This window comes from Phaseolus vulgaris, chromosome 3 (genome assembly GCF_051622355.1).
Source record: "Phaseolus vulgaris cultivar YP4 chromosome 3, ASM5162235v1, whole genome shotgun sequence".
Classification (NCBI taxonomy): domain Eukaryota; kingdom Viridiplantae; phylum Streptophyta; class Magnoliopsida; order Fabales; family Fabaceae; genus Phaseolus; species Phaseolus vulgaris.
In genome coordinates, this window is record NC_143500.1 from 50,297,255 (window position 1) to 50,369,343 (window position 72,089).

The 72,089-nt window shown below is 30.1% G+C and overlaps 5 protein-coding genes across 6 annotated transcripts; 4 read left to right on the forward strand and 1 right to left on the reverse strand.

Annotated features, from left to right (window-relative positions):
• The first annotated feature begins 12,527 nt into the window (after nucleotides 1-12,527).
• LOC137805689 (uncharacterized) lies at nucleotides 12,528-13,246 on the forward strand. The gene has a single exon (XM_068605628.2). It carries the CDS (start codon nucleotides 12,635-12,637, stop codon nucleotides 13,154-13,156), a length of 522 nt encoding a protein of 173 aa, XP_068461729.2. The 5' UTR covers nucleotides 12,528-12,634; the 3' UTR covers nucleotides 13,157-13,246.
• A 12,093-nt stretch (nucleotides 13,247-25,339) lies between these two features.
• On the forward strand, nucleotides 25,340-26,104 carry LOC137808360 (STS14 protein). Its single transcript, XM_068609430.2, has one exon. The coding sequence runs from the start codon at nucleotides 25,403-25,405 to the stop codon at nucleotides 25,919-25,921; it is 519 nt and encodes a 172-aa protein (XP_068465531.1). The 5' UTR covers nucleotides 25,340-25,402; the 3' UTR covers nucleotides 25,922-26,104.
• Nucleotides 26,105-26,988: 884 nt separating this feature from the next.
• On the reverse strand, nucleotides 26,989-32,540 carry LOC137808361 (uncharacterized). The gene is made up of 12 exons (XM_068609431.1): nucleotides 31,902-32,540; nucleotides 31,748-31,793; nucleotides 31,295-31,367; nucleotides 30,744-30,827; nucleotides 30,474-30,590; nucleotides 29,647-30,114; nucleotides 28,958-29,367; nucleotides 28,741-28,840; nucleotides 28,588-28,647; nucleotides 28,400-28,486; nucleotides 28,090-28,218; nucleotides 26,989-27,669 (listed from the first exon to the last, which is right to left on the reverse strand). Exons 1-12 carry the CDS (start codon nucleotides 31,909-31,911, stop codon nucleotides 27,367-27,369), a joined length of 1,887 nt encoding a protein of 628 aa, XP_068465532.1. The 5' UTR covers nucleotides 31,912-32,540; the 3' UTR covers nucleotides 26,989-27,366.
• Nucleotides 32,541-47,934: 15,394 nt separating this feature from the next.
• LOC137808362 (glycine-rich RNA-binding protein 4, mitochondrial) lies at nucleotides 47,935-52,492 on the forward strand. 2 transcript variants are annotated; one of them, XM_068609432.2, is made up of 4 exons: nucleotides 47,935-48,151; nucleotides 48,268-48,336; nucleotides 51,994-52,100; nucleotides 52,174-52,492. In XM_068609432.2, the coding sequence occupies exons 1-4, from the start codon at nucleotides 48,019-48,021 to the stop codon at nucleotides 52,279-52,281; spliced, it is 417 nt and encodes a 138-aa protein (XP_068465533.1). In that variant the 5' UTR covers nucleotides 47,935-48,018; the 3' UTR covers nucleotides 52,282-52,492. The 2 variants fall into 2 exon arrangements, with proteins under 2 accessions (XP_068465533.1, XP_090155858.1); XM_090299732.1 differs by having other exon boundaries at nucleotides 47,945-48,151; nucleotides 52,025-52,100.
• A 12,235-nt stretch (nucleotides 52,493-64,727) lies between these two features.
• LOC137808363 (BTB/POZ domain-containing protein At3g50780) lies at nucleotides 64,728-69,799 on the forward strand. Its single transcript, XM_068609433.1, has 2 exons — nucleotides 64,728-66,716; nucleotides 68,450-69,799. Exons 1-2 carry the CDS (start codon nucleotides 66,063-66,065, stop codon nucleotides 69,434-69,436), a joined length of 1,641 nt encoding a protein of 546 aa, XP_068465534.1. The 5' UTR covers nucleotides 64,728-66,062; the 3' UTR covers nucleotides 69,437-69,799.
• The last annotated feature ends 2,290 nt before the right edge of the window (nucleotides 69,800-72,089 follow it).

The window sequence follows — 72,089 nt, forward strand, 5'->3', positions numbered from 1 at the left end:
TTCTCTACTCCATTTTCAACAACACAACTCTATTATTGGTAAAGCTATTATTCTTTTATATTTTAACTTTAACGTGAAAATCATCAAACTCTTCAATCTAAAAACTAGATAGGAAAGAAGAGAAACTCAAATCAGAAAAGAAGAAGAAAGATGTTGATTAATTAATTTATCATTTTTCTTATATATTATTTCTTCTTTTCAATTTCGAACCATTTAAAATTATTTATATATATATATATATTAAATTTCTATAAAAAAAATTGAGTAGAAAAAAAAATACAAATATGTACGCAACAACGTCAGTGTTTCTATTAATATTAATAAAGTAAGCTTCAATCATTGTTATTTTCAGTATAATTTAATATATAAAGATATTAATTATTTTAATTTATCTAATTAAAAACTAATTAATCAAATAAATATTTAAAATAATATTTATATGATTAAGTATCATTTTAAAATAATATATATTAAAAAAAAAAAAAAACTAGCGGACTGACACTCGTCCATCCTCCAACAAATGGAACCAAAATTTTCAGTCCGTCCATTTTATTTTTGACTTATCAAAGTGGGCTGAAATAACTACTTCGGCCAACCCTATAATTCAATAATGATTCATCATGCAATTATCTTCTATTCCTAAAATCCTTCTAACTACGGCATTCAAACCAGTTCAAGTATTTATTTTGTTTTCTCAATTGCCATGTAAACCTAAACCCAGTTTAAAATTTAGTAGTTAATATTAAATATTAATTTAAAAATAATTTTATAATTTTTTATAAATAATAGAAAATATTTTAAATATCAATATTTTTTTAATTTATAAATCATATTTAAATTAGTTAATTTAAAGATAATTATTTAGAGTTATATTATGAAATTAAGATACATATTTAGAAGGATGGATGGTGCATATGTTGCTAGATCTTTGACTAATAAATCCTCCAAAGCTTCAACAATGGTGAAAGTCTCTCAATTCTTCATTTTCCACTCTCTCTTTCCAAAAGCAAATTTTCTTTAGAATTTATTCATCAAAACCTGAAACTACATGTTAGTGTCTGTTTTAAGCATCTTGGAACGCGAGCCGTTGAATGCAGTACCTGGTCTGTAAAACATAATTTCTCAACATGAATAAGTGCACACAAAAAATCAATCATAACTACAAGAAAACTTTTCTAAAATGTTCAATGTGCAATCAAATCCTAAACTGAGAAACTCTTTTGTCTCTATGGATGTGTTTGCATTAAGGATGTGGGGGAGTGAAAAGTTGAGGGTGAATGAGAGTGGAAGTGTGAAGAAAGTATGAAGAAAGTTGAGGTTGTTTGGATTGGGGTATGTTAGAGTGGATGTGTGAGAAAAGTTTATTGGAAATTGTAAGTGATGTGATAGTTGTAAGAATATTATAAATTATTTTGAATAGTAAAGTTTGTGAGATTACAATTTTACCCTTGTATATAAAAAAAGAATAAATAATGATTAATCCTATTTCATATTTTAGTTAATTATAATTTAAAATTAAAGTATAATTATATTATTTAACATTTTATTACTTAAGAATTATTTTTTATTTAAGTTAATTTATTTACATAATTTTAATATTATAAATGATTTTATAAATTATGTTATGTTATATATATATAAATATATATAAAATTAATTTTAATAATAATTTCCATTATTATGAATAGCAAAATGAATATATTTTAAAAAGAAAATAGAAATTTAGAATATAACATGAATATTAAGTAGGTGTCAAAATATATAATATAAAGTCATTACATGAAGAACATAATAATGTTAATTAGAATGACAATAACATAATAATAACACACTCAATGGCCTTGATGACGTCGAATGTCAGCCAGAGTAACCTCCATTCTGTCTATTCGGGTATTCATCTTTTTTATGTCGGACAAAATTTGATTTAACAATTCCTTTGAGTGGGGTTTTCCTCCTCAGGTTGACCACCTTCAACATCTTCATCATCTTCTTCATTTGCATGTTGGGGTCTACCAAGTTGCCATATGTCATTAACCTGGAATATATTTAATTTTGTCATACTTTTTTTGCCAAAGTAATGATTCCAGCCTAGCATTATTGTTTGTTCATTGGACAAGTCAAAGCCATACACCTGCAAGATCCTCGTTATCAAATTTGCATATGGGAGAGGCATCTTGTTATCCCGGCATTTGATGATCTGTTGCATTATGTAATGAGACCAATTAATGCGTACATTATTATTCTTGATTAACCACATCATGAAAATATCTTCATTCAGCAGCAGTTGTGCATAGTTGCTTCCTCGAGGGCACAAGATATGCACCATGTGTAATGCAACAGTCGGTCATTCATTTTTAGACTACCGACATTTTTTAGATTTTGACCTTCAACATCTTCACGAATCATGGACGATAATGCTAGACCTCGATCAAAATTCAATTCCTCAGGTATCGTCCCAGAGGTTAACTTAAGACCGTCATACTGTAGATGAGCAATGGTCATCCAATCTATTTATTTAATGTGTATCATTTTTCCGCAAATCTCAATGGCAAGGTGACCAGCAGGTGTGAATTTTGCATTTGCATAAAAAACCCTTACCAAATCCTCATAATACGGAAGATTAATTCCAAGGAAAGGTTGTAAACCTTGCCAATTCAGAAGATTTTGGAATTCAAATCCTGGACCAGCAAAAAATGGAGTATGCATCACTTTTGGTGGTAATACTGCTCTTGTGTGAAAGTTCTTTTCAAAAACCACATTTGACGCATGTTAGTGAAGTATCTTGAATAATCAAGAACTTCTGGAATCCTCGTTGGTGGAGGAGGAACGTCAACATCATCTGCTGGAGATTTACCCTTACGAGTTTTGTTACGTTTGTGGGATGATGATGTCATCTATAATGCAATTACTACAATAAATAACTAAACAGAAGTTAACATAATATCATACCGAACGCGGTTACCGTATCGGTGTAAAAGTACACCAATACAATTACCCTAAAACGTACTTTTAATTAATTTTAATAAAAAAATTAATCAAAATTACTATATCATTCAATAACTCAAAATGATATTTCTACTTTAAACTTTTACTGTTATTTTTAATTAATAAAACATTTTTATAATGTTTTTTATTATAACATTAATAAATTATGTTTAATCTTAAAAAATGAAAACCCTATCAAAATATTTTTAAAATTTTTAATTCCATTCTGTCAAAATAAATTTTTTTAAATCTGTCTAATAAACAATTCATTTTGAAATAAATAATTACTTTCTACATTTATAATTAAAATATCAATTAAAAATAGCACTTCTAAAATATCAATTACTTTTTAAAAAACCTACAAATTAAAAATTTCTATTTTCACTTATAAAAATATTCATTTTAAATACATTTATTTTTATCTTTGTAATAATTTATGTACAATTTAAAATAATATTAACTACAGATTATTAATTTTTATTTGGATTCTTTAAACTTATTTATCTTTGTAATAATTTATTATCAATCCTAAAATAAACTTTTTCTCACTTTTTAAATTACTATAACATTTTTTTTAACATTTAATTCTAACACCAATAATTTTTTTTTAACATTTAATTCTAACAATTTTCTATTTCCACTTAGTAAAAATATTCATTTTAAATACATTTATTTTTTTCTTATAACAATTAAATCTTATAACAAAAATTACAAAAATATTTTTAAAATTTTGAATTTTATTCTAAAATAAATTTTGTAAATCTTTTTTATAAACAATTCATTTTTAAATAAATAATAACTTTGTACATTTCATACAAAAATTTAAAAATTCACTTCTCTTTAATCACCTAAACTTTAAAAAATTACTAACTCCTTAACATAATTAACTAAACTAAAGTCTAAACAAATTATATTACAACCAACATTAATTTACTAACTCCTTAACATAATTAACTAAAATAAATTCTAAACAAATTATATTACAAAACCATAATCATCCAATCATAAATATAAAACAGAAATAAAAAAAAAACTTTACATAAAAAAAATTAAAAACCTGAAGATAAGCAACAACAACAGCACAATAGGATGACTTAGGATGAAGAACACTGCCTGAAAATCACATAAAAAAAAATTAAGAAACATAGAATTCCAAAAAAATATATAACATAATCGATTATGCTCTCAGTTATACACATAGGATAATCGATTATCCTGGGATAATCGATTATGTTGGTAGGCAAAAATACAGCATAATCGATTATGGCACACAATAATCGATTATGGCCCTTTTTCAACACTCCAGATAATCGATTATGCCTGTAAATTTTTACAGATAATCGATTATGTTCTTTGAAAAATCGATTATCTGCCCCATAATCGATTATATGACTGGTTCTAATTGAGGCATAATCGATTATGCACCATTGCAGAGAAAAAGCTCTCACCTCAGACGAACCCAGATTAACCCAGATGAATCACAAGAACAACCCCAGGACGTGAGATGAACAAGGTATCCTAACAGAAACGAAGATGGCTTATAGGAATCTCTCCAACCACACTACAATGCACTCTCTGATGGCTCGGTTTCTTTGGTTTTCTGTGAATGGAGGAAGGAACCAGCTTCACGCCCACCTACCTCACCCACTCACCCACTGCATTCACTCTCCTTTCACAGATTCACTCAGAGTCAAACGATTCCTGAGCCAAGTCAGGAATCTCATGGCTTCATGTGGTATGCATGCAGGGGGGCGCAGGGAGCACTGTTTCTCTTGATTCCAGCAAAAGCAAGGGTAACTTGGTAACTTGCTTCGGATGACTTGGCACTCCCATTCTACAGTGCAACTTTCTCTTCATCTTTGCGCAGATAAACAATTCACTTAAATTGATCCTTCCTTCCACACTCACCCGCAAGCATGCATGGATCCAAACGGGGTGTAGTTGTGACTTCCGTCGTCGCCAACAGTGGCACCCCTGGATCCAAACGAAGCCTATAGGTTTACTTTCAAAAGAGTTATAAACCTCTTTAGAAAGAATTAGAAACTCTACACAAGACTAAAAAAAATCATGAAAACATTATTTTTTAAGATAAAAAATAATTAATTACTATATTAATTAAATATTATTTTAGAGATAAATAAAATTATTAATATTTAAAATTAATTCTCTTGTGAATAATATTCATAAATTAATTTTTAAATTGGTATCTAATTAGTTACCAATTAATTAGATTAATTAGATTCTAAAGTGTTGATAAAAAATTTAAATTCTAAAGTTGGTAACTAAAACATTTGTAGCTAATTAGATACCAATTTAAAAACTAATTTATAAATTTTTATTAATAATATAAACTACTTTAGATATTAATAAATTTTTTAGTTTTTAAAATAATATTTAATTTAATCAATATAATAATTAATTATTTTTTATATTTTTTATTTTATTTAATAATTTTTTTAGTGTGTGCTCTAGTTGATAATTTAAGATTTTTATAATTAATTCTAAAACTAATACTTCATACCAAAATATGTTTGACATTAAATTTGGTCTATTTCATATATCTTATTTGATACTTATTATACTTATTTACATTTGTGGATTAGTGCCGACATATAGAAATAAATTTGTTTACATCAAATAAAATGTCTAATGTATAATTAGGGTTTTCGCATCCACGTGAACTTTTACATGATAATTTTTTTCCAAAAATCCAATGTTAAAGTTTTTATTTATAAAAGTGTAATATAGACACACACAAAATCATGTAGTAAAAGCCTATAAAATTTTTCATAATAAGAATTGTTAAGAGAATAGATGTTTTGCATCGTAAGGGATAAATTATCAAGAAACTACCTTTGCTACATTAGTAACTTTCTTTGGTTCTGGAGGTATATAACACAAGTTTAAAATTGATGTTGTATATGATTCCGTTGAAAGTGTAATTTTTTGGGTCAATTTAAGACCCAAAGTTGAAAGTCATATAATTTTGACTTATATTCATACCTTCTTTGAATTATACAACATCAAATTTTTAAAATTTGTTATATCCATTATTAACATCAAATCTTAACTTACGTTAGATATAGATATAACTGATAGAATGTCAATTTCTTTTAAATATTAATTCTATTTTAGACAATTTTTCAACCAGTAAAATAAAAACTAGTTCCAAACAAACATAAAAACAACTTTTGTATTGTTTTTACTTTTTAAATTATATATTTTTTTAATTTTATACATAATATATTGTTCTGTAATTAATTATAATTTATTATTAATATATATTTTTCACGCATATCATTTCTTAACCATAATTATCATTTCTCTAAAAAAAATTATTAACTAAAAACTAATTTAAAAAAAAATAATTACTAAACTAAATATATTTTAGAGACTAAACATATTATTGGTATCTAAAATAGTTTTATTATGAATATTTAATTTATATATATATATATATATATATATATTATTTCTATAAAAACTTGAAATCACTCTTTTTAGTCTTTATAAAATGTGTGATTTTTTTTCAGTTTCTACAATTTTTTATCCCTCCAAAAAATTAATTGTCAATTTTAGTACTTAATACTCATTTCAATATAGATTAATAACATTTATTTTATGAATATTAAGAGTTTTTTTTTATATGACACATGTTACAACAATATACATAATTTTGAATGATCATTTATTTCTTTATTCAACACATAAACAATTAATTAATATTAAATAATATTAAAGTCAAAAGTGACAATTTATATAATTTTATAAAATATAAAGCAAAAATTACAGAAATTAAAATTAAAACTCACTCGTTTTATAAAAAATAAAACTATGTTTAAGTCTATTCAAATATTTATTTAGTTATAAAAAAGAACTTGCATAAGAGGATGTTGTTAGTATATAACAAATACAATAATTAAGAATGTTTATTATCTTTTCAAATGACATTAAAGGTTCATTAATGAAGTCTTAATTAAGTGGGCCATTGGTATTTTAATAAACAATAAGACAAAAGCTTGATGGAGCCATAGATGACTTTAAAGGGACCAAACACACCGATTCAAACTATGAATGTAAAAGAGAATAAATTGAAAAAGCCAAAATGTTTTCTGTCATTCTCACCAAACAAACAGTCCCTAGACTACTACCACCGTATATCAAAACAACGTGGGATCTTCAATGTTTCAATACGCGTAATATAAGTACAACACTATATTTCTATCTCTTCAATCTCAATATACTTATTTTTGAAATTTCAAGTCTTATTCTTGGGATGGAATACTTTTTAAGGTTTTTTTAAGTATGAAATTAAAAATTAGATGACATAACTATGTAATAGAGTTACACGTTGAGATAACACATTAATAGTAGGTAAGTTTCTGCTATAATTTTTTTTTAAAATAATAAAAAAGGAATAAAATTAATCGATATATTTAAAAGATACTCTGGCCTTTATATAAAATACAAAATTATAATGGAATAATTTTCTAATATAATATAATAAAAAAATCTTTTATTATACTATAATAGGTGACATCGGACATGACATTTAATTTATCATATGAGTAACCTAATTCTAATATTTAACATAATTCATATAAAGAACTAACTTGAAAAACAAATTTTACATTAAAGTACAAATTATTAATTTCAAAGATGAAAAAAACTTGTTACTAAGTGAAATACATTTTGAACAATATAAGAAACTATCATTTATGTTCTCTTTTTTAATTATTTTTTTATCTTTTTCTTATAATAATTTTCACATATAATTATTGGACCCGTCTATCTTTTTAAATTTATCAGTTTTTACAAATATAAATTGTTATTAGGACTATCTTATTATTATTATATAATTATAATAATAATTATTATTATTATTTTAATTCTAATTTAAACTAAATAGTAATTTTTCTTAAGATATAAATATAAAATCATTTAAATTACATTGTTATGAATATGCAGATATTTTCAAATTCAAATTAAATTGATTTTATTTTAAATCCTCACTCAAACATAAAATTCTTCATAAGGTGAGATAGCCACCCTTGATTTATGTAATCATTGATAAAGAGTTGTTTTAAAAACTTCAATTAAAATTTTGATATTAATTTTAAATTTAATAATTGTCGAAAAAAGTTTTCAGCTCAGTCATTGTACATAAAATCGTTTTTAGTTAGTTCCCTGCTCTCAATATTGTAACACCTCGTCCATTTGTCCTCTGTAGTTATTCATAAGTTACATTTAATTTATACTAGTACGATAGTTACATTATATCAACTTAAAAATTAAAATAAAAAATAAAATTAAATAAAAAAATTTATGTATTATGTAATTTGACATCTCAGTTATAGTGTTTAATTTGACATCTCAACTATGGTGACACCTCAAGTAACAACAATTATTGTTATCACATGAAAACAATATTATTAGTAAAAAGAAAAAAAATACAAAAATATAAAAGACTAGACCAAAATCTATATGTTAACAAAAACGATACATAAATAGACTATAAAATATTAATAATTTTATAATTTATAAAATAATATATAATTTAATCAATATAATAATCAATTATCTTTTATCTTTAAAATTAATTTTTATTTAATAATAAGGATAGATTTGTATGGGACGATAATCAAATATAAGTTTACATTATGTATAAATTAAATATAAAATTTTAAAAATAATAATATAAAAATATCAATATAAATATTATATATTATTCCTAACGCATTATATAAGCAAAAGATACAAGATATGTGACACTCATTTTAACTTTTCCCACACTTTCTGTTCAATCTCAATTGTGAAACCATCAACATCTCTGTTTTTTTCTTGTTTGAAAAAAATAGGAAAAGAAAGTGACACTCAAGCTTAAATTAGGGAAAATATATATCTTCAGATTAAAAAATACTAAAATAATTATATTTAATTTATTTTGAGTGGAATAGAAACAGTGAAATGCATTTTAATTTACAGTAAACATCGAAAAACAAAACAAAGACATAATAGTGAAGTGCAGGCCCAGTTCATCAAATAAAGAGTTGGAGTTTTGTGACATGTTTCTTCTCTCTTAAAGGGTTGGATTTTTTTCTTTCATTTAAACCTAAAGTACCTCTTCCAGCTTCATCACATAACCCCTCTCTTATTCTTTCCTTCTTTCCCCGTCAGAAGAACTATTATTGCCATGTTTTCACTTCTTAGGTTTATCATTCAGATAAATGGAGGGGAGTGGATTCAAAACCACCTCAAGTGCAGAAACAATTTGAACTTTATTTTTAAGAATAAAATTTGAAACACCTCCCTAAAATTTGAATAACTGGTAAGACTTTAACAGAGTAATTTTTTTTAATATGGATTGGATCTTCCTTTAAATTTACTTTTATTATAATTTATCGATAAAAAAGTAAGAAGATCATTTATAATTTTGGAGTATCATCTCAATTTAAAACAGTGAATTAATGTCTATTTTGAGAAGTTTAGATGATAAAATTATGAGAAGATAAATTAATCTTCAGTAATTAGATATGAAAACTATTTTTTCATGAAAAATTTGAAGAGGAAATATATGGATCACTTTGTGGTTGGCGCGAACAAAGTTCAAATATAAGAATTACACAATTGGTTAAGAAATTTCTTATGAATGATTTGGAACCAATAAACAAGATTTTAGAGATACAAATTCATTAAGATAGAAAATATATGAAGGTTTGGCTTCTCAATTGTTCATTAAAAGTTTTGTAACACTTTAACATTCAAAATTGTGAACAATTTTCTACCTCACTTCTTATCTGTTGTAACTTATCCTCAATTATAAGTCCTAACAGTGAAGTAGAGAGGAAGAAAATGTATTGATGTATGCATGGATAGTGGGAAGTTTTATGTATGTCATGACTTTTACTAGATAAGACGTAACACAAACAATAGAGTGGTTAGTAGATATATGAAATTTTTTGGTGGAGAACATTAAAGTCCTATTAAGAGGATCTTTAAATACAACAAATGAATCTCAATTTCATCTGTTGCATTATGTTTTAAAGGATTATAATTAGTCATCAAAGGGAATATAAATTCAAACTTTGAAGATGATTTTGATAAGAGGAGATCAACTATTGGTTATGTGTTTGCTCTTGCAAGATAGAAAAAAAGTTGGTTATCCAAGTTATAGGATGTCGTAACTTCGTTTACTATAAAGCAACTATCGAAATGTGAAGTTATGATTAAAGGTTAATAGAGGAACCTGAAAAGAAAAAACAAAATATTATTGTATATTATGGCAATCTGAGTGACCGACCATGTAAGGAATCTTGCATTTCAATCACATAGGTAAATATTACCATTTTGTTAGAGAAATAATAAAGGAAGTGTTGATATAAAAAAAATATTCACACTAATAAAAATTAAAGCAAATGTTAAGATAAAAACACTAAGTTTACATGATCAATTAGAAAAATAAATAACATGAATGAATGGTAAAATAAAATATGATGTAAGGATTTGATTAATTTAACCAAAATCTTCAAACTGAAAGAATTTGAAAAATCTCACACAAGAAAAAATTGTAATATTATGCTTCTTTTCTTCTTATAAATAGAGCAAATTGTTCTCTTAATAAAACATATAAAAAAATAATTCATTTACTTTTATAATCTTTTATGTTTTAGAGAGAGAAAAAAATAAAATAAAATATAGTCAATTATTATATATTTTTTATTTTCAAGAGAAAAATGATATTATTTTCTTCTTGAATTTAAAGAAAATAAAGAGTTATTATAATTTTCTTACATTTAATAAAATTACATCATTATTTGTATTGGTTTTATTTAAAATAACTTTTAAATTTATAAATTAGTTTTTAAATTATTATTTAATTAGCTATTAAGACTTCAATTATTAATTTTAGTATATAAATAGTTTACACCTAAAATCTGATAGTTTTAGATTATGACCATAAATGTTCTACCACTACGTACATTTTTACCCATTCTCTTTAATATAACTTGATTACTAAATATACTTCATATTAATCCTATAAGTAACAAGAATAACATCTTTAATTAATATTATCCAAAACATTCCTTAACACGTTTACATGCATTACTTGTTATTTTTAGAATCTATCGAATTTTCCTAAAAAATTTAGACCGCGTGAAACGAAGAAACTAATTCAGAAAAAGTAAAAAGAGTATTGCTATTAGTAAAGAAAATTATTATTATTTTAAATTTTATTTTATTGAATGTTGCTAAAAGCAGCAGAAAAAAAACCTCACATTAAATAAAAAAATGAAATAAAGCAAATAATAAAAACTTATAGGCATGTTTAAATTAATAAGTAAATAGTAGAAATTTAGTTTTAATTACAGTAATAAGTTTAACTATGAAAATCAATCATTTTAATACATTTTTTTTAAAAATTTATAAATTTTGTGATATAGAAATATTAAGCATGTTATAAGAAAAAACATGACTTGTGAAAGAATCATGATTCTTACAGACAAAGACAAAGAAGTAAGAAAAGAAAGAAAAAGTAGATATATTTAATTTTATTTTATGTTCTAATAATTTGATGAGAACTAACCCATGAACCAGTGGAAGCAGTTTATTAAGTTTAGAAATAACCTAACAAATAGTACACGGCATAAACAGTTTATTACCCTTCCTTCTTTTGTTTCTTTCTTTGTTTTTGTCATAATATAGCTAATTAAATTAAACTACTTATTTATTTATTTTCTCTTATTTCTTTATTTAAGGATTTTTTTCCCTCCAAAGAATATCGCGAATTGATTTGATACAGATACAAATATATATTAAAGAAAAATATGATATTTTTGGCAACATTAGAGAGTGGAAATTGAGTAAAAGCAGAGGTGAATACTGTATAAGAAGATTATTTGCACTGTTAAAGGAGCAAAAGAAAAATGCCTTCATATCATTTCCATACATTTAAAAAAAAAAAATATTATTTTATCATAATGTAATATTTTATTTAAAAAAAGGATTATAAAATAATTATCTTTTTAGTGTAAAGAAATTTTGTTGCATAAATGCACAGAAGGCAAAAAAATCCGGTGGGAGTCCCTCTCTCCGTAAATACTACTCACTCAACACTTCATGCACCACAACCTGTCACCAGCCTGTAAACCCATTCTCTTTCTCCTCCCAATGCATGCACAACATTTTTTATCAACAAATAATAATTAAATTATACGTCAAATCTACTTCAATTTATTCATTCTAATAAATTCCAATTAAAATTATTAGGCAATTTTAAAAAATTTAAATACTGACACTACAACTTATCGTTTTTAATAAATTTGAACTGATGATAAAATATAGGATAAAAAAGGAATAATTATGTAGATTGGTTTGTAAATTAAAATGTAATTTTTTTAATAAATAATTAGTGGGGCCAAAATTTGTATTTATTATTATTAATGTGATAAAAGTTGGGGAGAAGAGAAGAGTTGAAAAGGTTGAATTGAAGGCTGGCTGGCTCTTCCAAAGAGTGGTAGTCCTATAAATAGAGGGATACACCTTAACACCGTGTCTCCAATTAAGAGTTGGAAACAAATAGCTACCTCCACCTCCACACGCACAAATTTGACTCATTGACCTTCTCTTTCTTTCCTTCTTCTTCTTCTACATGGGAAATTGCTTTTACAGCCAAATCACGAAGATGCCAACGGCCAAGGTCGTCGTTCACGATGGCCGGATGGAGGAGTTCTCATACCCAGTCAAGGTCTCCTATCTCTTGCAACTCTACCCCACGTGTTTCATATGCGACTCCGACGAGATTTCCTTCGACCACGTCGTAACAGCGGTTCACCACGACCACGAGTTAAAGCTCGGCCAGCTCTATTTCGCGCTCCCGCTCAACCGCCTCAAGCGCCACCTCCCGCCGCCCGATATGGCCGCCCTAGCCGTCGTCGCCAGCTCCGCGCTCGCCAGGTGCGCCGGCGACAAATGTGGCTCTCGCCGGCAACAGAATCTGCTTCTCCCCTGCGAGGGGAATGCCAAGCCTGGCGGGAAAGTGACGGCGGACAGTCTTGACGTCTCCGCTGCGGTTGATAACCGCGTGGCGAGGAAAGGAATGAACAGAAAGGGCGGTGTCAGAGGGAGGGGGAAGTTCACCGCGACATTGAGTTCCATTGCGGAGCAGGGGTAGCTTCGGAAGAAAAAAAATACGCGGTTCCTGCATTTTGTATTGCTGTATATATATTTAAAAGAAAAGGAAAAAATATATATATATAATTTTTTGAACGTTGTAGAGTTGTTTCATCAAAAACAACCATCAGGTATACGTGTTTAATTAATTAATTAATTTAAAGCAGTGTTATTCAAGAACTAATTACTTGAAAAAGCCCACTGTAATTCACTTATTATACTAACTTCATTCTTAGGAAAATACTCATGTGTGATTCTTTTTAATTTTACTTTTTCTTCATCTCTCTTCATTTACGTCGCACCTTAACTACTCAGATTTCAGTAATAATGCTTTTTTTATTTATATTATATAGAATCATATATAAGATTTGTGAACGAAACTTGTTAAACTTAAAGCACTAATTATGAAATTACAATAAAATTATTTTTTACGTACTTCAGTAAAAACTTTCCATTCCTAGTTTCTTAAGGGGATTTGTCTTTGTTGAACATGAGATTTAAATTGATAAAATTTAGTATTTTGTTAATAATTCTTACTCTCGTGGGCTAATGAATCATAAAATTCACTTTCAACTTTTTAATAGCGAAAAAGTTTATGTTAAAGGGTATCTTTTTTAACATTTTTTTTAAATTTAATTTTGATATAAAACTTGTTTCTGATTACTTTTTTTTTTATCATTCATTTTCAGGCCAAGAACAGAGTCATTTGGCGATGGTTGATTTTTGTGGGTTATTTGAGAGGAGTTTTAGAATCTGCTACCAGTTAAATGAAGTATTGTGCAGTTGTTTCAAGGCAAATGCGTTCCACCTTTGGAGAGGGTACTTCATTGGAAAGTGTTGACCTTAAGAAATTTCAGAGATTGAGAAATTACTGCAATCTTTTATATCATGACATTGTTCATGTTAAAATTCTCTGAATCTTTATATTCACACAGAAAAATTCAATAATTAAACAAACTACAAACTAGAAAATACACTAATCTTGAATACATAATTTAAAACACTCTAAATTATTTTTAAGATTCAATCTAGAGATTATTAAAAGATTTTTATCCTTGGCAATAATAATTTGTATAAATCATATACAATTTACATTCATTAGACAATATCCCTACCAGTTCTTGAAGTGCTTAATCCATGATTTGGTTGGTTCATATGAACAGAACAATAAAATGAGTGCTTATCGTACACTGCATCTATCATACCAAAAATGGTCTACCATTTCTTTTATCCCTTTGTTGTTAAATTACTTAATACAAATATATTTCCTCCTTTTCATCTTATCACTAAACACTTTCTTTTCCTTTCTGTCTTTCTCTTTTCACTTGGCATCAACTTATCATCATTCAATAAGAGAATTTTTGCACGCATAAATTATAACCTTCTTTATCATAAGGAAGAAAAAACAAGTCACAACGATAAAAAAAAATATTTCTATAATACTGTTTGTTTTCTTAATTTAAATATTTTCTTCTTCTTTAAATGATCAGAGATTCCTTTTTATAGTGAGGAGTGACTGTGACATATTGAAGTGCTGCTAGAGAAGTGCTACTTGAAAACACTCTCAAAAAGAAAGGTCACACAAAAAGAAAAAGAAAAATTCCACCCCACATCTATTACATTTTTATTTCTCTCTTATTTATCGTTTTCTCTCTATCTTTTTCTTTTTACTTATCTCTTACCACCTAAATTTTGGGAGGACGTGATATTTTCTAAATTAAAAATGTTTAGCGAGAAGCTTCCTTAATCAGTTGTGAGAACAGTGTAAAAATGGATAAACCTCACACGTAAAATGCAGTAAAACACAACATCAACAACAGAAGCCAAATTAATATTTGAAGAAAACAAGATCAGAAGAGTTATATTTTGAGTCGGTTACACCTAAGAGATAAAAACGAAAACAGAAACCTAGGTATACATCATCTACATAGAATAGGTTGAAGAACAGGAACTTATCCTCGCACATTTGTCAAGGTTACAAAAGCCATTGACAAGGAAATCTGCACAGAAGACGCTCTTTCCTTGTTTTGGACTTTTCTTTCAACATGCATGAACGAATTCAGAGACACTAGTGAGTACATTGTATTAGGTGACAAAAAGTACAACAGATCTGCCACAAATAATAAGCTAGTTGTGCGTGTGACATGGACGGAAAATACACAGCAAAAGGTGAAGGATATGGTGTAGACGAAACCTATTGGACAAAGGTTAGGTATATAAATGAATGTGCCAAGTTACAGATAATATTTTCTTTAAAATACGTAAACTAGATACTCCAGTTTCAGATTTATGCATACGAAAATATACAAAATAAATAAATATCTTAATATATTAAGAGGTTATTTCTTGAATGTAGGGTTTGTAAAAAAGAATGAACGCGTATATATACGCGGTTTGTTATTAAACGCAAAAAAAGAAGTGAGAACGCTGAGGAAGTCACTGTTTGTGATGGAATTTTTATAAGCACAGCTGTAAAAAGTGTATACAGTAGGTAATCACATAAATATAATAGTGATGAATAATAATAATGTTGCGTTCGAGTAAATATGGTTACTGAATACTGAACAGGTTTGTTGGTGAAGTAATGAGATATTTAGATGGTGGAATTAGGGTGTTTCGATTTTGCCATATGTGACAGGGAGTTGCAGAAACAATGGAGATGGTGTCCATGCATGGATGGTTGACACAGCACGAATTTGCAGGTACTTGTTTGAGCGTGTTGAAGACATGAAAATGACGTATGTGACTACTCACTATGCACTGTACTTTTTGACCTGATTGGAATGGAAGCTGCTTTGCCCTGCCGTTTCTTTTGCTTTGGGACTCAAAATCAACACCATTTTCATCCCACATCACCAACCATATTTTTAATGAAGTTTTGCTTACAACACTCCAACATTAAATTTAAAACCTTGTGAGTTCATTAAAAAAAATACACTCTTACTTGTATTTCTTTTTCTTAACTCTGTTAATTATTTTAAATATATGAAATGAGTTACAGTAAGAGATAATTTTGTTTAAGTTCAGCATATAAACAATAATTAATAAAGTTTAGGGTTTAGTTGGATTTAGTTAAAGAAATTACTCTTTTATAATAACATGATGAACACCAATGTTCAAGGTCTTTAAGTTTAAGAAAATTAGTCATTAAAATAGTTGAGATTAAATTAATCTATAATTTTAAATTGTAACATAGTTTTTAAATTAATCTATATAATAAAAATTATTTTTTTTATTTAATATTTTTCTTCGGATAAAAGTTGTCAGTAAAAAACTGCAAAATTCGAAATTAAAAATATTGATTAATTTGCAAGATTCCCATGATAGTTGATCCTTTATGCACATTTAACTTTCTTCATTACGGACAAACTATAAGCGATAGGATTTTATAATGAGTTTTGTTTATAATAGTGGTTGGGTTTGATGTCAGTAATATGATGCGATATCATCAAGGCAAAATAAAAATACCAGAATGAACAGGTCAAACTTCCAAATTTGAATGTGTCATCGATGTGTAAGTTACATACATATTTAAAAACCCCAATGAAACACGTATTTGATAAAAATAATAAAACTACATAAGCAGGCAAAAAGCATATGATTATTGAATTTGAGGAACGAAAGGAAGCCAATTCAGGAAAATGAGTGTAGCATTAGAATTTATAAGAATAATAACAGTCTCTTTTTAAATAAAAATTGTTATTTGATAATTGAATACACGACACCAGTTTACCATCTTTTAAAATTTATCAACTTCCTTATATAGATTCATATTTCAGTCATTTTTTTTTTCTATTTTGAAGTGATCTTGAGCATAGCATAGTATAGTGTTATTCTCCCTATCAACGAACTAATTATTTGAAGTTGAACACTGTTCATACATAAGATTGGACCTTTCAGCAAAGAAAGGAAACATGATATGAATGTATGTGCATAACTTCTTGTTGGTTTTAACATTCATTATGAAGTAAAGCCAGCTGGAGGAATCGGATGCTGATATCTCATAAAAAGACTTGCACCCATTTAGTGATCCATTGGTTTAACCTTTGTAACCTTTAAAGTTGTGTGTTGGAGATCTCACGTCGACTAGAAATGAGAACATTTTATTGTATATAAATGAGTGCAAACCTAACTCAATCCCATAAAACCGGCTCGTTTACTCAAAAAGCTTTCAAAAAGCTTTCATATATTGTTTTATAATGTTTTATAAGAAATTGTGTCACGTATTTTTCTTGATTTTGATACTTTCAACTTATTTTATTATTTATAAGAGATCAAGTTAATTATAATAATATAATAGTGGTATGTGAATTTTACACACCTGCCTCAACTCTATAAAATTAGTTTGAAATATTTTTATCTTTTTAATCATTGATGTGGAATAACAATTATAAAACAAAATTTATTAATGGTGATTAAATTTTTGCTGGTAAGGAAGTGGGAAGAAAGAACATAGTAAGTGGCACGTGATATTTAGTTGTTGAGTTGTTGTCCACTTAATCAACAACAAGTGGGAAATGCAATATCTCAATCAGGACGAACATTTTTACAGTTAAAAGGTAGGGCTCCTACTTTTGTCACTCACTCCACATTTCCACCATCTATTCGGCTAAATTAACTTTTTATTTTTCTTTCGCTGTGAAGTTTGGGAGAAAGAAAGTTACCTAATTCAATACTACAAAATTACACAACACAAAAATAACTTTCTTTCAAGTTAAAATCATCATTTATTGCAATATTAATAATCTTTTGAGAATTGTTATGAGACTACAATGTATCACACATTATCCAAAAATTCATATAACAAGTCATCCAACATTAATGCATATCATTCAATACTGTCCACGCATGCAAACACTCAAACCTAGCATAACCCAGTGACGTTTCAAGAGTTTCATATGTTCAAACATTAATCGATTAGTCGATTGACTTTTAAGTACATTGTAAAATAGAAATATTAGAATATAAAATATTAGTAGCTAAAATCTTAATAGTTAATTTAGAAATAATTTTATAATTTTTTATTAATAATAGAAACCACTTTAGATACTAATAATTTTTTAGTCTCTAAAATAATATCCAATTTAGTTAATATAGTGACTAATTATATTTTTTTCTAAATTTAATTGTTATTTAATGATTTTCTTATAGAGCAAGTCCACGTTCATCCGAGTCGAGGTTGATCCATATTTAATAGAGTACGTCTAAGGGAGTCTTAGTTTGATTAAGTTTACTCGAATAAGTTATCCTGAGCCTAGATCAAGTCGAGTCGACTGGGTTTATATAAGTCGAGTCATGGCACGATCACATTCCATCAAGTTAGGTTAGGTCTCTGTCAAGTTAAGTTCGATCAGGTCCAGGTTAGTTGGACCCAAGTGGGACTAAGACAAATCGGGTTAGGTTTGGCCAAGTCAATTTGGGTCCTTATATATTAGAATAAGGCATTGAGTCATGGTCATATCACACCAAGTTTGATCAATCCCACATTAGGTTGAGTTGAGCTACCCATACTCAGGTCAAGACAAATAAGTTCAGACTCAGGTCGACCCACACTACAAAGGCCAGAATATGAATTTGAAAATATGAAGAATTTTCAATTCTTACCTTTTGGATGGAATTTAAATAATCTAATTACTCTAATGAAACTCTAAAATTTTAATTTCTTTCAAAATTCTTACTCAAACAACATATTTTATTATAAAACATTTTTAAAAAAATTAGTTGCTATCTTAAAATGCCTATCCAAACACTAGGTAAAAATGAATTATACCTTCTTAAGATTCCATGTCCAAACACACTTTAAAAGTGGATATGGGTGGCTGGTTGGATGTCATAGCTTTTTTTTTGTTCTACTTTTCATTTGTTGAACCAACTAGCTATGTAGCCATGTTTCGATACTTTAAGCTTGTTTCAACTCATTGGCAACGGCATATTAATGGCAAGATAAGTCTATACAATTGTATGGCTTAGATCAAATTTATACCGCCAAATAGTGATCTCTATGATATCAATTGGTATAGTCCAATATCCTCACTTGTAGTTTATAAATAAGTCACATGTCTCGTGATCTAGGAATAGTTTTATGCCAAAGAAAATTCGTTCAATTTAAAGTTCAGTACCTTTTAAATTATTTGTTGAACTTATCACTTCAAATTTTTTTTGCTGGTTGTTTTCCTCGTTTATTAAATGCTCATAGAAACACTATCAAATGTCACGTTTTCTTCAATCCGAAAAGACACAAACAGATAGAATAGTGACATTAAATACTGAAAGTAATATTAGAGAAAACTAATTGATGAACGAAAATATCTAATAAGAAAATTATAATATCTCTTGTTATAGGTATTTTCAAGAAATTATATATATTCCTGAGAATAGACAACAATTGTTGAAGTTTCCTCGCAATGGATCAGATGGCATAGTCAAAGAGGAACTTGACCTTAAATTTTTATTCACGATTGTGATAGCACTTGGAATCTCCACTTAGTCAAAAAGATAAAACCTAACCTAAGATGAATAATTGTATAGCTTTCATTGAGTAGTCCAAAATAAAAATGTCCATAATCTATTATTCTCAAAAACAGTAGTAAAGTACGATCAAGTAAATTGAATTTGGATGTTACTGGCCGTAGTAGACGTAACTATCCAGTGAAAAATATATATATACTCAAGAGTCAAGACGGTGCGATGATATTGTTCATCAAGTTGTAACTTTTTATCAAAAGTCACACTCAAATGTAGTATGATTTTGAAATAGCAGGTGACAAAGTAGGAAACAAACTCAATTCTTTAGTTAACTTTATCATAATTGCTCTCTATTAATGAATAATAATTGCAAATAAAGACCAAATATCTGATTGTGAATAGATAGTAGATGAGAAGTAGTGTCATGCAAGTGGATGATAATCATCATTTCAGTTGAGGAGTTGCAGTTTTAGTTTCTGAATTCATCCAAATAAAAATAAAAACTTTTGAATTTACATTTGGCCTATTAATTTTGAACTTAGGTTAGTCCATCATTAATTTTTTTATTAATTCATAAAATGTTTTATAGGCATGCTAAGTGTTTGACTTTAATTTATGTTATATGTTCGTATGGCATGTATACGTGCCATTTTTCAAGAGTTTATATTGTAATTTCGTCTCGATATATATTTGGTTCACCATATAATTTAATGGAGATATTATATCGTGTTAAAATTGTTTAGGATGTGAATTGATTAAGGATTCTTCTAAAAGGAGATATTCTTATTCTCCTGAGATAATGAAATCATATAGATGAAATTATTCTGGTAGTAAGATTTGCAGGAGGTTCATATGAATGAGTAAGTTCTTTGAAAAATAACTAACTTGACCTGTTATAAGAGTTAACCAACTCATATTAGGAGAGATGATATTGAGATTATTTATTTATGTGCATATAATTGTGTGGATTTCACAGTGAGATAGTATGACATGTGCAGATCTCGAAGTCTAATTAAGTCAATGCACTAGTCTTTCGAAAGTAGAGTCAAGTGTCTGTGTTGTGAGCTGGTAAAAATCTGACATGTGAAAGATGAATTTATGAATTTTAATAGACACTTGATGGTTTGAGAAATTGTATGAGACTTCTTATGTTTATTAATTTGAAATTGAAATTATATAGAAATATTTATATAACTAGCTTACCCTATTCTTTGTTTGTGTTTGTTTCTTTATCTATGATGATCGTGTTTTACATGAAAGTATATGAAGTTGCAGGTAATAGAACTCCTCAGTTAATTGTTGAAGGATGATATAACTTTTATTTGAATGTTTTATTTTATTTTAAAAAAATTGATGTATATATTAAAATCCCTATAAAAAAATATTTTTTTAAGATAATTATACCTATTCATATGTTAATCACATGTTTTATTTTTATTTTATTATATATAGATAAAAATTTAGAGATGATACATTATCATCAAAGTGCTTTGAACTCTCATTTCATCTTCACTAGTGTCAAAGTTCATAATATGAATCGAAAAGTAATTGTCAATAACACTGTACGTAATAAAAAAAATAAAAAACTGATCTGAAATATTTTTTTTAATGTAAAAATAGACTAATCTGTAGTCTGAGAAGAAATACAAAATGCAACAGAAAAGGAACTAAAGAATGTAGTTTCCATTTATGACCATAGATCAATTCTTAAATATCTGAGGTGATTTTACGACTTCCATCTCTTTTTCCTACATTTTTATATTTGTTTTATAGGTTAGAAATATTTTGAACTACATAATTTAAATTTTATTTAAAATTGTGTGACTTTATATTTAAAAATGTATTTTTTATTTAAAATATATTTTAAATTATACAATTTAAATGTAATAGTTTTTTATGGCATAATTAAAAAAAATACATTATATATATATATATTTTATACTATTGTAATATATTTTTGGATTGAGTAATTAAAAAACATTCGGAATACTAAATCTAGAAATGAATTTTAGAATAAATAATCTAAAAATTTGGAAATATATTTTTATTATGGATTACGCTATCTAAAATACATTTTTGGGTTCAGAAAATGTTTCTGAATTCTACAATCCCGCATGAAGATTCTAGACATTTCCAACATCCCGGTGAAGGTTGAGGAAGAAAACATGGTGTGCAAAACGTAATTTCCATCTTTTGGTTCTTTCTTAAAGGAAATGTTGTTTTGTAGAAGGCGGCCCATTAAAGTCAGGGATTTGTTATTCACAACACATTTTCCATAACTTCACTCTCATTTCTTTTCATTTTCTTACCTCGCTTATTGGCCCCATTTTGGTTCTCAACATCTTCTACCAGAATTAATTAACTCAGTTTTTAACTTATTTTTTCCAATGCAACAAAAACTTTGCATCACACACAACGGAAATGAGATTTTACGTATGTTAACAAGATTCATAAAAGCAGTTTGATGAAAGCAATTCATTAAATTATGAAAAATGATTATATAATAGAGAATTACATGTATTTATAAGTTGTCCAACCCTCCCCTATGGCAGATTATTTTTTAATTGTGATATTAACTAATTTTTACTGAAAGTTTACAAAAAAAATTATTTTTTTTCTCTAATTGTGTTTCTGTACTCCTTTAGGTCATTTTGTCACATTATTTTTAAAACACATCATAGATGGTATGAGCTTTGTAATTTTATAAGATTTTATTTGCATAATATATTAATTGAGTATATGATCAACATAATATATCCATTTTTTATATCGGTTATATATCAATTGATCTAAAAGGTCTTTCACTTTCTATAAGGCATCAAATATTTGAACCAATTAAAGTAAAAAATCATTTTTCTAATAATGATAATCTGTTTAACTTGTAAATAAAAGATTTAATTGATTAAAATCCTCAATATTATATATTCCAAAAACGTTAATTTATGTCTAAAACATTAAATGTGGTTATATTTCATCACATGTAATGCTTGTTCTTATTTCTTAATTTTTAATATCCATAAAGAACACATTCACATTTATTACATTATGTTTTAAAATGGATTAGTTAATGAATACTGTTTAAACCAACACATGTTGTGAAAGGAATACATTCCCAACGTTAAACAAAAAAAAAGTTATTAATGCATTTTGAAAATTTTCTTATTAATACAACAGTTATTGAAAATTCACTGAAAAAAAAAAGGATTCATAGGCTTTGTCGTCAAATGGATAACTCACACATGTAGATATCATGAAGTCAGTCATCAAGACACGAATGTAGTGTTGATGGTTTGTTATTACTTCAATAGGAGTTTGTCAAAAAAAATTATTTAATAATTTATATACGAGATTCATATTAAAATACCATAATACAGTTTTATTTTAGATAAGAAACTCTATTAAATATGTTTTTTACAACAGTGATATTTGCAATTTTGTTGATAAAAAATGATAATAAATGAAGTCTGATTAAATATGATGTTTGGCCACAGACATGACAGGGGCATTGTTTGATGAATTAGCTCGTTTACCCATGCGCTGACTTTTCACCCATCCCAACCAACCCCTAATACATTACTGCCTCCAACAATATTTAGGGTATATATATAATGATTTTATGTAATAATTATTATTTACTCTTTGGAAAACTTAAGTGTTGGAAAATAGATAGGGGAAAAAATAGATAACTCTTAATTTATGAAATGATAATAAAAGGTTTTGAAATTTAAAATGCTAAGTTATGGTTAGATTTAAAAAAAAAAAACATTTGAAGTGAGATTAAAAAAAAATATGTTAGATACTTATCATTCAAGCCATAGTTTCAACACTCAAGTTGTAAAATGAGAGTTTAAGTGAAAGAGATATTTTATTCATTTTTTCTTCTCTAGATGTTTATCTTATGTTCATTTGGACATTCCAACAAGTAGAAGATGTATCAATGATTTCTTCCAAATGTAAAAGTGGTGGAATGTTCAAACGAGAATTTTATAACTCAAATGAAGTAGAGTTAATATTTATTTTCTTTTCTTCAAAAGAATATCACTCAAGTGAGGAGATACAACTTAAGTAGTACTCATTGAGTTAAAATCTTAATGTTTTCTTAAGACTAAGTGATTTGTGGGATGTTTGAAGTGGGAATAAAATGATTTAGATATATATTATGTATGATGGGAAGATGTTAAAAAATATAATAAAGTAAATTTGTAAGAAACTTGGTAATGATGTATTTGAATGAATAATTATGAAAATCTTAATGTTTGGACAGATAAATTGAGATTTGGATGGAGATAAGTGGTATTACTTAGGTGGTAATTTGACATGTTTGAGATAATATGATATTGAATATTATGGAAAAAAAAAACATATATGAAGATTTCATTGATAATCTAAATGATGTAAATTAAGACAATAGGGTGAAAATGGATGAATGTTCCTAATACTTGATATTATACAACAATTTATTTGAAATGCTTATAAAAAGTCTCAATGTACATTAAATTAAGAATTAGATGTTAGTCTCTTGTGAACTTGTCTATTATATGTCTTTCATGATATGTCAAGTTATGTAATTCTTTATTGATCGAGATATGTATATTAAGAGTGAATTGCATTATGATATAGTTTCTTGATGATTAAAGCAGGTGTCAATAATGAGTTGTGATTGATGTTCTTTGATGACTATTTTTTTTATAAAAAATAGTGATTTGATTGATACAATAATTTTTAAAAAATTATAAAATAATATATTTAATAAATTGATAAAATTATATTTATTGATAAATTAATTGTAATTAATTATTAAGTAATAGTAATAATGATATTATTATTATTATTACAAGATTTTATTATTATTACTTTCTTCTTAATATTTTTATTTTTATATTGTTCTTATTTTTATTATTATCATTGACGAATTTCGTCTTTATATTTATTAGATTTGGATTTTAATTGATTATACTTGATTTCGTCGAAAATCTTCGTTTTATTGGAAGAAAGAAATTAAGGCATGAAAATTTAAACTCCTTAAGTAAAAAAAAAAAAAAAAAAAAAAAAAAAAACTTAAGGATTGAAAGGGATTAAAAATATTATATATAGAGATTAAAATTATATTTATAAGCATAAGATCTAAAATAAAAAAAATTATATTCATAGAAACTAAATAAATTATTAATTTCTTAATCAAGAAGCACTAATTAACAGGACTCTTAAAATAATGATGAAAAAGAAAATGCAAAACATATATATCATAACAGTTAAAAGACATGTTACAACAATATTTAAAATTTTTAATCATCATAATAATTTTCAATAAAAATATTTTGTTTTACCATTGCACTTGGTAAATTTTTATTTTCACTCCAAAATGTTACAAAAACCATATAAAACCTATGTTGTTTTTGCTTAACATTATCTTTAATTTTCAACCAGCTATATTTACAAAAGAGTAAACATATTTCACTCTTTTATACAACATTTCTTATAGAAGGAGAAAAGTTTTTCTTTGACTTTGTGATCAGTGAAAAAATACCTTTAATAACTGTTTATAATAATATAATAATAATTTTAATTAAAAAATAAAACAAAAATAAATACTATTAAAAGTGTGATATAAGATAAATAATTAAATATTAAAAATAGAAAGAAAAATAGTAATAAAAATAAACAAGTAATAAAAAATGTTAGGGACAAAGAATAATTGCTGGTATTATATAGAGTGTACAATGTAGACACAGTAACACAACATACACCAGACGAGTAGGCCACACTTCACATCAAAACCAAAATGCTTTATTCTGCACTGTTTCTGTTGGCAGCTCTCGCCACGTTCCACGGCTCATCGGAGGGAGAGACACCGGCGGTGGCTCCCTCGCTCCCCGCGCCGGCGAGAGAGTTCTTGGAGGCGCACAATGAGGCGAGGGTGGCGGTGGGCGTTGAGCCGCTGCGGTGGAGCGAGCAGGTGGCGAACGTGACGAGCAAGCTGGTGCGGTACCAGAGGGACAAGATGGGGTGCCAGTTCGCCAACCTAACCGCCGGAAAGTACGGGGCGAACCAGCTTTGGGCACACGGCACGGCAGTGACGGCGCGCATGGCGGTGGAGGAGTGGGTGAAGCAGAAGCAGTTCTACAACCACACCGACAACTCGTGCGTGCCCAACCACAAGTGCGGTGTGTACACGCAGGTGGTGTGGAGGAAGTCGGTGGAGCTCGGGTGCGCTCAAGCGACGTGCGTGAAAGAAGAGGCTAGCTTGACCATTTGCTTCTACAATCCCCCAGGGAACTACGTTGGGGAAAGCCCTTACTGATTCTTCCTCTTCTAATTATCTCTCCGTTTAGTTTATTCTTATCTATGTTAATCATGCTTGTTTGTGTTGTGAAGTTCTGCTAATTAATCCAGTGAAACTGTTATATCTATATCTATGTGTAATGTAATGAGTTCTTTCTGAAGTAGAATCAGATGCCATGAAACCACATTGCATGGATTTTGATGGTTCTTGATTTGGATCTTCCATGCAAACCTTCCCATTTGCTGATATGTTATTTTATTTCTGGTTAGCAGATCTTGTTTCCATGGAAAATTATATCTTTTTCACGTATAAACACTCGTCGTATCTTGATCTTGAAACATTTTAATAATGATAAGGTGGGCCAGAGTGAGTAAAATCTAGGGATCGATGATGTCTGTGAAAGGTTATTAGGGCATTGACGTGGTGTCTTGTGGGGGTTTTGTCAACTGCATGCATGTCAGTAACTTTATGGCATGAATGAATTATGTGGGGGTTCACGTGCAAATGCTCGACGCTGTGGATCATCCCATTGAACAGGGAACTTTTGTTTCAAATTTCAACTCAATCCAAAATATCTAATCGCCATTATTATCTTTCTGTGTCCGTTTGCTTCTCACAAATTCTTCACTGTACACTTGTGATTCGGTCCGTAAGTTTTCTCAGACTCTTCTGCTCTTTTTTTTTATGGTGAAAACTCCATTCTTTCTAGTTGACCCGCAGATGTCATGTTTTCAACTTCAAAGAAATTATAACATTTTTTAAAGATTTGTCAAACAGAAATCATGACCAGTATGATTAATGTGAAGTTGAACTAGTATTTTTTTTTTCCATAAACTGAACCATCTGGCGAAGGAAATTCAGTTGATATTGAAAGTTAGGTGAAGAACTCGTCACATGACAACAAGCAACCATTGTGTGACAGGACACAACAGTAGCGTCACGTGATTGTTATAATACTGTATGTAGCAATCTCAATGCACCTCTAGTTTTATACTTTTATGTACGCAATTTAATGCATTTATTTTAATCAGCAATAAACGCAATTTAATGCATGACAGGGTAGTTATGAATCACAACAAAAAATATAACCCAAATAAAATTGATTACAGCCATACATCATTTATATACTGCTAATATCACAATCTCAACTCTATGAATAAGGTACATCAATTACAGATAATACAATGAAACAGTAACACAATACATACACAAAATGCAACACGTTGGAGTATTAGATTTTGCTGTTGCTGCTACCCTGTCAACTTTGTACAAAAGAATACATAATAGAGCGAACAATGTAGATCAAGGTTTAAAATTGCAGAGACAGTCGTAGTTGCAGTTCCATTGTCATCCTCGATATTTTGAAAAATTGCTGAGAAATGCGACTGCAATTGCAGTTTTGGACTGTTTTTAAAGCTTGATGTAGATTGTCTCCCATAATAAGAAGTAAGGCTACCGAGCAGTTATTTTACCAGCTCCTTGGGTACGAGATATCGAAAAGTGAAGTTGTGTGGAATCCATTCTATGCTTTTCTTAGATTTTGCAAGGTCATATTTTTTAACACTCTTTCTTAGAGATTCGGGTAGAGACTTTTGGATCATCTCCAAGGTACCAGCAGAGCATAAACCCGAGTCTTTACAAAATGACTCCACGAGCTTAGGTAAGAGTATTTTCTTGTCCTTCCGTACCCCAAAGGTGGCTCGAATGTATTCTTCCTTTGCAGCTTCTAGTTCTTGAACCACTCTCTTGGGTGTATACACACGTACCTGCCATAGTTTTAAACAGATAAGCAACTCGTTGAAGTTAAGCATGTAAAATGGCTATGTGATGTTTATCTGCTTATCCATATCCATATCCATTAACATTAACATGTTTATCCCCTGTACACTTGTTTGTTTCTAACACATTTCAAAGACAGGGTATCAGACCTTTTTATAATGTAGTCAAGTCAACTCTTGTAAAGTAAAATCCACATTAACTATGAAGGCACTAGAACCACTACTATAAGGGATTTAATTCTTTCAGCCCAAACCGTGTTTACTATATAATTAGACAAGTCTAAATGAAATTATTTCATGTCTAAATTATTTGTGCTATGTTTCCTCAATTTAATTTGTTCTCTGTTGAAAAATAGAATGTTACAACAAGTCTAATCAAACCACCCACAGAAGAATCGGAATAAGTACCGCTGGATCAGAATGGTTTCCTGAACAGAGTGCAAAGTGTAGAAGAGGCTCAGGATGCTCAATTCCATATGCTTGTCGTCCATCTCCAGCTTTGAATTTTGTCCTTAGAGAAAAGAACAAGCGTAGCCACTACAAGAGGATGCGAGTTAGAAGAAGCTCCTTCTAAGTCACTCAATAGAATTTACAAAATAAATACATTGCATATTGAGGAGACATTTCAAAGATATCCTAAATGAATGCCTATTTCTTTTTCGTTTTAAATTTTATTGAAGGGAAAGGTGGAAATGCATTAGTGGATGAACCACACCACCTGTCCGGGGCGAGGCATCTGGCACCCGAGTATAGCGTTCTGTATTGTGTCTGCACTGACTGTATGACCACCAACATTATATGCAGCCTGCAAAGGGCATCCATAACATTGAGAAAGTCAGAAAAAGGAAATTGGCTAAATGGGTTCATCCTTTAATGGACCATTGAGCTACCACAATTAGTTTTTACCTTCAACAGAAGGAGGACTCTTTTCACGTTGTTTTGTGGAATTCCATAAGCCAAAAATGCCTATTAGAAACCAAAGAGCATATTACAACCTCAATAAGTGACAAATGCAAAACTATTAGAGTGAGACATTGTTTTGAGAATAATAGTAATTACATGCATCACCAAAGCATTGTGTATGTTGATCCAGAAAGCTAATCTCTCCTCGTGTTTTAACTTCCCAGGATCTACATCTTCTAATTGACAAATAAGTGATCTGAAATAACATGTAAGTGGATGGCCATTATAACTCCAAGAGACTGCAGAGTCCTGCTTAACTAAGTACTTTTCACATTAAAGCTTCATGATCTCAATCAGATATTAACAAACTCACCTGAAATTCTTCAGCAATTGCTCAGTATCACCCAATTTCTGATTCTCTCGGTAAATCCACGATACCTCAACCATGGTGCTGTATGGCCCACTAAACTCCTTGAGTCCTTCTACATGGAAAGGATTGTCTAACCGCACATCAAAAGAGGAATTATTCCTAAACCCTGGACTCCACATGTCTCCTTGATCTCCAATAGAAAAACCACTAGTTGAAGACAAGGATGAACTGGGAGATGAAAGACCAGGATTTGTCGTAGATGGATCTGCGAGTTTGCAATATATAGCTGATATGCATTTGACCATATCCTCAGAAAGCCTATTAGGTGTATTTGGAATATGATCAGATATTCGAGTGCCAAGATGTTCTGCCAAACTGATTATTCTTGATGAAGCATCAACATTTTGGGCATACTACACAGATTAAACTGAGTCAAAATCCATAGAAGGTGTTCAAAAAGATGATTCTCTGAAATTAGCATATGTTTACAAAGAGAAGTATACATAACAGAACAAAACTTCACAATAAAATGAATACTGTCATGTATTCTTCCATAAGGATAAAAGTATGTCCAAGTAACCAAGACAACTGTTATCTATAATGGTATGATTGCAGCAACTTAATGTGCTAGGAACCATACATACAAAATACAAAAAACAGATAAAAATAAATTTCCATCAAACATGATTTACCTCCATCATGGACAGTGGTTGGGAATGACAAGCACGTAGAGATTCAGTTAAATCATCTGCTGCAGGAGGCGATACTCTTGTTGTAAATGCTGTACACTGGGATAATGAGGAGTGACAACGATATACACCTGAGTCTAAGTGTTTTCCTTCTGGTTGATGTACACTGTATTCTTTCCCAGAAGTCAGAGGTTCATTTACACTATATTCCTTTTGCGTAGCATCAAGCTCATGACCAAATGATTGTACTGCAGAGCTTCCTCTTTTGGTTAAGAGCTCAGGCTTAGATACTTCAACGAATATTGCTGTAGGTTTTGTTGGAGGAGACTTAACTTTTTCCCCCTTGGTAAATGGAGCTACAGAGGGTAATTGTTCATCAAATGCTTTACGATACAAGGAGAGAAGATATTGTTCCAAATACACAACTTCTAACTCTAACACCGCAATCTCTTTAATTAATTTGGACGTTGGCTGGAGTAAAAAAAAAGTAAAAATAAAAAATAAGTCAAGACAAACAGAAAGACATACTTGACAAGAAAATCGTAGCTGACTTATAATCCTAAACAATGTATAATCATTTATGGCCGCAAAGTAATCTTATGATTTTCCAACACATACAAGGAAGAATTGAACTACAAAAATATCCACCATCAACCTCCAATACATAAAGCAAAACTCTATGTACGTTTGCAACATCAATTTTCTTTAAATGGTTAAGAAAGCACATAATTCTCAGCGTGATAGAGAACCAGTTGGTAATCGTATAAAAACTATGACATCAGAAGAAAATGCATATTTATTGGCTCAAAATTTGTTGAAGAAGTTCCAACCTTAGGCAGTATCATGTCATTTGATGTAACAAGAGATGCAGGTCTGTATCCAAGAGCCTTTTCTAACGTGCATCTGACCTCAAATTGATTTTGTAGTCTTTTCTCTAATAGTAAAATCTGCCACAAGATAATTTAAACACAAAAATAGACATGGATATTAGGTAGAAGTATCATGAAGCACAAGAAAAATGTGAAGAAAAACAGAAAGAAAATGACTGCTTGAGTAGAATATGCAATAAAAGAATTGTGATAAAAGTTCTGGTGTTGTACCTCTTGCTTCAGTGTAAGTTGAACGTCATTTGCAGGAGTTCGTTTTTTCCTAGGCTTACCGCATTCTGTGAGGTACCCAGTATCCTGAAACCATATCAAAGTCATACATAGGTGTGAAAATCTTTCTTCTAAATAATTGTCTAGAAGTGAGTTGTAGAGACTGTGGACGACACAGAACGATACCATTTTATTAAATTAGACCACCATTAGCATAGGTGTATGAGATGAAATTAATTGTCAAACATATATGCTTTCCTTAAAAAAAACAATTCTCTGTTCATCCATTCCTTTCCCATACATCCCATACATAAATTTGACAAAATTATTTTTTTATTAAAATTTCTGGCTGCCCTTGGCTTTTGTAGTACCATTTATACCAACAAAACATCCCCTCACATCATCACCCCTGAAAACAACTAACATTTTTTTCAGCATCATAAATGCCAAACAATTCATTTATAAAAACAGCACCTCCAAATCCCTAGCTAAAAAAGAAAGAAAAGAAAAAGTGAAGGAATATATTGATAAAATAACGTAGTGATTGATTATACCAGCTTTGTTCGATCTGAGGTCTCAAGGTGGTTATCTGCATTATCATCCTCCATTCTTTTCTTTTCAGGAAAGCTGTCATACCAAAACAGTAAAACACAATTAATATATATTATGAGTCGATGTCTGGTTCTGTATTTTACTTTGTGGTGGTGCTCTTTAAGGTCATGAAACCCCAATTCTCATCAATTCAGAGAGGTATGAGCCTTCAGTTTCACTTTCAACCAGAAATCCCCTTCTCCCAAAAGGATGTGCTCAAATGGATGAGATAAGGAATACATAAAACTAGACCCAAAAAGAAAGAACGAAAGAATGAATAATTGGAGAAAACATTAATATAAATGCAAAATCATCGTTGTCCGTTTTCCCAGAGAAGAAAGAAACCCCTAATGCCTGAAGTCCACAATTGAGAGAGTACAAGTGAAGTGAAGAGCGTAAGGAATAGAGGGGGGCACCTCTTTGAACGCTTGTGGCTTGGAATCAACCCTTCATGCCCCATGCCTAAAACCATCCAAAACCAAAGTCATTTCCAGTGAACAAAGTGTACAACACCACCAAAACAAAACAAAAAAAGTGGGAAAAGAAAGCAGCACAGGGTCAGCATCGTACCCTGAAGCATTACAGCCAAGAAATCAGGAAAAGAACACTTGAGCAATGCAATGAGCCAAAAAGCTGAAACACTATATAGCCCAGATACCAAATTAGCCAATAAAGTGTACAAACTATTCCAAGACTTGAGTTGATTTGACTAGAGTAGTTGCATTTGAGGAGTGAAAAGCTTCCTTAGTACACACAAAAGGGATCATTTGCAGTGCTTGGTGCTAACACATCTTGGATAGACATAAACACAAGTATAATGGCAAATGCATAGACCAAGCAAAATACAACCCAGGAATGCAGAGAATAGATTAATCAGGCTTTTGACCAATGAGGGTTCAGTTTTGACAACCCCCTGGTGAGGTGCTAAGTGTTTTGTGCTATGCTCATAGCCTTTATGGAAAGGGTGGCCTTTTGCAGTGGTAGACCGGTGTGAAATGTCAAAACGTTTACCAAAAGTTAACAAAATCTCCCTGTAAAAGGCTCTACAGATCCAAGGTCCCGTTAGAGAAGAAGAAAATAAAATACTGGCTCAATACACATTACATACTCATTCAACTTATGAATGACATAAAGTTGCCCACGTCCCATTCTTCAATCAACACTCGCTCTTATGTAGTTTGTACCAAACCTTTAAACAGAATCTCTGATAATCTTCTAAATGAAAAATATATACATATATATAATTGTAAAAAAATAAATAAACTGTAACAAAAGTGATTAGCTTTTTTTTTTACACAAGTTAATTGTTAATAAATTTTATGAATATTTCACACAAATAATAGAATAAAAAAATATATAAGTAATAGCACATTGTCGTTAATAATTTCACTGTAGAAGTACCAAGATTGTTTAAAGTTATTTACTTGTAGTGCAAAGATAGCAGACAAATATTTTCAAACGTGAGAAGATTATCATAATATCTTAAGACAATGTTATTTGCATGTAACACTTGTTATATTTTTAGAATAATATCACTTTTTTTTCAATGCAGCCACTTTCTTCTTCTTTTTTTTCTAAAAGGGTGTGATGCAAACATAGGATATGCAAAAATCATTTTTATATTATTTTACAATTTTTCAAAAGAAAGAGCAAAAGTTGGTATGTGTGTGGAGGGGGAGGATGAGAATTCAGCTTAATCAATTATATACTATTTTTTTTGTTAAATGTTCTGAAAAATATTATTTTTTTCCTTAATACCCACCCTAATTATTATTTGCATACATATATGAAAAAAAGAAAGAAAAAAATACAGCAATCCTTTTAATAATTTCATACAATCTAAATTCATTACATTAAAAGTCACTTTAAGAATCATAACTAAACATTAAATAGGTTCTCTCATAATCAATTTAAAAAACACTGATTATTTAATAATCAATTCACGACCAACTCAAGTACACACTTATTATAAATCAAAAGACCATAATTCTAAGTGAATTAGCACCAAGTCCGAATCTCAAGCTTTAGAGAAGAAAAAAAAAACACTGCAATTTCGTCCTTCCATTGTGCAATTTATATGCCTATATCAATCTTTTAGTACTTTTTTTTTCCTTTTAGATTTAGAGAGGGTTATTTTGATTTGAATAAAAAAAAATCTTGTAACATGACTCCTCTGTAGCTGAGAAGCTTTGTTCCGTTGCCAATAATATTTGAAGATGAGTTACCAAAATCCTCCTTCCAGCAATCAAAACATAATTTGTGGAACATATGTGATTAATGGATTAAGATAGAACCATTCTCTTTCATTGACTGTTCATACGACCCTTGTACATGTATATATAGGTGGGTATGGTATTTTCAACATTTTCTGCTCTCGTTGGTGAGAGTTGATGGGTGATGGTCCGTCCACCTTTGTCTCATTTTGCATCACATCTTTAATAATTAAGCCACTTGATTTGATGCACCGAAATCAAGAGCCATGAAAATGGTAATAGAGATAAAGATGAGATGTTTATTTTTGGTCCAAGAGATACATTTTGACTGTGCCAACACTGGTGGAACCCTTTATTTGTTTAGGTGCATTGGATTAATCTGTTACAATATGTTAGAAGGCTCGCAGATTGATTTGAATTCCATCATTTTGGTATGGTTCTTGTCATGTCCTTTGATGAAAAAGGCATTTTGTTTGCACTCCTACCTGACCAATCAGGTTTTAAAGATTGTAATCAATAATGGGAAACAAGTGACTAGGTAACAAAACAGTGGCTTAATTGCAAGAAGGAAAAGAAAGGGTTTATCTCAAAAGTGATGAAAGGTGAAGAAGGATAAAAGACCTTGGATGATAGAAAGGAGAAGAGGTTTTGTGGGGTTTCTCTTTGTCTAATTGTCTTTTGGGGGAATTAAGAGATGCCCCATTTTGTCCTTCAGTATCAAAGAGATTAACGTTTGTCACAGAATCATCAAATATAATACAATATGTTCATTAATGGGAACTCGACCTTTTCCAAAACCAATACAAAAAGAAAAGGATGGGAGTGCGGTAAGGTGACCAGTTCTCCCTTTTTGTCGTCATATTAAACTACTCAGATAAAGTTTCTTTTTTGCTGCACACATTGCTTAGACAGAGAAAAAGAAATGAAAAAGGAGGGAACAGGCACAGGAAAAGCCTAATTGGTGAAGCTACGTGAGAGAAAATTCCTGAGGAAGGAATTTGTTGGTAAAACCTGATCACATGCAAGGTTATTAATGCACATTTTATTATGGAAAATTATCCTTACAACTTATTCAAGATTGGAGATAAAAGGGGAAAAAAAGGGACACATAACACCTTCTGCATAATAATCACAGTCTAAATTTCTATTTCTTTGTTGAAATTAAGAGTAGTTAATTCATTTAAAGCATAAAATAAAGGGCTTAATAGATAACAAAGCCAAGAGAGGCTACAGACAAAGATTTGTAAACATCTGTGGTGAGCTTAACTGTGTTGAATAGTTATTTGCTCTCAAACAACATTATCCTGGTCAGGGAGATTGGTTATGTGTGATATATATAATTAATTAGTTGTGCTGTTGGGAAAATGACAAAGTGTTTTATCATATTCAAACTTTGTTTTCCTTTAAACTTGACAAAGTGACAAATTTTTTAAGAGCCTCCTTGGGTTATTTTCTCAGTGGACTGAGTAAAAACAAAACAAACATGCAGGGGTTCTTCTTTGGACAGATATGCTATTTTAAACTTCATTACAGAGTCGAAAATTTTGGTCCCAATAAATAAACAAATGAAACTTCTATTTTATCTTATCGTGGAAATTTCGTATAAGTTAGATGGACGAATTTCTATGCCACAAAACACCAAAATAACAAGAAAAAATAATGTGTAATATATGGTTTCAGACCAAGTGAGAGGATCCGTTTTCAAATCAATCTGACAGACATGCTTCCTAGATCCATGTAACAGTCGAAATTGTCTAATTAGATTCTCTAATTGAGTATTGCAAAGCATAGTAGCCATAAGATAAGAATCTAAGTTCATAGTTTCGATACACATAGTTGAGATTCTCCTTAGAAATTTGATAAAATCAGTTTTATAAACACAATATTAAGTTGAATGAACTTGGTTAAATGGTAAAATAGTTGTTTTGTATAGACATTGTATCTTGAAGGCTTCTACTAGAGTGCAAACACTAGCTACCAAGATAGGATTTGAAAGGGTAAATAAAATGATTTGTCTGTTTCATTTGCAGAGTTACAAACTAGGAACAGTTTTGAATGAATTGATAAAAAGACAAATTAGAAGTATTTCATTTGAATGTAAATTCAAATGCAGATTGGAGGGCTTCCACACTTGTCTGAAGAATGGTACTTGTAATACGTGATCTCTTGTCTTTGTTCCTAGTCATATTATATTAGCTAGCATTTGTTTGTTTTTCATGTGTAAAACAAACATAATTTTGAATAGCAGTAAAACAAATCAAAATTGGTTTTTGCATACACTATATACGAGACCACCTTGTACTTGTAAAATAAATAAAAAAAGTATAGAAAATTGCATATGTAAAAGAATTGTAAACAGAAAAGAGAAAAATGTGAAATATGATGAAAAGTATTGAAAAAAAATGCATTTGGTGCTGTTATTATTTGTACTTTTGCAGGTTTTATTTTTCCTGTAAAACAAAAATTGAAAATTCAATGTCTTTTCAAGGGCTTCGTTGTTGCCTTGTTAGTAAAATTCTCACTGGGCAAATCCGTCTACTTCAATGCACTTTATGAGTACAGCCAATTAAAAGTGACTTTTCATACCAGAGAGTACAAATGTTGCTCAAATCATAAGAGCATGATGAAGTGCCAAAATCAAAGTTGTTTCCAAATTGTGGATAAAAACTTGGCTGGTGCAGGATCATACATATATCTGCTACTCTACTGAGCATGGAATCTGATGAATAGTGTCTCTCACTGCCTCGTAATGACAACACCTAAATCCACAAATTATGTCCAATAGCTAAACGTGGAGGGAAAGAAGAGAGTGACACGGTGACTCACTGTTCATTGTCAGTTTATCATGGACTCCTATAATATGTTACCCCATTTTTATTTTTTATTCACTATATTTTTTTGAAGGCTATCTTACACGATATCATGAGCTAACTTTTCTCAGTTACATTTAATGAATTAACATCGTATTATAACAAATATGTAGTTAAAGGAAATCTGAATGAATAATCAAAATGTTTATCAGTTGATTGTTTTCATCAGTAATGGGTACCATGTTCATGGTTGTCAAAAATGGTCTAAGAAAAATGTTTGGTTTTGAGAATTTGTATTGGAATCCCAATTGCGTGACATAAAAGGCGAAGTTTCCAAAGACGTTTAGACAAAGCAGTGAATGCCAATCGTATATTACAAGCAAAAGGCATCTCTCTCAGTCTCTCTTTTCCTACTCCTACTGTCCCCACTTCTCTCCCTCCAAAGATGGTCCAAATTCCATTATCTTAATGCCTGCATATACCCTCCTTCAAGGGTCATAAACTAGTGGTTGAAGCTCCAAACCTACAAAATTTAATATTCTGCCATACTTAACCTAGCTCTACCAAACCATTGCTCTCCAACAATGATTTCATTGCCCTATTAATTCCCATATCACAACAATTCTAGTATTAATCTTTTTAGCTACCAACATTGTGTTTCTCTTATCATGTGTTGTGGTAAATAACCAACCAAGGTTTTGCTTCAAAAACAAGCTTTTCAAAACAAATACACCAACAAAGGAGGGTGTGGAGTTCTATATATTGCAAATACACTCTTCACATATAAATGAATTTTGAGTTATTTAAATGACATGAAAAAAAGTAGGTCCTTTTGCAAATGTATGAAGATTTATACGGAAAGGGTATTTCCGCAGGCTTTAACATTAGTGACACAGTCTAGTGAGGAGATGTTTGCGCGGAACATCTTCGTTGGCTTCTAATGCTTTTTATGTTCCTTTTTTCCCCCCTTTTTATGCTTCTCTGTTTATGACAGCTCTTTCTCCAGATTCTCTGCTTCGTTACCCATAAACTATCTCCCAATTTTATTTTTTTTAATTTAGAAAACTAATTCTTACATTTACCACATGTATGATGATGTATATATCTTCACCATAAATGAATAATAATCCCTGCACTAAAAGTTCTACTACTTTTGACACTTGTTGACTTAGCATCAAAATTATGAGCTATGGACTAAAACAAAGGAAGTAATGATGCTTCATGTTTCCTAAAATCCTACCCTCAATCATTGCGCAAGCTGTTCTCAACATATACCTAAAACTCAAGTTAAAGAAGAACAAAACATTTGTTGAACCATACTCCATTGTAGAGAAAAAAGAACATTAGAGTATGCATTAGAAGAAAAAAAAGTGGTCAAAGGAAAAAGAACTTAGCTGAGGATTCGAAAAGAAAGTAAATCAGAATATAATCTCCTTAACTTTAAAGTCTTTTTAAGCAGATATAGTGTCTTATCCCTTTTAGCCATTAAAAGCAATCAAATTCCATTGGAGTTAGATACATTCTTTGCATGTAAAAAATACATCAACTTCTGTTTCTAGTGACTCGCCGAGAATAGAATAATACTATGAACAATAAAATCCATAAAAAAAGAGGCTTTCTCTTGAGGAGGAGTTGGTGACAACCAAACCGAACAACTATAATATGTCATACATAAAAATAACTGTCATGTCACCCATTAGTTATTAGTTAGAGCTACCAATACCATTACTTAGTGGCAACCCTAATTAACAAAAGTGTTCTGAACTTTGAGTGGTAGGGAGGGTAGTTGAGGAGAGGGTGAAGGGATGCAGAAACCAAACCAAACCAAAAATGTTATCTACATTAATGTGTTACTTGCATCCTTTCCAAATTGCAACCTGAAATGAATTTAATCATGCAGATGAAGTTGTTGGTTCACTCCATGCTATAAAGAATGTTTAATGTAACGAAACAATTTAAACAAACTAACCCAAAATGGGTCGTTGCTGGATTATAAGAGTATTTCATTTTTGCAATCTATGAACTTTTTTCTTTTTATTCCTTTTCATTTAAAAATTTATATTTTGAAATATATTTGTTACATTTGGAATCATTGTTTTCCCGATAAAACTAGTGAACCAAGAATTTTATACAATATGAATCTAGATTGTTATAAGGTATGGTTCACTCTCTATTTTTTTTCTTTCTATAATTTCAAATTATATACTATATTAATATTAAAAAATATTTCTATTTTATAATTAAATATTAATATTAAAAAATATTTCTATTTTATAATTAAATATTAATATTAAAAAATATTTCTATTTTATAATTAAATATTAATATTAATACTTTTTTTAGAAAATATTGCATTTTCCTTTTATTGCTATTATTATGAAGACAGTTACATTTTTTCACTTATTTATTTATTTTTTAGTTTTTTTCATAAAATTAATTATATTATTTCTCTCTTCTAAAAGATAATATCTTAAAATTATTTATTTTCTAGTAGTTTTTTAGTTAATTTAAGAGCTACAAAAAATTACATTTACAAGACTTTTTACTTTTCTATTATCTCTTTCCTATCATTCTTTTATATATTTTTTTCTAATGGATGTAAAAATCAACTGGAATCTTGAGTGAATTCGATTCACAACATATTAAGCCGGGTTAGATTGATTTTTTTTTTTCTAATTATAGAAGAAAACAATCTCAACTCACCTAATCTACAAAATAAAGGAATTTAAGTTGAATTATTAACATTTTTATATTTTTAAAAAAATATACAATATTCTCCTCTTAAATGTCTAATTATTTGAATGATTTAAATGTTTAATTTATTTTAATAATTTTATTTATTATATATTTAATATTTGAATTGAATTTGTATTAGCTAATTTACTATCTAGACCGAAAGATAAAGACTAAAAGATGATCTAGACCTAAAGGTCAAACTGAAAAGGTTGGACTGAAAAGTTAGACCGCAAATCTAAATGTAAAGAAAAAATAAATTAATAATATTAAACTAATTATTGTAACAAAGCTCATAAAACAAGCCCAAATGTATAGGTGTGTATTTAATAAATATTAGGTAAAAAAGAAAAAGCTCAAACAGGTTTTGTGTCCAATAAAAAAACATTATAAATAAATAACTAACCCAAGAGGTAAGAAGAGTGATTTTATCTGATAACTATTTTAAACCGATTATGACTTTAGCATCAGAACGTCTTTTAGGTACACATATCTACCCATAAGAGATATCTACCCATGAGAGGAGACCGGGAGGAGACCAAAAATCCAGACCTAGAGTCCAAATCGAGAGGACAGATTGAGAGCCCTAAACCATGAAAAAATCAAATAGAAAGAAGTTTGCTTTTATGCTTTGTAAGAACACTTCCCGAAAACTATTATCTCTAATTTAAAATGGTTTAAAATGAAAAAAAAAATTGAAATTAGTAAATAAATTCACCTGACAGTGAGCCTAATAAGTCAACCATGTAAGTTGTGATACTCCTCCAAGGAGTTTATAAGATTCAAGTGTATGAATCTTATGATGCGGTCGCTATATAAAATTGGAAGAAAAAAAAAGGTGAATGATCATATAAGTGACAAAATTTGGTTTTGGTACATGACTCAAGCAAGGCCAGCATTGGGTCTTGTTAGGAACTGTGAAGGTCTAAATAAAAGGGGTCCATTTTTTTAAGAAATTATGTATATTTTTTCATGTCAGTTTATGAATAAATTGAAATTATTGTTTTATTTAAAAATTATTACTGGGTAAGTTGATAGTTTTTGTTAATGTGTTACTTTGTATACTTATAGTGAATGAATTTTTCGTTCAATGTAACTTGTTAATAGGTAATTGATTTATGATAAAATATTATAAAAAAATTATTAAACAAAATCTGTAGTTAAAAATAAAAAATAATTAGTTAATATATTAATTAAATTATATATTATTTTAGAGATTAAAATATTATTAATATTTAAAATAGTTTCTATTATTAATAAAGTTTTATAAAATAATTTTTAAATTGATATTTAAAATAGTTATCATTATTTTAGTTATTAATATTTTTAATTATAAATTAGTTTCTAAAAAATTAATAATATTAATTTAAAATATAAAATAGTAAGTAATTAAAATTTTAGTAGTTTTTTTTAAATATTAATTTTAAAATTATTTTATAAATTTTTATTAATAATAAAAGGTACTTTGGATACCAATAATTTTTTTAAGTTTATAATAGTCAAATGGTAACTAACTAGTCCCTAAAATTAGTTTTTATTTAATATTTATTTTAGTAGAGTATTTAAAACATTTACTTTTTTAATAAGATAAAAAAATACAAATTAAAACTCAAAGTACAAATAAAATAAATTAAAAGTTAGTATAAGAATAAAAAACATATAATTAAGTTTTAAGATGAAATTATATTTGTAAATAATAGACACTAATAATAATAGAGTTATAAAATTTATTAAAATATAAAATTAAATTAAATTATATACATAAATTAATATTTTAAAATATATAATAAATTATATACATTACTAATTTAAGGATATCACAATGGATCTACATTATAACATGAAAAGACTATCAATTAATAGTTAAAATAAATATCATACAAAAGTTAATAACAATGTGAATATTACAAGTATTAAATATCCTATTAAAATTATAATTGAAGGAGGTACCTAATTCTAAGATAATATTATGATAAAAAAATTTCTTATGTGCTACCACTCTAAGATAGTTGCTAAATGATCTAATATTTATCATAAGGTTCCATAAACGTTAATATCAATTGTTGGTAATATTCTCTCACCAACGTGCAAGAACCTCAATATGGTGGATCTTCTAGTAGATTTTGTAAGGTCGTGTATAAAGAAGTAGGTGGAATTTGATCACAATCATGTTTTTGTTAACAAAATAAAGTAGCAAACATTAATAACATTTAAAAAACTATATATCAATAGAGAAATAATTATTCATACATATAACATTAACAAGAGTCATATGAATATTTTCCTATCTTGATTTTTTAAGTGACATATACATCATCAAAATCATTATCGTTATCTTTATTAATCATTGTTGACATAAATGAACGCGTGTCATCAATATTACATTGTTCATATTTGTTAATCTCCCTTTATTTTTTATATAAAGAATAAGATATCAATGTTACATAAAAAAAAACATAGTGAAAGAATATTTTCTGTTTTATTCAATCTGTCTTTCATCTATAGCAATGATACATATATATAACCATAGCATTAGAACCCGTACAGAACCGTACAGATTCTTTTTCTAACATAACATCTGTAATTAAGACTAATTATAGACCCATTAATAGTGATTATATTCCTATAATTAAGTCTAATTATAGATTCATTAATAGTGATTATATTCCTGTAATTAAGTCTAATTAAGTCTAATAATGATTTTGTCCGGTAATATCCCAAGTTGGAGCATGTAAATCTTGAATGTCTAACTTGACCAAGATGGCTCCAAACTTTCTAGCACCGAGAGCTTTGGTGAAAAGGTCAGCTAGTTGTGTATGTGTGGGCACATAGGATGGAAGAAGGCGCTTGTGAATGATTTCATCTCGAACAAGGTGGCAGTCAACTTCAATGTGTTTGGTGCGTTCGTGGAAGACCGGGTTTTTAGCAATGTGAAGTGCTGCTTGACTATCACAATAAAGATGAATTGGGTCAGGATGAGGAACATGTAGAGAAGCGATAATGTCTTTAATCCACTTTAATTCTCGGGTGGTCTTAGCCATTGATCATCCGGTGAGAGATTTCCGTGTCAGTGGACAACTTGCCCAATCAGAATCACACCACCCAAAGAGTTGTAAGTTGTTCTCTCGAGGTAGGAGTATTCCTTGTCCAGGATGCCCCTTTAAATATCGAACAACGCGAAGAGCAGCTTGCCAATGCTCGGAGCGTGGATTTTGCATAAATTGAGATAAAGCTTGGACACTGTAGGCAAGGTCAGGTCGAGTGAAACACAGATAAATTAACCTCCCAACAAGTCTACGATAAGTAGCCGGGTCAGAAAGAAAAGAACCAGTAGCGGAGCTCAATTTGTGATTTTCTTCACATGGTGTAGTGGCGGGCTTCGCACCCAACAATCTGACTTCAGTAATGATATCTAAGGCATATTTCCTCTGACAAAGGAAGATTCCGTTGGGGGAGCGAGCAACTTCAACCCCAGGAAGTACTTGAGGTGGCCTAAATCTTTCATATGAAAGCATTGATTTAAGTAGCCTTTAAAACATTGGATGGCAGTACCATTATTCCCTGCAATCACAAGATCATCAACCTAGACTAGCACAACCAACTGCATGTCATTATTATTGAGAGTAAACAGGGAATGATCCTTCGGGGATTGTTGGAAGCCGTAACGAGTGAGAGAAGAAAATAGTTTAGCAAACCAACACCTGGGGGCCTGTCGGAGGCCATATAGAGACTTTTGAAGCTTGCACACTGCCCCTGGTTGAGATTCTTGGAAGCCAGGAGGGAGTTTCATATAAACCTCATCATCAAGATCACCATGGAGAAACGCATTGTGAACGTCCATCCGATGAAGCTCCCAATCTTTTGCGGCTGCTACTGCTAGAGTTGTGCGAATGGTTACCGTCTTTACGACAGGAGAAAACGTCTCGTTGTAATCCAAACCCTCCACTTGATGATTGCCAAGAATTACCAATCGAGCCTTAAATCTTTCAATTGTTCCATCCGAGTTGTATTTGATTTTGTAGATCCATTTACACCCAAGTGCCTTCTTTCCAGGAGGGAGAGCGGTGAGTTTCCAGGTGTCATTGAGTTCGAGAGCATGAATCTCCTGTGCCATAGCATCACGCCACCGGGGTTCTCGGACCGCTTGAGAAAAGAACAGGGGTTCCTGCTCGGTGTGTAAAGAGGCAAGAAAACTTTGATGATGTTTAGAAAAGGAATCACAATTCACAAAATCATGTATAAGATACGAAACACCTGAGGATTCTGTTGAAGGAGGTGACGGAACAGAGGGGCTTGACGGTATCGTGGTGGCTGCGACAAAATCACGTAACCGTACGGAAGGCAGCTTCGCGCGATGCCCTCGCCCAAGGGGAACCGCGGCCGTCAGCGGTGGTGAAGAAACCGACGGCGCCGTCTCCGTCGGACGCGGCGGTGGATCCGCGGGTAGCGTCGAGGCTTCTATACACGGATCGGAGTCGTTGATAGTGTGGTCGAAGTCATCTGTGAGGGTAGCATCCTCCTTGGCTGGGATGGGAGATACAATGGGTTGGTTGACGATGCATTCATCTAGGTTTGAGGAGGCAACTTCATGAAGAAAATGTGGGTCCGTTCCAGTTTCTAAAGAGTTGGCAATAATTGGGTTTTTGCAATGGTGGTGTAGTGTCCATCTTTTTGGCTTCAAAATATGGAAATTTATTTTCGAAAAAATGTACATCACGAGAGACAAAGAAAGTTTATGTTTCCAAATCAAATAATTTTCATCCTTTTTGGCCATATGGATACCCGACAAACACACATTTTCGGCTACGACTATCAAATTTATCCCACTGTCTACTTTGATTATGAGCATAACATAATGAACCAAATACTCGTAAGTGCGCGTAACTGGGTACACATCCATGGATCACTTCATAAGGGGTTTTTCCTTTTAGAATGGAGGATGGTGTGAGATTGATTAAGTAGCCTGCAGTCAAAACGCATTCCCCCCAAAATTTAATGGGAAGATTGCCTTGTAACCGTAATGACCGAGCAACATTCAGTATATGTCGATGCTTGCGTTCGACGCGTCCATTTTGTTGCGGGTCCCGACACAGGAAGTTTGGTGAAGGATACCTTGTTGAATGAAATATTGTTTTAGACACATGAATTTGGTTCCATTGTCAGAGCGAACCATTTTAACACATTTGTTGTATTGCCTCTCAACGAGTGTGAATTTTTTTTTCAAAGTCATTGATACCTCTTTTTTTTTCTTTTAACAAATAGATCCAAACTGCCCGTGAACAATCATCCACAATTGTCAAAAAATATGAAGCACCACAGGATGAAGGAGTTTTATAAGGACCCCATAAGTCACAATGAATTAAATAAAAAATATTCAAAGCTTGATGCGCACTTAAGAAAAACTTATCTCTCGTTTGTTTCGATTTTTCACAAACTTCACAAACTTTATTCAACTCATCACGAGTACATTTCCCACTTATATCAGGAAGCATTTGCACAATCTTAAATGACGGATGTCCTAATCTTTGGTGCCAAAGTGCTAGTTGATTTTCCATCTTGACATGACATGCTTGAGTCTTCCGTACCCCACGATACCAATAAAGCCCATCTTTCCGTTCACCTGCTCCAATCAGCGTCCTCGAAGTGCGGTCCTGTATAATACACAATTTATCAGTGAATGTTACAACACAATTTTCTTCATCCGTCAATTGAGGTACTGAAAGTAAATTGCATTTTAATTTGGGAACATAAAGGACATTTTTCAATTCAAGTCCTTCTTCAAGAGTCACTGTTCCCTGTTCGCAAGCTAGAACACGTTCACCATCGGGTAACCCTACGGGGCACCCTTGTATAATTTCCTTTTCACTCAAATTTTCCAGTGACCCGGTCATATGGTTTGATGCCCCACTGTCAATAATCCACAAATCCCAAATGCTCTTACCAGTCATTTTCTCTGATTCATTTGATTTTTGTTTGCTGGTCATATCAACCAGTACCTTCCATTGTTCATTGGTCAGACCTGCCATCTCAAGTTTTTTGTCGTCATTGTTGGCTTGACTGTTGCTTCCACTAGCGTGTGCCACATTTGCACGTGTCGGGTTACCTTTGTTTCGCATCCCTTGGCGTCCCCTGCCGTTCCATTTGCCTTCACTTTTTGGTCTGTCACCCCACCATTTGGGATATCCGATCAATTGGAAGCATCCCTTCATGTCGTGACCATTTTTACCGCAATGACTGCACGTCATTAATTTTTCTACCATATCTCCACGCCCTTTTTCTTTGTAGTTGGCCTGTATCGCGAGACCCACGACCAACCCCCTTTCTTTCGTTGATTTGACCATCATTCTCACTCTTTCTTCTTGTACCAACATAGCATATACGCGGTTCAGAGACGGCAATGGGTCTGAGGCCAAAATGTTTGATCTTACTGTTCCGTAGCTTGCGTCATCCAACCCCATAAGGAGTTGATGAACCTTCTCCTCCTCCCTTCGTTTTTCCAACTGAGCACCAATTCCACACTTGCATCCACGTACAAGATGGAATTTTGTCACTGTTAGCAAGCTCATCCCAAAGGACCTTCAATTTTCCAAAGTAAGTTGCCACCACCATTCCCTCCTGCTTGCATCTTGACAAGTCCGACCTTAGTTGTTGAATTCTAGGTCCATTCACGACCGAGAATCTTTCTTTAATGTCTTCCCACAAGTTATGTGCAGTCTCAGCATATGCTACTGTGGATCGTAAGCTTGGTTCAATGGTGTTTAAAATCCAAGAGACAATCATGGACTGCACGGTCCACCAATCTTCAAGGTCGGGTGCCTCATCCTCTGGTTGGATATGTGTTCCATCAATGAAGCCCCATTTTCTCCGGGCACGAAGCGAGATCTTTACTGCTCTTGCCCATTCGTCGTAATTTTCTCCGCGTGGACTTGCGTGATTATGTTTCCGGGATTGTCACTCGCGTTGAGATCATATGGCGAGTAGGTCTTCTTAGCACCTCCTCCTTCGTGCTCTGCTTTGTTGGCATTATTCTTTTCTGGTGCATCTGCCATGGTTGTGCATCGTTGCCTTTGCTTTGTGTTTGTCGGTATCAGAGTTTTGCGCTCTAATATTTTCTGTTTTATTCAGTCTTTCATCTATAGCAATGATATATATATATATATATATATATATATATATATATATATATAACCATAGCATTAGAACCGTACATATTCTTTTTCTAACATAACATCTGTAATTAAGACTAATTATAGACCCATTAATAGTGATTATATTCCTATAATTAAGTCTAATTATAGACTCATTAATAGTGATTATATTCCTGTAATTAAGTCTAATTAAGTCTAATAATGATTTTGTCCGGTAATACATAGTGTCATTCTTGGTTTGTTAATTTTCATACAAATTTTATCATCAATCTACTTACACTTGAAAATAGGAACATAAAATATCACATAAAAAACCTCCTAAATCTATTCAATTACATTATAGCAAATAGGAACATAAAACATCACATAACAAACCTCCTAAATCTATTCAATCACATTATAGCATGACATTAATCCTGGTGTAAGATTTTGTAGAGAATTGCATCAAATCTACTTATAAAGTAATCCTACTATTTTGTATTTTACTTTTATTACAATTCACATAAAATGAACAATGATTGATATCATAAATAATAACATAAGATATCAAACTTAAAGTCAATTTGCTATTCATATTAACTTGTTTGTTTCTGATGTTGTTGAATCTTTGATAATTTCAACTTCAAACCAAGTCATGAAAGTATTGTTGTGATCCATCAACATTCATTTCTCTAATTGCCTTGAGTTTTTCTCCTTCACAGTGACTTTGTCAGCAAATAATTAAGTATAACCTTATTTTTATTATTCACTACACTTCTAAATAAGATTTGATTACCATATATATATATATATACATTTCGTGAGCACTTATTTTTTAAAATAAATTTAGATATGATGGTTAATTATACATAGAAAATGTATTACCCTACAATATTTGTCTTGAGATAAATATATTTAATTAAATATGCAAAAACAAGTGTAATCTTTAAAATATTTATTTGATTCCTTAAATATTATAAAAAAAACTAAATTGTATAGCATTTATGAAAATATTTATTTAGATCCAATAAGATTAATCTTCCTCAACATACAACTTGCAAGATAAAATATTTTTTTATATATATATATCTTTAGTTGATAAATTATCTTTAACTTATATATCAAATTAATATATAATAAAAAAATATAATTTTCTCCATGTTATTATTCCTAAAACACACTTTAATTGTTCTATATACGACACATTATCTCTCTTCCATCTAATTTAGACTATCTACGAAGATATAAATAATGTATCTTCTTGAATATGTACATTGATGATGTATCATTTATGTGAGAATTTTCGTTTTTAATCTTTAATCAATATACTAATAGTGCAAAACATATTTATTTTATGGTATTTATCTAATTATTTAAGTTAACTTATAAATTTTACACTAGAAGCCCTCCACTTATTTACGGGCTTTACAAGCTTATCCATTATATTATGTTATCAGGCCTTTCCATTTAAAGTCTCTCCAAAAATAAATAAAAAAAGGTGATACGTAAAGCACTAATTTTACTGTTTTCTATCCACTTAAAAAAATGTTTGATTATATTGTAAATTAAAAAAATTCGTCTCTAAAAATAAAAAAAACGTTATTTTAGTCAATAAATATTAAATTTAAGAAATTAATACTATACTTTTTAATTATTTTGAGGGACTATCTTTAAAAGAAATTGAAGGATAAAAACTAAAATTACCCCAATTTGAAAAACTAAAATCATTGCTAAAAAATAGGTGGGAAACCAAAAGCTTTGTTTGAATGTAAAAACACATAGACGTGGTTGTTGATTTGGAAGTATGAACAGAAAATCTCTGGCGTTTGTTGCTACAGCCATTTCGACAAGGTTTCGCGTTCCTCTTCCTCAAACTCAATGCCAATTCTACTGTTCTCCACCCTCTCATCCTTCATCCAACAAGCTCTTTGTTGGAGGTCCTTCTCTCTCTCTCTCTCTCTCTCTCTCTCTCTCTATATATATATATATATATATATATATATTCTTCTATTTTGCTCCTTCTTGATTTTTATTGACTCCGAGGTTCTTTCAGGGTTGTCATGGTCAGTGGACGAGAAGTCGCTCAAAGACGCTTTCTCTTCCTTCGGAGACGTCACTGAAGGTAAAATGCGCCTTGATATTTTTCTAGGTCTTTCTCTTTTACCCATATTTCTGACATGAATCTACGTGTTCGACGTTTTGTCTCACTGAAGTGTTGTTGCAAAAGTTGGGACTAGTGGTTGTCTAGAAGTGTAATTTTGTAACGTATGAAACTTAATAGCTTGTTTAAACGGGACTGAGATGTCATTATATTAACTTTTCTCTACTCCCTCATTTTCTTTCCACCATTCCAAACAACACACTTTGAAACCTTGATTCTCTTTATATCTGTGGTCGCTTCTACTTTTGATCTGTTAATTGTTGTGGCACTTTTCAATTTTTTCTTCTTTGTTCTTGTATTTCATCTGCATTTGCTCAATTTTGTTTTTTCTCATCTCATCTCACAAATTTGACGGACTGTCATGTAAGTTGCACTTGTGGTGAGTTCGCGTTCACCTAAGTGAATGGGACAATAAGATTATACATACATGTTAACACGTGCACCAAAATTCGAATTCTGCTACGTAAGATGTCCCTTTGTAAAATTAATTTAGAGAGAAAAAGTTGAACTCAGTTTATCTGTATTATTCTCATCAGTCAGTGATGTACAGGTACATGGGTTTATGTGCAGGGAAAAAATAGTAACTAACTAATTCTAGTAACCGACAGCTAGATTCAATTAACTAACTAATTCCCTCCTTTTTCCCGTTTCTGTTTCTCATCATGTAATACCCCACTTGCTGAGGACTGGTAAATATTGACCATTCCCAGCTTAGAAACCAACTGATGGTAGGTATCACTGGATGGAGACTCTTATAGAAGACATCAGCAGTTGATCACCGGTAGAAATGGAAATCAAATTCATGATGAGGATTGCAACATGTTTCTCCGGAACTATGTGATTGTCAATGTCTAAGTGTTTAGCTCATTTATCAAATACCAGGTTTGCAGCAATACGGAGTGCACATTTACTGTCTCTGTATCGAACAGATTGCTTGACATAAGTGACATGTAGAGGAGATAATGTAACAACTGCTGTTTGTAGGAGGCAGAGGCAAAAGCACAAACTCTGCCTCTTATGAAGAACAAGCAGTGAACTTATAGAATGTGGTCCTTCCCAAATGTCCTAGCTCTTAAAGTATATGGTAGTCTCGTTTGCGTTGCAAAATGACAAATATCACAATTGTCTTTATTAATTTGTAAATTGTATAGAAGGAAAATGCTTACACAAATTATGAAGTCTAACAAATGAGTTATGGCCTAGACTAAGGAGCCATAAAAGCTGCCTTTGATACAGAACAAGGTTTAGAAACAATGTTACTTGTAAGGGGAACTATAGAAGGAAATATAAAATGCAAATCCCTAAAAGTAAAGCTATAAAATATTCCCTATCTACATAATGATATCTTCAATAGAAACATTATTCCAACAATGATCTAAGTGATAAGAGTCCTTGCTTCAAGCTCGCCAAACCAATCATCCTCAATTTTAAGTCCTGAATTGAACATGCATTATCAGCAAATAAAGATCTGCTATGTGCTTATTTTGCAAGCTGTGACGTGGACACCACGTTAAAATAGAACTGTGGCACAATTAACCCATGCTTAGGAATAAAATGCTGAAATTTTCACATCTCCAGCAAATCCAGCGTTAAAACATTATCATTTGGCATTTTAATTTTTAATTGATATGGTAGGCATTCTATTGTATGTTTGGAACAAAGATAAAAGAAGTGCACACTTGCTCAGTCCAGTCAACATTCTCTTTATCAGATAGACAAGAAATGACCTGGCTGATATCTGTAGATCCAGTAACCCAAGGATTTAAACTGTGCCTCTTTGAACTGCTGAAAACTTGATTTACCAATGTCCTTCATTTTAGACATGTACAAAGAAGGTCACTGTAGGAGCCCGTTAGAAATGTAGATAGTATGATTCTTATTTTTTGAAAAGGAGAAGAGGAAGACCAAAAAAGTGTTGGAGGAAGTCAAGGGAGATCTTAGGCTAAATAATATTTTTGAAGCTTTGGTTATTATTCGTAGAATCGTAGCAACTGTAGTGTGATCCATGTAGTCAACCTCCTACTCCCGGAAATCTTAAGTTTATTGAAATATTCTGTGACTGGATTTTTTTTTTTTGGCTTGAAATCATACATTTCTTGTCCAATTTCTGCAACTCTTACCAAATTTGCTTAAAGGAATCTCTCTTTAAAGTTCCCTCCAGGCATCGTAGGCAAGATCAACGTAAACTATACTTTCAAAAATCAAAGGTGATACAATTTTCAAGATCGAGGAGAGTACCTACCAAATTGTTGCATCTCTCCCAGAGGTCATAAATCTGATCAAACTTCTCTAACATTTGAATGCGTCAACAAATTTGAGTTTGTCCATCAAAATCAACAAACACTTAATTGAAAGAGCACAAATTGTTGTAATTTCCACCTGTTAGAGGAGGAGAAACTAGAGTCATGGTATTCTAATGAACAAAATTGGGACTGGTTGGGTTTGACTAGAGTTATTATGAATTGAATAGGAATTATTTTGGCTTGAGTTTTTGTTCAAATTCCCTTGATTGTTTCTTGGCATGGAAAAGATGAATGCAGTGGCAACAAAGCTCAACATAAACCAATTTTAGAGAGAAGTTGAACTCAATTGATTGATTTGTATCATTCTCATTGTGGGGTTGAGTTAAGCCCTGTGTCCAATTTCTAAGATAGTATCAAAGCCTATCTTAGATCTATTATTGGGCCACCTTCCAAGCTAGCAGTGTGAGGGGAGTGTTGGAAGCCACCTTAATTGTGGTCACTCCATTTCTGCCTTAGCTTTGGCTTCTTTGGGACTGCCTTAATTGCAATCTCAAGAGTGGTGGGTTAGTCCCACATCAACACTTACCGTCCTAGAGACAAAAGTCTCCCACAGAGAGTACTCCACTCCCAATTACACAACCTTCTATAATTTATAACAATAAATAAATAAATTAGTAAAGGGATTAGAATTCAGTTTTGGTATCAATATAAAGAAGATACATTTGGTATCAATAAATAAAGGGGTCATTATTTTTTAAAAAACCACTTTTGATTACTGTTTTTATTGTATAATAAAATAAATGTGGACACGGCAGAACGAGGCCTATGTTTCCAGTAGTATATATATACTCTTAATACATTATTTTCTCAAATAACTGTCATCCTACATTTTCTAGTATGTAAGTTACTAATAAGTTATCTTGTTCACATAATCCTAGAATTTCTAATACACAACTGTTTTATAAAGCAGTTATTTTCTACACCCTAAACTTGTGTAAAATTAATGGAGTATCAACTGCTTGGAAACCCAAAGGCTGTGCCATGTTGGGCGCAAATTTGCTAACACTAAGGAGAAACTTGGGCAATAGGACGACGATTGTTCAACCACGAATTACACAATTGGGAACAAAGTTGATGAGCCTTTCAGCGAGTCTGGTGATGAAAATAAGTTATTCTTAGGTTTGACAGTGTGTATATCGAGAGCTTTGAGTTGCCTTTAGCTGTTTTGTGAACAACCTCTTATATTTTTTCCACCATCTGATTTGTTCCTTTCGTTGATTCTCATAAATTCAATTTCAGTATACAATATAGCTATCCTTGAATCTGTTACTGTTTTGACCTTCTGCTCTAAATTCTTGGAGACCTTTTCTTGTAGTGAGGATAGTGTATGATAAAGACAGTGGCAGGTCTAGAGGCTTTGGATTTATCATTTTTTCAAATGAAGATGATGCCAAATGTGCAAAGGAAGCAATGGATGGAAAGGTCAGACATAAAGAATACCATATTATTTCTTTTCCTGTAGATGTTCCTTCTGAAGGTGATGTTTTCTTTGCAGGCACTGTTAGGCAGACCATTGAGGATAAGTATTGCACTTGAGAAGGCCCGAGGTGTACCAGTTGTAGTTCCTCGACTTTCAGATATTGGGCATTTGAACAGGCGCTAAATTTAATTTGCCTAGCCAAATCCGTTTAGGTAACATCGTATCAATTGTTAGCAGTTGACTACGAAATTTGTATTGATTATAATGATTAGCAGTCAGCAGACAATGAAATTTACTAGCAACTGGAATTTAACTTATTTTACAGAAACAATTGCATATTTTTGTTAGAATCATGAGTGCTTTTTGAGAAATAAAAACGATTTAGCCAAACTAAGCCCAAACAAAAGGGCATATTTAAGTAGCAGGTTTTTCTTCCTGCACCCCCTCATTTTCAACCTGCACCCCACTGTTGAGTCAAATGACACAACTGCCCTTCGTCTGCTTGTCCCTCATTGCACTCCACAACTGTTGTTGCCATCATTGCTTTCATGTTATCAATGTTTTAGCTATCAATTATTTAGATTCTAAAGTTTATAACTAAAATTTTGATAGTTAATTATATACCAATTTAGAATTAATAATTTTTAGTCTTTAAAATAATATATAATTTCGTCAATATAAATGTTTATTCTCTATTGCAACATTGCCTTCCCTCTAACCAAAGAGATTTGTTCAAGATAAAATATAAGTCAATATCAAGATCTCTTCGAGCATGATATAAAATTGTTTTCTTCACCAACCTTCTAACACAAAGGCATTTCAACATTGACCCAACTACCTGTTCTCTATGATATGCACTTTTACTATTAATTGGTGCAAAAGGCTATGCTACCTAGATAGATGAACACTATTAGCAATCAAGGATGTTGTGTAAAGATGGAACACATTGAAAGTTGAATGAAATGCAATTAATGTTGTCTATAATCAAGCTTGATAAACATAGAAAAAACATTAGAAGAGTTGAATATGCTCAACAGATAAAAACCATCTCTTAGCTTGCATTGTGCAAAAATACTACTTAGATGTGGATGAATCCTCAAAGCTTCAGAAAGATATCCCATAAACAAGAGCAGAGAATCTATCATATCCTTGGAATTGGAGAAGTCATCAGAAGAACACTGAGAGTGTTCATCTAGCTGGTTAGGAGAGTGAACCTAAACCTTGTACTCATCGAAAGACGTAACCCCTCCCAGAATGCAAGATGATTTGAAATAGGATAAAACATAAGTCTTGTATTTGTCAAAAGATGCAAGCACTTTCTAGTAGTTAGACTAAATGATTGGGAAAGACTTGAGTAAACTCAATGGTTAGTCAAGAGTGACTTGAGTACAAAATATTCAAGGGATTAGCCTAGAGTGGCTACGAGTCCAGAGAATACTCAAATATACTTTTCAACCTGGTTAAACTTGACTCGTTGGTCAAGAACTGGATGTTGTTTCTTTTTTTTTTTATCTCTTTTACATTATATGATATTATTGTCTATGCTAACTTAAGAAAGAGAGTAACTATGAACAAAAATTTGAAATATGTAATTTTGTTAATTATTAAGGTTGAGTTGCACCCCAAGGCAGACACAATATGGTTGTATAAGTCTAATAGTTTGAACTATCAACATCGGACGATGATTGCAAAAGAATTTATAAATTATTTAAAACACAATTTAATTTCCCTTTTTTAGAATCTAAAGTAATTGATTGTTAAAACCTTGATAGCTAATTAGATATTAATTTAGAAACTAGTTTATAATTTTTTATTAATAATAGAAATTACTTTAGATGTAAATAATTTTTTAGATTATAAAATAATATCTAATTTAGTCATTAATTTTTAATAATTTTCTTGTAGTGATATCTATCAGAATTAAGAATTAAAAGTAACATATTTCAAAAATTAAATTAAAAAAATACATATTTACGTAATGATATTTGTCTTATATTATCTAAATTAGATACTAATTTAAAGACTAAAAAGTTATTGGTATCTAAACTGGTTTCTATTATTAATAAAAAATTAACAAATAATTTCTAAATTGATATCTAAATTAGTTACTTAGGTTTTAGTTACTAATACTTTATATCCTAAATTGGTCTCTAAAATACTAATAGAAACTAATTTAAAATATAAAGTAGTAAGTAGCTAAAATCTTAGCAACTAAGAGATTAGATACCAATTTAGAAATTATTTTATAAATTTTTATTAATAATAGAAATTACTTTAGATATCAATAATTATTTTAATTTATAAAATAATTTTATTTTAGTCAAATAGTAACTAATTATTTTAATATTTAAAATTAATTTCTATTTAATAATGTATATACTATGAAATATCTACTACGGGATTTTGAATACCTAAATTTATTTCCGTATATGACGCAAATCGATTATATATTTCATCCACATTCAGCCAGTTTGTGGACATTGAAGCCTATTAAACTCTTCCAACCATATAATTTAAAGCATCTACTTAATAATCAAATACAACTAGCTAGCATATATGTAACAAAAAGGACTTTGGAGTCAAAAGTTTGTTCTGTAGAAACTAGTCACATGCAAAGTGGCAGTCATTGTTTGAAACAGCAACTTTGAAAAAACATAAAATGTAAGAATACCCTACATGCTTGGGAAAGCCAGAAATCCTTACTTGTCACGAAGGACAACAACTGTTGCTACATATGTGGTGCTTCTCTTCACCTCACCCATCACTTCTCTTCTCACTGATGCCTCTTAACTTGTTTAACTATCATTCAGTATAGCTGAGTACAGACCTTTACAGTGTCATGGTTTAGGACCATAGCAATAATTTGGTTCAACAATACTTTCACTTTTAACCATATCGTATCTAAGGTTTCTATTTACCACTCAACTAGTTTTCTTTTATCAAATCGGTTCATTTTGAAGTGAGGTAAAAACTGAAAATATCTTAAAAGAAAACCAAATAAAAGAAGTGCAAAACATCATGGAGAGCCATGAAGTAGCTCTTTTCCACCATGACTTCATCTTTAAGTTGAACATCAAGCTTTAATAATTTACCAAGAGATCCAAATGCATAACCACTTTTCATAATGAAAAATAATATTTTTCATACCTAAATATTGAACAAAATAAAATCTGTGTATATTTTTCATACCATGAAATTGAACAACATAAAAATCGATGCATGTATATTTTTAGATTCTGATAAGGAGTGTATATTGGTCCAAAATTATTTGATAGGTTTTACTAGTATGTTTTAAGTTCTTATATATATATATATATATATATATATATATATATATATATATATATATATATATATATATATATTTCTAATAAAAATGAACATTCTTTTAAATATTTTTTATTATTTTGTTTCCTTAATTAGTACATATAAAGGACTTATTAGCATTTATTTTTATTATTTATTTGATTACTTTACCCAATTTTCTGAAATAATGATAGATCTTTGACTTATTGTATGGTTTTGGATAAGTATTATCAACAAGAGGTCATTTTAACCAAACACACATTGAACTCAAGTAGTTTCGAAATCAATTGATGATTGATGGATTAATTTCAAGGTGAAAGAAGAATTGAATTAATCATTGATATTAACCACCACTAATATACGATAAACTCATATTCGAAAATTTAACAACTGTATTGCTCGTTTGATTCATTTGAATTTTTCTTTTTTGAAATTTATTTTTGTTCTTAGACTTAATTCTTTTTCAAACTTATATCTATTTGTACGTATGGGTTTTTTCATAAAATTTTAAGAGAAAAATATAAAATAAAATTGATTTTTTCATAAATTAAAATTCGTTCATACATAAATTAATTTTTAAAATTGATTTCATATGATTTCTCTAAATTTTATTGTTAACACACATATATATTAATTTTAATCTATGAAAAAAAATCTTTTATTTCACTTTTTTTTAAATCCCTGTAAAACTATTTTGTTTCATTATTGGTTAGCAAGAATAACTTATGATTGAGAAACAACTAAGATTGTTTACCTAATTCTTTCCTACTATTAGACATTAGGGTTATTCTTCAATTGCTAACACGGTTAGCCCTTTCTCTTGATTTATGTGTTTGTTCTACTTCTCTAGGACTTGGTTTCCATAGGTATTAACGGTTGAATTGTAATTACATATTACAATTATTTTTATAATTAACATTTAAAAAATAATTTTACGTTGATTTAAGTTTTTAAAATATACTTTAGTTGAAAGAAACTTTCAATTTAATTAATTGTGAATTAAAAATGATTGAAAGTTATAATAGTTGGTAGAATTGGCATTTGATCTTTCTCATGTTAGATAATCATGTTTTCAAATAATTAGTTTTCTTAAAGCTAATCTATAGAAACTGTTGAAAACAGGGTTGTGATTTACGTTCTTTGTGGTTCACGTTATGCACACAAAATGAGTCAAGTTTGTGATTAATAATTAGTTAGGTGAGTGTTCTTTTCTACAATCTATACAAAATGTAATTTGTTGGGTTACACTTTACACTAACGCATGGGACAAGACAATCTCAACCCTTGGGAACCCACAGGACCTATAATTAAAACCAAATCAAAACCCCACAATTTAATATCTGGTTGAGAATAAAAAAATAAATTAAAAAATACAAAAATACAAAAATTATAACCATTATAATGAAATATTAAAAATCACTGAAACCAAAAACACTAAATTAATCACAATTAAAATATCTTACCAAAAAGTTACGTGCATGTAATTTTGCTTCCGACGCTTCATGAAGAAATTGAACATGTTTCTGTCTATCTTGTCCTCTTTTCTTTGGCTTTCATGTTTAGAAATTGGATAGAAATAATCATTACAAAGCTATATGATTGCCCTAAAGTCACTCCCACAGGTATGTGTGATTGCATGAAGAAAAATAAAAAGGAAACGAGTCAAAAGTTAAACAAATTATTGTATGTGTGGTAAGTTTTTTTCTTCTTGTTTGAGATGAGAAATTGCGTAAAGCTAACACCAGCTTCACAATGAAATGTTTACCGAGGAATTTTTCAATGAATCCCTTTTGTTTACATAAAAGGGGCCACAATAAATGATTTATTAATTAGGAGAAGGTGACACTGTATTTGGGAGGGTATTGTGGCTTAATCAATCCTTGCCTTTCATGCAAATTGCATTCATTCTTCCCTAATCCAACCTATATTCATAAAAAAGCAATCACCCAATTATACCTAAACAAAATTGCTTTAAAATGTTTATAAATAAGATTGTATATATAATTTTAAATTTTATTAAGTCTAAAATTAATAAATACGATTCAATACTTTGAAGGGAGTCTTTTTAACTTTGATTTGTTAAGAATAGTGTTTTAGGGACATTTATTCAACCATGTCTTTTTCACTGCCTTTACTTTAGTTATAACTTGAATTTCAATATTTTTTTTAAAAGAAATTGTCATTAAGTAAAAATAACATTACTTTATATTATAAAATATTTATCATGATTTTAAATATAACTTGTTTAAATATATAATTGTTACAAATTTTATTTATAATACAATTTTATTTGTTTTTCAAAAACGCTACTGAATTCTCAATTTGTTTTTGTATATTTTGCCCCCTTTCACCTAATTGTACATTTTGAGTTTTTTTTTTAAAAATGAATATTGAATTTTGCTCAAATAATAAAAAACTTTAATTAACTCGTACTTTTTATATATTTTTAATTTACTTGATAGATTTGTTTTGAAGTTAAGAAAAAAAAAACGCTACTAAATATGCTTTAGCTATCATTAAAAAAGCAACCACTAGATATACTCTAAGCTATCCTACACTTGACCTCTCATCAATAAAAAATATTTTTCTATGCTACTCACTCTTAGGTACGTTTCTATTAAAAAAAACGTTGAAAGATGAAAAAGAAGAAAAGTTAGAAAAATAAAATAAAATTATAAATACAAAAAATGAAAACACTTCTACGTTTTAGACATCCTTCGCTATATAGAAGATATTTGCGTGAAAACTGCAATGATAATTGATTATGAATAAAAACATAATCAATTACATTTTAATACAATTAATTATTTTTATACGATAAATTATTATTAATATTTTATGAATGGTTTTATTTTTATCTATAATAAAATAATTAATGAAAATAAATAAAATTAAAAGATGGAGACACTTGAAAATGGTTTCTAAAAACTTGCACCAACCTTTAGAAGGGTTAGAGTACAATACAAATCCACAAATAATCAAGAATCTAACAAAGTTCCAGAACTTGCTAAAAATGATTCAGGTAATGTAATCCCAACTATAAACTTATTCATATAGTATGAAACAAAATTGATTAAAATCTTCAAACGGACTCAGAATTTTTTTTAAAAAAAATAATGAAGAGCAGACAAAGTAATTATTGCGTTCCATTTCTTTATGAAATTGTAGGCCTGTCTTAAGAAAAAACAAAGAGAGAGTGATGACAAAGCATCTCTTTTCCCCCCTCCAAGAATCGAATTAAATGATAAGAAACAAACACTGCAATTTTAATATTCTTAAATTCCTGCAAAAAGTTTAACAGTGTTCCAAGTAATAATGGTTTGGATCCAAGATCACATATATAATGTATGTTACACATTTATTTGGTCACGTCATCGAATAACACGAGAAACACACTGTGATTCCAACAAAAGTTGAATTATTGAAGTCACATTTATTTAATTCATAAAAAAAAAACCATAGTAATCATCATTGTATTTTTTCAGAAAATAACAAAAATATGATCATCACTGTAGGTCACAGGTCTTGTTGCAGTGATCATAACTTTAATCATAATGTTGAAATAAAAATTATCCTTTAATCACCCCAAGATAAAAGATTTCATAACTTTTTAGATATATAATTGTCAAAAATAATTTAATACCATTTTATTGTAATAATTTTTTTTATCTATTTGATCTTATATGATTTTTACAATATTATTAACATGAATATGTGTACCTTGATCTATGAAGATTTGTTCTTCAATATGTTGATAAAAGATGATCGGTTTTCTTCTTTTTGACCTTTTTCTCACTTTTACAAGACTTCCTGATGGAGAGAAAAATGTCTCAAGTACTTGGTAGAAGGATGATCAATTTCTTTCTCTTAAAAAACCGCACATCCCATAAATGTGCTTAAATATAGAAAACAATTTTTTTTCAAAAATACCTTTTCAAATTTCAAATTTGAAAAGTAACTACCTTCCAAATTTAAAATTTAAAAAATAACTACTTTTCAAATTTCAAAAGTAACTAATTTTCATGATTTTAAATCACATATATGCCACATAGGACATATATGCATATCTTACATTCTCCCACTTGGCCAATGTGGCAGAACTCCGTTAATTGAAAATAAGCCATAAATATAAGGTTGAAATATCTTAAGCATTGGTTATATCATTATATCATTATTAAGTATAGGCTAATATGAGTCTTAGCGGTTTTATGTCATTAGATCAACATAATTCCTTCTAAGTACTACAATATTAGTTTTCTACTTAATATGACCTATAAATGAAAGGCATGATGGTCCAACAATAATGTCTTAGTCAAAGACAAATCCTATTATATCAACATAACTCATTATGTGTATACAATAACTAATTAAATAAACAGGATGCATTAAATATCAGAAACAATAATCTAATGACCTCAAAGTGTCAATTCATAATACTTAATCATAATGTTAATAAGGATTTTTAGATACACCATTCTTTCAACATGCTCATTAAATGTCTTTGGTGGCAGACCTTTCGTCAAAGGATCTGCAACCATAAGATTGGTGCTAATGTGTTCAATTGACACCCTTTGTTTTTGAACTTCTTCTTTAACGGCAAGGTATTTCAATTCCATGTGTTTAGCATCCTTTGAATACTTGTCGTTTTTAATAAAGAAGACTGCTGCGATATTATCACAATAAATTTTCAGCAGCTTGACAATACTATTGACAATTCCAAGTCCTGAAATAAAGTTTCGCAACCATAATCCTTGAACAGTGGCCTCAAAACATGCCACAAACTCAACCTTCATAGTGGATGCAGCAATGACAGATTGCTTCGCACTCTTCCGTGAGATTGCTCCTTCAGCTAAAAGAAACAAATAGTCAAATGTAGATTTTCTTGTATCCACACATCCAGCATAATCTGAATATCTTATCACCTCAAGGTGATTGGATCTCCTATAAGTGAGCATGTAATTTTTTGTTCCTTGCAAATATCTCAATACTTTCTTTGCAGTTTTCCAATGATCTAATCCTGGATTACCTTGATACCTGCCCCGCATTCCAACAACAAAACTAATATCTGGTATGGTACAAGTTTGAGCATACATCAAGCTGCCAACAATAGATGCATAAGGAATCCTTTCCATTTCCTTGCGTTCCAACTCATTATTTGAACATTGCATAAGGCTAAACTTATCCCCTTTCTGAATTGGAACGACACTTGCAAAACATTTTTCCATCTTAAATCTCTCTAGAACTTTATTAATATATGATTTCTGAGACAAAACTAATAATCCTTGTGATCTATCACGAATAATTTCAATTCCAATCACATAGGATGCCTCACCCATATCTTCCATTTCAAAGTTTTTTAAGAGAAATTTATTGGTTTCATGTAATAGTACATATATGTATATCTTACATTTATCACTTTTAATATGACACAAAAATAACAAAAAATAACAGTAGATATCCTTAATATCTATTAATCTTTTAATATATAATTAATAGTACCAATGTTGGATTAAAAATCCAACACCTTTGTGTTATACTATTACTCTTTCAACTAGATAATATTAGTTATGAATTTCTTCTTCTACTTTTATTTAATAGTGATGATATTTATCTCCACGAGTGAATAAATAAGAAATGGCTATCCATGAAAGATACATTCCTATCATCAATGACCTTAGTTCTCATGTGTGAAATGAATATGGAAAAGTATTTGTTAATTAAGGAAATACACTAATTTCATATTTATTATTAGAGTCGTTAATATATAAAATGTTAAATTTTTTCATCTTTATCACAAGACCTTATAACTTTTATTTTAATTATAAAGTTTTATGAGACTCATTTTAATCAATTGATTGATTTGGTAGATGATATTTTCCAAAGACAGAAATAAATCATTTTACTTTTAAAATTTAGGATCTTATTTAAAATTGAGATTTAAATTTTATATCAGATTAACATATTTTAATAAAAAAATATTATTAGTTTCAAATCTTAAAGGTATCATTATAAATATAATTTTTAAAATAAAAATATCTTAAATTGCTCATTTAGCACTCAAAAAATTTTATTATTTAATTTCGTAAAATAGACATTTATCACATATTCGATTATGGATCTAGATAGTATTTGATGCCGGTTGTAATAATTGTAGAAACTAATCGAAGGAAATAAGAGAAAACAAAAAATTGTAGCAACTGATTGAATGTAATTGCACAAAATTCTAAAACTGATCTTATTCATTTTGATTCACTTAATCATATATATAATAATTACAATTACCGGAAGCTATAAACTAGGAATACTAACATGCATGTAAATTGACCATTAATGCAATATAACGGTAAAATAATTTAAGGGTAATAAAATCTGAATTAATAATAATAAAATATGAATTAATAACCAACAATAATTGTCTCTAATATTTCGATCGTTCCTCCTTCGTCTTCCTTTTAATATCACTCCTTAGTGTTTGGTTGTTCGTCCTTCCTCTTCTCGTACTCACTCTCTAATATTCGGTTAGGAGCTAACTTGCAAAAGATTATCTAACGATCAAGTAACTGCTATGTACAATAGTATAGGGTATATTTTATAAAAAAGTACTTTACTCTTGTGTGACAGTGTTTATTTATAGTGTTTAGTAATGAATTATCTCACTTATGGATTGTATCTAACTCGTATCTTTAATAAAATAATATTATTTGATTTATCTCATAGTCATTAGATTTGTAAGGTTTACATGGATCGTATCTAACTCGTATCTTTAATAAAACAATATTATTTGATTTATCTCGTAGTCATTAGATTTGTAAGGTGTTACCAAAAAAGGTGTTAAGATGTTGCTCAGTTTATTATATTTTTTTTATTTGTTATTTAATATAACTAAGTTTATCCAAGTGACATGATTAGTAAGATTCTAACTATGTTAATGTAATTCACACTATTGTATTAACATTAATGAATAGATAGATGGAAAATACTATAAATATTGAGATATTAAATGTAAATGGAAGAAAATACAAACTTGTTGTTCATCTCATATAATTTATAGGAAAATATGACATGCTAAAGAAACTAGACACGGTAATAATACGGCAGTATATAATTATATTCGGTGTTTTGATAAATATACGATAATAAATTAAATAATAGTAGGATATATTATAAATTAGGTTTAAATAATATTTTTTTATTAAAATTATATATGATTTTCTAAAAGTTAACTTTTAATTTTTTTTATAAATTATGAAAATTATTAAAAAATAAATGTTAACTAAATTATAAAAATTATTAAAAAAATAAATGTAACTTTTATCTTTAATATGTTATTCATAACCTTTACGAAACACAAATTATGAATTTTGACACATTTATAAATTATATTCACCAATAATTTGTTTTCCAAACACGTCATCTGACACCCTGTTTAATATGGAATAATTGGTATTTGAAATGAAAGATTTCATAATAAATTAGATAGGTTTGGGTGAATATTGAAACACAATTGAGTAGAAAGATAAATTTAGGCGTGGCTGGGAAGACCCAGTCAATGCCAAACTGTTTAACAAATAGGCAATCCATTATTCAACACTAATTATTTTCCGAATCATTCAATTCTCCCATTCTCATTCACCTCCATGCTCTTATAGTCAGAAATATTTTTTTCTCAAAAAAATATTTTTACTATGTTATCTTAAAACTAAAGCATTTAATATTTTAAAATATATAATATATATTAGGTTGAAGTTTCTATATAGATAAAGATATTTAATATAAATGAGTGTTTATAAGGTTGATATTCACCTTTTTAATATAATATTAGAGTCATTTAGAGTCTATTTGCATTTATCAGAACATCTGTTATTAGATAACTTGTAAATATATTATCTGATGCATAAGTTGAAGAGTTTCAACGTGAAAAAATGTGTTGAAGATCATACATTGACTAGAAATAAAAATATTTCATATAAGTAATCAAGTCTCATTTTATAAACCAATTTTATAAGTTTAAATTAGACTTAAATTCAACTTATCATCTCTATATTATTAATTCTTGTATACATATTAATTAAAAGAATTAGTAGGATATATATATTATTCCACATTGATTTTGAAAAGATTTGCTTGACCCAAATTAATCAATGCATGCCAAACTTTAGGTTGGGAGGCATAGTTTTACATGCACGAAATTAAAGAAGGAAAAGGGGTTCAGTTAGGTGTTATGATAGTAAACGCATATTAATTTGATGCTGCTAGTTAGGTGTGAGACATACAAACATGCAATTAAAGCCGTTGAAAATTAATCTTGGAATGAATAATAGTTTTAACATACTGGTATAAATATTTTTTCAAAAACTATACTGTCTCACTTTTACATATGATTTTTTTTTCATAATAGATTTAAATGGGATGAAGGATGAAAATTTAGATGGCTCCACATGGTGTTATGCTAATATTTCTAATACAAATGTTTTAATCAGGATTTTGAATTTAATACTTAAAAAAACCTCTACTAAAATATGTTAATGTGGTATGTTGAAAGTTTTAAATTTAGAATTTGCGGCTTAGATAATATTTTACATCTTATTATACAAAAATAATTTTCAATGTTAATGTTAGAATGCAATATTTGTAGTGTTATCTAGCAAATGATATGTATAAAGAGTGAGTTACAGTTGTGAAGATTATCTCAATGCTAAGAGAAAAAAATTATTTACCCAACAAAAGGATTAGTAAGGAAAGATGTGGACATACCTTTAAACTACCTCAATGTCAATTTTCAATTACACATGGACCAAAACATGTTTATCACGTTTCGGTTGTTTAGAATTTATCATTGTGTATCTTTATTTTTTTTTATTTAAAACTTTGATGCATATTAAATGATTTGTGTCTATTTATTGTGTTTAATAATATTAAATTAAAGTTTAATTATATATTCTCTAGTGGACTTGAGTGAAACAAAAACCGGGTGAAGAAAAGAACACCATCCCTCGTTTTTGGTCCCCAATGTAACATAATATTTAACTGCCACTTTCATCATTATAAACTCTACCACAAACACAGAATATGACAACAAATACAGTTTATGTTACCACAATTTTAAAGTTGTTCTCACTGGTTGTTAAAAGTTTTCACAATATTACTACTTAGACACAATTTTTTTTATTATTATTTAGATTAAAGTTTATTAAAAATGAAAAAAATTATAACCCCGCATCTTCTATGATAATTCACATGTGATAATTTTTACTAAATTTTAATCAACAACACTCACATATACTAAATTGAATACTAGTTTGTTTAGTTGCTGGCATGTTGGTGTTATCAGTGAATTGCATAAGAAGATTGAAGCTCACACTCTCTTGAACCTAAAATGGTACGAAAAGGAACAGTACCCGAGAATCTTAACGAAAGGGTGTGCGAGTAATTGCACCGCCATGTAGCAAAACTTCAGCTTTACTCTTCATTAAGTTAGCTCGTAGCCTAGAAAATCCAACGACGGTCCCTTTAAGCAATTGGGACACAAAGAATCTCAGAAAATTATGGAAAAAAATAACAAAGGAAGGCATGCTTGCTGTCAGTGATTATGAGTGAGTTGTGTGCATTACACAACAGTATGAAAAACAAGAGAAGCAAATGAAAAGCCAATTACTTTTTCTTTTTCTCTTCTTCCCAAAAACAGTCACTTTTGCACACAACAAATAAATGGTGTAACATTCTGGGGTCCAAAAAAACAAGTAATGCAAATTTCAGAGACCCACAGTGGTACAAAGTCAATCATCCAAAGCATGGAACTCAAACACACCCCATGAGCCATCATCATCATCCACTCGTTCATTCTCTTTTTGCTTTTCCTTTTTTTCCTGTCTTGTGGTGTTTTTTCCAATTCTAATTCCTTCTACTTTACAAATTGAAGAAGGGATTGCAGGTTGCAACTGTGTGCTACACTGCACTGCGCTAATTATCTTCTCTTGCTATAACTACAATGTTTCTGATTCCCTTCATGCTTTGCACTGTGGCTTCTGTTCTGTCACTTTTCTCTCTCTGGGTTCAGTTGAGTTAGCAATATAATGACATGGGTTTTCAGTGGTTTCTCATGTGACACCATTACTTGGTAAGCTACCTTTTGGCGGTGCTGCGGTTGCTGGTGACAAGAGAAAGAAGCCGTTTTTCTGTTTTTGGCCTTTTCCCCTGTTTTTCTCTTTAGCATGCTAACTCTTCGGTTATACTTTTAAAATAAAAAATACTTTAACAACTCTCTCTCTCTCTTCGAAAATTAAATTAATCTGGGATTCAAATTTTTTGTGAAAAAAAAAACAAATAAGAAACTGCATTAAGGGGAGAAGCAGATCAAGTTAAGATTTTGCAGATGGTTAGTTGGTTCGTTTCCTTAGTTATGCGGGAGGAGCACTGTTTTCAAGGGAAGAGCTGAACTTACGGAAAGGGTGTAACAAAACTTGCCGAGAGATTTTCTTTCCCTTGACTTGACTTTGAAGTACAATACACCAAATTTGGTTGTTTGTTAATCAGGAAAACGAGGGTCGTGTTTGCTTTTTTCTTCCTTTGCATCATTTTCAGTTTTGACTACTTGTGATGCTCCCATACCTTATTCTTCCACATTAGCTTTGTGTGTGTGTTGGGAGTCATTGGTAGACATGGCAGGAATTAGGCTTACCAGGATGGAGCAAGGCCAAACCAAGATAAAAAATGTTCCAATAGCTGTGACCCCAGAAGGGTTTTGGTGCTGCCCTTCTCCTGTGGTGTTTCAGAAAAGCCTCAAGGCTCAGAATCCTCTCAATAAGCCCAAACCCTCTTCACCCCCACCAAAAAGCAGTGTTAAGAAAAAGCCCGTGTCTGTGCCAGTGTATGAGAGGAGAACTGTTACAGCTGCAGATGCCCCTTCAAGATTGGTGCTTTCTGATGATCAGCAATGTGCAACTGCTCCAGAAAGACCTCCTCCACCTACTTCATCTATGGCTGCTGCAGAAAGGGGACCCAGGCCAAAGATTGAATCTTTGCCAAAGAAGGTTGCTATTGAGTTTGGTGAACCTGGAACTTGTGATATGAAAGTGATTTTGCTTGGGAAGCAGGGATTTTGTGTTAAGTTAAGTGTGCACAGGAATGTTCTGACTGAGAAGAGTAGCTTCTTCTCTGAAAAACTATCTGAACAATCGGGTCTGTCTTGTCTCCAAATCGGTGAATGTGAGGATGTTGAGATATATGTTGAAACTGTTGGTCTTATGTACTGCAAGGAGATGAAGCAGCGGCTTATGAAGCAAAGTGTTTCTCGCATTCTTCGAATACTTAAGGTGATTTCCTATTATTGTGTTACTTTGATGATGTTTTTTATCAACCTTGACTTGTGTTATGCTTACCCAAATCTGTTGTATAATTGTGTTTATGGGGATGAAATATGATGTGTTGCTATTGTAATGTTGATATTATCTGTATCAGTGGATGTTCATTTGTTCTTTTGAAATACAATGATGGCTTGCGTTCTTGATGTTCATATCTCTAATAAAGAGTATTAATACTCCCCTCATTGATTATACTCCTAGAGTTGCTTCTCATCAATTATACTCCTCTCAAGATTAATGGAGTTTCAAAATAAATCAATTTATTTTGTACTACTTGTGATGATGTGAACGAGTATTGATTATTAATTGTGGACGCTGTCGTAGTGAAACGGAAACTCATTGCAGCTGTTTCTAGAATAATTTCTTATACGGCTATTTGCAGGTTTATTTTTCTTATACGCCTCGATTGTTGTAACTTCATTACTTCTTTTCAACTTTGGTCTTAAAAGAGGAAATTGTGCTTTTTATGATAGATATCAGATACTCATGTACTCATATATTAGATATTAGATTACTTCATTACTGATTACTGATGGCAAATCAAGAGTTGCAGTAGAAGTAAATTTATGCTATGAATATCATTTGTAGTATTGTTGACAAGTAATCCTCAAATGCTCCTCTTACACATTTTTGGGTATTTTTATTTGGGTATTTCTTTTAAAATTATGGTTAACTAGTATATACTTATGTGCTCGTGAAAAGTATATACATAACTACCTTGTATTACATACTTGTATATAAATATAGTTTGATATAGAAGGTCAACAGTAGCATTGCAGAGTGGAGTGTTCCATGAATGAGGACTTTAGTAATGATCATGATATATCATGGTGTCAAATTGGGGTGGTTTATTTTTCTCAAAGCAATCAGTAGATGTCTGAGTCAATTACTTTTATCCTCGAAATCATCAGATTATTAATGTTGGTCAAAATATTTTTGTCCTGTCTCTAAGGTTTGATTAGGAAAGGTTGTGGCTAAAGGCCTAAAACCACAGTACGCGATGCCCCATCAGTTCAAATTTGTCTCGTTATTTCACCCTTTCATCCTTTTGCAAGATTCCATTGTGTGAATTGCAGTTCCCTAAGATGGTTAACACCAATGACTTAAACAAAATCAAACCTCAAAGGATCTTTCTTTTTATATCTTTTTACCTTTCCTATTTATAAAATCAACATTGATTTCGAACCCATCTGTGGTATGAATTTTCCTAACACATTGTTTGTTTTGAGTGTAAATAAAGAGAAAGGAATAGAGAGAATGCCGAGTACCAAAATTTCACTGCTTTTTTGAGGGGAGAAAAGGAAAAAAGAGTTTTTTTTTTGGGATTTTAAAAAATCTTACATGTGGCAGAATACATTACAACTACATATACTTTTTACCTTCATTCAAATTCATTAAGAAGTGGTAATTTTCAGTGTCTTAAGTTCAATTCAGCCTTAGTCTATAGTTTCTACATTTTTCAATTTGATTGTTTGAATTTCCATAAAAGTCTGAATAAAGCACTCATATTTTGCTCAGATGGAGGATACCTTAATCAATACTTAAAACTTTAAGTTGAGTGGATTTTTTTTATGATCAGCAGCATATGCTTAAATCTTTCCCCGAATCTCTTTGTAGTTGGGTTTTTGAAGACAGAAACATAAAATGTTCTTCTGCAAAACCTAAAAACATGTGATATTCCTCAGGTAGCAGAATTCCTTGGCTTCATCTCATGCATCCAATCATGTTTGGAGTTCTTGGAAGCAGTCCCTTGGGTTGGAGAAGAAGACGAAGAAAAGGTGGTGTCAACTGTGCTACAACTCCAAGCAGAAGGAATTGGAGTCAACCCTGTGCTGAAACGAGTTTCAGCTGACATTTCTAATGTCCCAAAAGACACTCTTTCCCACATCATCGACCTTGTTCTGAAAAGCAACGAGGAAAGAAGCCGCCGAGAGATGAAATCCATTGTTCTAAAGCTCCTCAGGGAGAACAACAGTCTTCCAAGCTATGCGCGTACAACCGACATATGCAATGACACCATTTACAGATCATGCAGAACCTGCTTGGACTCATTACTAGAACTGTTCAAGCAGGCTGCAGAACCCAGTGAGGACCGAGATCCTCTAGCAAAGAGCATAGCTCTTGAAGCTGATAACTTAACGTGGTTGCTTGAGATTTTAGTTGACAAACAAGCTGCTGATGAGTTTGCACTGATGTGGGCAAACCAACAAGAACTGGCTGTGTTACATGCAAAGCTGCCAACGGTGTCACGCTACTGTGTTAGCTGCCTTTCTGGGAGACTCTATGTTGGCATTGGGAGAGGGGAGTTGCTTCCATCGAAGGACACTCGCAGGTTGTTGCTACAAACATGGCTGCAACCTCTGATGAATGACTACAACTGGCTGCAGCATGGATGCAGGTCATTTGATAGGAAACTTGTGGAAGAAGGAATTGGGAGGACTATTCTCACCTTGCCTCTGGAGGATCAACAGAGCATTTTGCTTTCATGGTGTGGGAGTTTCTTGAAAACTGGTGATAGCTGTCCCAATCTTCAAAGGGCATTTGAGGTGTGGTGGAGGAGAACTTTCATTAGGCCTTATGTGGAGAACCTAGGTAAGGTTGCTGTGTCAGATAGTTCAAAATTTGCAGAAGGAGAGAAGGAGACTCGAATGAAGGAACAAGAGAATTACTGACACGTCAGCAATTATACAACCAGTCTCAAGTACTATCTAGACTCTCTTTGCTAAATAAACACGAGTGAAGCAATTATACAACCAGTCTCAAGTACTATCTAGACTCTCTTTGCTAAATAAACACGAGTGAAAAAATTGTCAAATGGGGTTCATGAATGTCTTTCTTTGATAGTGGAGTTTCAGTTTATATTAACAAGTTTGGGGAATTGTATAAAGGTATGTGTTGATTGCAGAATGTGGATTAACCTCCAGCATCTAACAGTCTGAGACTTGTCATGTGTCTTGCATGAGTTGCCTCTGGATTGGTTTTTGTATTATCTCTTCAAAGAAAGGAATGGAATGGAGTTCTAGTTTTTTTCCTTAGTTTCACTGCAATCGAATAATAGGTATAAAATATTATATATATATATATATATATATATATATATATATATATAAAAAGAGAAAGAAAAGTTTGTTGTGATACCTAGGATTTAGACTGTTTCAACTGGGTTAAAATTTGATTTAATTAAAACTTTTGAAACGTGAACTTAACACATAATTAGTTTATGACTTGATTATCTTTTTCTTTTCAAATATTTCATTATTAACATCCTTTCCTGCCAAAAGGTAAAGTCATAATAAAATATAATTTAAATTCATCAAAATTAGTTAAAATTGGTGATAGAATCTTTCTGACGGAATTTATTTTGAAAATATAAATCTTGAAAATTGACATTAGATAAAATCATAAACAAAATAAACTCGTTCTCCTTTAGGTTCAAGTTTTAACAATGTAACACAGATACTGACACGGATATGGAGATATGTATAATCTCTAAAATGTAGGACACGGGACACAAATATAATATATAATTTTGAATTATATAAATTGAAAATAAATATTTATGTGCAAAAGTATGTTTCAGATTCTTTTTGGAGCAGGAAGATATATTTCATGACTGGTTCAAAAGAATTTGTTTCTTATTTTTATAATCATAATAAAAATTTATACAATAAATTTGAGTTTTTAGAAAATAATTATATTTATACCTTTTAAAATTATGTTAAAACCGTGTTAAAATTTTAAAAAATCCAATTTTGAATTGAACACTTCACCGATAAGTGTCCTGTCCGAGTCTTATAGGTAATTAGTGAATTCACTTACACTATTTGGAGACAATGAAATGGAGAAGTTCATAAGATCAAATGCAAGTGACTAGGCCATTCCAGTCTTCACCCCATGATATGGAGCTGCACTTTCTTGGAGGTGGTGAATTCTTAGAAATGCTCTTTTTAAATTTATAAAATAACTTTATTTAGGATTAGATGATCTTAAAAAAAATTGGATTGAGCAATCCAGAATTTATTTTGAAATTTTGTGTACATTCCATTATATACATTCTGGATGTATTTTTTTATCTGAAAATATAATTTATATATTTTAGAATATACGTTTTAGAATATATTATACTAAAATGTTTTTAGAATGTACAATTTAAATGTATTTTTTAATAAAAAAATCCGTTATAAGATGTATGTTCCATAAATACATTTTAGAATATGTGTTTTTTTTTTTAAAATAACTTTTAAAATATAATTTATTTTTGAATTTGAAAATATATTTGAGAATGCATAATCTATAATATATATTTATGAAGAATAAAATTGTAAATTCAATTGTTACAGGGTACAACGTCAATATATGGGGATGCAGAATGGTCTTAAAAGCCCTTTAATTTCAAGGCCTGAGCCCAATTTGAGGCTTTTACTATTACGTTCTCCAAACATGTGAGGCTTTTACTATTACGTTCTCCAAAATTTATATACACACTCCCTTTTCTTTATGGCAAAATTACCCTTTTTATTTAAAGAATTATATAAATCCGTGGGTAAATTCCCTATCTAACACCATTTACACTTTTATTTCCCTAACTAGCACCCTTTTGTTTTTATTTCCATATCTAGTACTCTTTTGTTTTTATTTCCCTATCTAGCACCCTTTTATTTTTTATTTCTCTGTCTAGCACCCTTTTATTTTTTATTTCCCTATCTAGCACCATTTTAAAAATAAATTAAAAAATAATAATTTTTTTTATAATTTTAATTTTGAATGCATTAAAAAATAAATTTTTTTAATGTTTAAAATAGTTAGAAATATAATTAATGAATAAAGAAATGTGTTTTTACAAAATAAAAATAAAAAAGTAATAAATTTAAAATGTTTAGTTTAAAAATTATTTTTTTAAGAATGAATAAAATAAAAAATTAAACTCTACAACAACATAAAAGTTGAATATATAAACATAAATTAGTATTTATTTTTATTATTGTTGATGATGTAATTATGTTAATTTCAAGTAAAAAATACAGTACATAATTATAAAAAAAACAAAGTTAAATAAGGACTGATATGAACAAAAAAGAACAACATGATCGGAAAAAAAATGTTAATATTGTCAAACATCAAGACACACATAAAGAATATGTCCCAACATTATTGGATTGTGCACTTTTCGTTATTAATTATGTTTCATTTCGCACAAACTATTTAATGTACCATTGAAGAAAATATTTCATTTATTTTCATTTTTATGATCAACATATACTTATTTAGTATCGCCTTATATCTCTTATATTTATCTTATTTGAATTTATTTTTATATCTTTTATC

What these genes read in the sequence shown, in the direction of transcription:
- LOC137808363 (XM_068609433.1), top strand. Translation starts at nt 66,063, where the DNA reads ATGGCAGGAATTAGGCTTACCAGGATGGAGCAAGGCCAAACCAAGATA. An exon ending in GCATTCTTCGAATACTTAAG is followed by an intron (nt 66,717 to 68,449) that starts GTGATTTCCTAT and finishes GATATTCCTCAG; the next exon opens with GTAGCAGAATTCCTTGGCTT.
- LOC137808362 (XM_068609432.2), top strand. Translation starts at nt 48,019, where the DNA reads ATGAACAGAAAATCTCTGGCGTTTGTTGCTACAGCCATTTCGACAAGG. An exon ending in CAACAAGCTCTTTGTTGGAG is followed by an intron (nt 48,152 to 48,267) that starts GTCCTTCTCTCT and finishes AGGTTCTTTCAG; the next exon opens with GGTTGTCATGGTCAGTGGAC. An exon ending in AGGAAGCAATGGATGGAAAG is followed by an intron (nt 52,101 to 52,173) that starts GTCAGACATAAA and finishes TTTTCTTTGCAG; the next exon opens with GCACTGTTAGGCAGACCATT.
- LOC137808360 (XM_068609430.2), top strand. Translation starts at nt 25,403, where the DNA reads ATGCTTTATTCTGCACTGTTTCTGTTGGCAGCTCTCGCCACGTTCCAC.
- LOC137805689 (XM_068605628.2), top strand. Translation starts at nt 12,635, where the DNA reads ATGGGAAATTGCTTTTACAGCCAAATCACGAAGATGCCAACGGCCAAG.
- LOC137808361 (XM_068609431.1), bottom strand. An exon ending in AACTTACACTGAAGCAAGAG is followed by an intron (nt 30,591 to 30,743) that starts GTACAACACCAG and finishes ATCTTGTGGCAG; the next exon opens with ATTTTACTATTAGAGAAAAG. An exon ending in AACCACTGTCCATGATGGAG is followed by an intron (nt 29,368 to 29,646) that starts GTAAATCATGTT and finishes TAATCTGTGTAG; the next exon opens with TATGCCCAAAATGTTGATGC.